Source organism: Ziziphus jujuba, chromosome 3, assembly GCF_031755915.1.
Source record: "Ziziphus jujuba cultivar Dongzao chromosome 3, ASM3175591v1".
In the NCBI taxonomy this organism is placed as follows: Eukaryota; Viridiplantae; Streptophyta; class Magnoliopsida; order Rosales; family Rhamnaceae; genus Ziziphus; species Ziziphus jujuba.
The window spans coordinates 27903622-27966081 of NC_083381.1; the positions used below are offsets into that span (position 1 = coordinate 27903622).

The following is a 62460-nucleotide window of genomic DNA, read 5'->3' on the forward strand; positions in this document are numbered from 1 at the left end:
TAAGTTATGTCTGTCCGATATAAAATGTCCGATGTATCAGCCTCCACTACTTGGATGCTCAAAACATGTCTTTTATCTTCAGTTATGGACAAGCCCTTTTGAGAATGAATTACTTTCTGATAAAGGCAGCAAGGTTGTCCTTAAACCTCTTAGCTTGAGCCCTAGTGATCGGTCTAGTCTTCATCCGTATCGGATCAGTACCCTAGTGAGTTGTCGGTTGTGCGAGCTTGGGCGGATTCGCATCATTCTCCTCCTCTTGAAAAGGATTTGCCCTCAAATCAAAATCATCACCTGCAGCAAAAGGAGACAAATCAGCAACATTGAATGTAGCACTAACATTATACTCACCTGGTAAATCAAGTTTGTAAGCATTGTCATTTATCAGCTCCAAAACTTGAAAAGGTCCATCGCCTCTCGGCATCAATTTTGATTTCCGCTGTTCGGGAAACCTCTCCTTCCTCAAGTGTAACCAAACCCAATCCCCAAGTTCAAAAACAACCTATTTTCGGCCTTGGTTAGCATTCCTTGCATATTGCTCGGTCCTCGTCTCAATATTAGCCTTAGTCTTTTCATGAATCTGCTTAACAAAATCAGCTTTTTGTTTCCCATCTAGATTAGCACAGTCACTTTAATGTAAAGGTGTTAGATCTAATGGAGTCAAAGGATTAAAACCATAAAAAATTTCAAAAGGAGTAAATTTAGTGGCTAAATGCAAAGACCTATTATAAGCAAATTCAACATGTGGCAAACAATCCTCCCAAGTTCTCAAATTTCGACTAATTAATGCTCTCGACAATGCAGACAAAGTTCTATTCACTACTTTGGTTTGTCCATCAGTTTGTGGATGACAAGTAGTTGAAAATAAAATCTTAGTACCTAGCTTAGCCCACAAAGTTTTCCAAAAATAACTTAAAAATTTAGCATCCCTATTCGAAACAATAGTTCTTGGCATTCCATGCAATCTCACAATTTTCTTGAAAAATAAATTAGCAACATTGGATGCATCATCAGTTTTATTACATGCAATAAAATGTGCCATCTTAGAAAACCTATCTACTACAACAAATATTGAATCCTTACATGTCCTTGACCTAGGCAAACCAAGAATAAAATCCATAGACAAATCTACCCAAGGATAGGTAGGAATCGGCAAAGGCTTGTACAATCCATACAGCTTCAATGTTGATTTTATTTTTCAGCACTTCAAACATCTTTCACAAATTCTCTCAACATCTCTCCTCATGTCAGGCAAATAAAAATGTTCTTGCAGCAAGGATAAAGTTTTAAAAACACCAAAATGACCCATTAAACCACCTCATGTCCTTCCCGAACCAATAATTCCCTAATGCTACAATTAAGCACACAAAGTTTGTTTTCCTAAAACAATACCCCTCAAATATGTAAAATTTATTAAATCTATGTTCCAAACAGGTTCTAAAAATTTCTCCAAAGTCACTATCATGCTCATAAAGTTCGTTCAATTGTTCAAATCCAAGTAATCTAGCATCTAAGGTAGAAAAGAGTATATACCTTCGTGATATTGCATCGGCAACCACATTTTCCTTACCTTTTCTGTAGCGGATCACATATGGAAAGTTTTCAATAAATTCAATCCACTTGGCATGCCTTCGATTGAGCTTTCCTTGACCCTTAATATGCTTCAAAGACTCATGATCCGTATGAATCACAAACTCCTTCGGCATGAGATAATGCTGCCACGTCTCCAAAGCCCTTACCAAAGCATACATCTCCTTGTCACATGTTGGGTAGTTTAGTGCAGCTCCATTTAAATTTTCACTAAAGTAGGCTATGGGTTTTCTTTCTTGCATTAAGACAGCTCCAATACCTACACCCGAAGTATCTCACTCAATTTCAAAAGTCTTAGAAAAATTTGGCAAAACTAATAAAGGTGCATTATACAATTTTTCTTTCAATAAATTAAAAGATTTTTCTTGTACTCCCCCCCAACCCCCAAATTTAAAACCAACATTCTTCTTGACAACTTCATTCAAAGGTACGGCTATGGTGCTAAAATCCTTGAAAAAACTTCTATAAAAACTTGCCAAGCCATGGAAACTCCTCACTTGGGTGATTGTTGTAAGAACCAGCCACTCTTTGATTGCTTGCACTTTAGCTTGATCCACTTTGATTCCTGCAACACTTACTACAAATCCTAGAAAAACAAGCTCATCTTTGCAAAAATCACACTTTTTCATGTTAGCAAATAATCTTTCCTTTTTAAGAACTTGCAAAACTTGCCTAAGTTGATCCACATGCTCATCCAAGTTTCGGCTATACACCAAAATATCATCAAAATAAACAACCAAAAATTTACCAATAAATGGACGCATTACATGATTCATAAGCCTTATAAAAGTACTAGGTGCATTAGATAATCCAAAAGATATAACTAACCATTCATACAGCCCATATTTAGTTTTAAATGCGATTTTCCATTCATCACCTTCTTTCATTCTAATTTGATGATAACCACTCCTAAGATCAATTTTAGTAAACATGCAAGCACCATGCAACTCATCAAGCATGTCATCTAATCTAGGAATGGGATGTCTATATTTAATGGTGATGTTATTTATAGCCCTACAATCAACACACATTCTCCAAGAACCATCCTTTTTAGGTACCAACAAAACAGGAACAGCACATGGACTTAAACTCTCACGATGTATCCTTTATCAAGCAAATCACTTACCTGTTTTTGCAGCTCCTTTGTTTCTTCGGGATTGCCGCTATATGCTGGTCTATTTGGTATGGCAGCCCCTGGGACAAAGTCAATTTGATGTTCTATCCCTCAAATAGGTGGTTGTCCACTTGGAATCTCATTCGAGAAAACATCTCCAAATTCCTTCAAAAGAGAAATCATTGAACTTGGCAATTCAAGTTCTTCAAAGTTAGTTTGATCATTAAAATAATTTTCTTTATATATCATGACCAGCAAGGGTTTCGTACATTCAACAGCCTTATTAATATCCCCAAAACACAAATAAAAATTCTGGTTTTTCCTCTCTTTTCTTTCTTTTCTTTTTTTTTTCCCTCGGTTTGGCTCTCATTGGCGGAAGTTTCTAGATTTTTGGTGCTCTCGGGGTTTTCTCTCTTTTCTCACCCTTCTCTCGGCTTTCTCTTGGTTTTTCCACTTGATTTGGGTTTTAGAAATCTTACGTTGATCAGCAACCTCAATCTCACCTTCTTGAAAGGATGGTGAAGCCGTTGGTGCCATACATGTTTTATCCTTCAGTTTTTCAGCCTCCCTCCTTTGTTGCATTTGTAGTTGATCTTTGTAGACCTCCTTGGTAGTCAATGGCTCCAGCTTGATTTTCTTCCCTTTAAACCTGAAAACAACACTATTTTCTCAACCAAAATGAGTAGCATCTTTGTCAAATTGCCATGGTCTACCTAGTAAAATATGTCCGGCATGCATTGGTACAATGTCACACAAGACAACATCCTCATACCTACCTATATTAAATTTAAGTTTGGCTTGCTTATTTACCCTCATCTCACCACTATCATTTAACCATTGTAACCTATAGGGTTCTGGATGTTTAATTGTTTTCAAGCCTAATTTATCAACTACAAGATTACTTACCACGTTGGTACAACTCCCACTATCTATAATCATGCTACAAATCTTATCTTGTATTTCACAGTGAGTGTGGAAGATGTTTTCTCTTTGTATCTGCTCTTCATCTTTGTAGACAGCAAGTACTCTCCTTGAAACCAAGCTTAACTTGGCATTAGATGTGTCTACTGGTTCAGCTTCATCATCATTGCAGTCCTCCTCTTGCTCGGTTTCAGCTTCACTTTCTTCGCTTGCAGATTCCAGCTCACCATCACCCTTTAATACCATGATTCTTCTATTGGGCATTGGCTGGCTATGTGTCCTCTTCCTTACCACTTAAAAAAAATTATTTCTCCTGATTTTTGAGGTTTAGGATCAGATTTTATCTCACCTCTACATACTTGGACAGATTCAGTCTTGGCCTCCCTTTTTGACCGGTTGGTACTTTCTTCTCTTACTTTCGGTTTTGGTTTGATTTCATTAGCTGAATTGTTTCTCCAGCCACTCGAATTGAATCTCCCACTACTGGAAACACCTCCAAGCCATGATCCTACTCCCCTCCTCTTGAATTGGTGCTCAAGCTTAATGGCAACATGCAACATCTCCTCCAACTCCAAGTATTGTTGCAATTCAAGCTGGTTGGCAATGTCACGGTTCAAACCACCAAGAAATCTTGCCATGGTCGCTTCTCTATCCTCATTCATGTTTAACCTCATCATAAGTATCTCCATCTCATTGTAATAATCCTCCACGGACATACTTCCTTGAGATAAGGATTGAAGCCTTTGATGCAACAACCTATGATAATGTGATGGTACGAACCACTTCCTCATGGCTCCTTTCATTTGTCGCCATGTTGTGATCAAGTCATCACCAACTCTCCTCCGGGTGCCTTGCTCATTTGTCCACCATTGGAGTGCATAATGGCCAAACTCCATTTCTGCCAACTTCACCTTCTTACCCTCCGAATAATTATGGCAGTCGAATATCATCTCCATCTTTTCTTCCCACTCCAAATATGCCTCGGGATCACTTTTTCCCATGAATGGTGGGATGTTGATCTTGATATTGCTAAGGTTGTCATCTATTTCTTCCCTCCTATACCTTCCTTGGCCACCTCTCTCTTGGACAGCAAAGGTTTCATCCATGCCTTCCTCAAAGTCTCCACCGAAATTCTCCTCCTCAATTTCCTCTCTTGGTCTCTCGTGACCTCCTCGTCCTCAGCCTTGTCCTCCATGGAATTCTTGCCTATTTCTTGTGTTCGGCATTCCTTGTGAGGCTTTTAGCCTTCCCATCCTTTGATTCATGTGCTCAACTTGAGCACTCACCCGCTGTAATTGTTCCAAAACAACTTTCAATTCCGTTTGCTCACCATTCCCGGTAGCTCGTGGATCACCATGAAATCCTACGGACTTTTCTTCATTAATTCTTAGTGGTGTGTCTCCTCTTCTTATTCTTCCCAGTAAACAAACTCCTAACAAAGAACCTAGCCGGAAAGGCCTTTTTTTTTTTAGCTCGCTCTGGCGGATGTTCCCGCTGATCTGCCATGTTAGTAAAATACTGCAAAAATAAAATAAATCCTCACAATATTCACTCCCTCACGTGTTTCACTCAAACAAGGTCTCGGCACTCGTGTTTGCACACTACTTTTGGCTTTTACCCTTTTTTAAACTCACATTCTCTTGCCTTTTTCCACTCAAAGAATTATCTCAAATTTATAATTAAAACACTCTCAACACAGCAATTATATCACAAGTATGTTTTAATTAAACTTATCAACAAAACAGTAAGCAAAAATAAACAAATACCAAGCGGAATGAAAATACCTATTTTTGGTTTTTCTAGACAAAAAAAAAAAAAAAAGCAAATTAATGAGATAACTTTGGAATTTTGAAGAACTAGACCAGATGGTAATAGATTATCAGTTCAAGAATAAAATTCTAGAAAAAGAAAGTCAAATACGAACAAGAATCAAATTGAACAAAAATATAGAATAGTGTTGGTTGGTGTTCTTGTAATTCAAGTTTTGTATCAACTCCTTTATCTAATTTTAATCCAAATAATTTAAGCACCCAAAATTCCAAATATCTAGCAGCAAAAATAGTTCTCCAGAAACTCAAATATTGAATAAATAATCACAAACCAGCAGTCCAACAAATTTCCAGCAAATAAATCAAACTCCAACAAACCGAAATTTTTTATTTTTTTTTATTTGGCTTGTTCTTCTTTTTCTTTTTTTTTTTTTCACTCACAGAACATAAAACAACTGCAGTAGCAAAGATCAACACTAAAAATTGCAATTCCACACCAAAAAATCCACCAAACCCGTGGTCTCCAACAAAAACAAAAGTGCAGTTTTTTTTTTATATATGTTACCGCAAACCCTTCTCTCTCTCTCTCTCTTTTTTTTTTTTTGAATATATGAATGAAAATATTTAAGAGTAAAACAGAAAAGAAAAAATCAAAAAAAACCAAAATTAACAAGAACAATGATGAAAAATAACCAACAAATTAGGAAACAAAGATACGATAAAACTGGGAAATCCTAATTCAATTAGGAATGAATTTTTTTTTTTTTTTTAAGATGCAGAACTTGTATGGGATGGATGCAACCTTAACCTAATGTAAAATTGCAGAATAAAACAAAAACAAATAAAGCAAATAAAGATAGATCAAAGTTTAACAAAATTTAGCTCTAATACCAAATGATACGAACCTAGGACGATCTGCTCCTAAACCCGTATTATATTAATCCGGATCTTAATTAAGTTCAAGTTATAATGGAATTAACCTCAACCCCTAACCAACCTGTGGTTAGAAACCTTGGTATAATGTAGACGTCACAATAGGGGATAGAAAACCTATTGATAAGTCAAGCTAAAACAACCAATTCTCCAATGGTGTTTTAGGTGTTCTCAAAGAACAAAGAGATAATTAATCTCACAAGTATTTTCTCAATCAATTCAAAGTTGTATTCTTATTGAAAAAAAAGCCTTTAAATAGGCTTTGAAAGAAACAAAATAAACCTTAAAAACTCTAGGAAAAACCAGCCACACAATGAAGAGTTCTAGCTTGACCGAATCTTTCCTTTTCCTAATCTAATTAATTAATTCCCTTCTTTTCAATTAGGAATTAATTAATTTACAAACAAAATAATAAAATAAAAACTTTCCTAAACTTATTTGTCCAGCAAATAAATAAAAACCCAAAAAGAAAAGTCAAACGCAAATCAGAAAACAAGTTGACTGGTTTGACAACTAAGCTGACTTATGTTTGATGTCCGAGCTAACTTATGTCTGCCTGATGTCCGAGCTAACTTCTGTCTTTCTAAGCTAACTTATGTCTATCCGAGCTAACTGATGTCTGTCCGAGCTAACTCATGTCTGTCCAAGCTAACTAATGTCTGTCCGAGCTAAGTTATGTCCGATGTACGAAGTCCGAGGTCAGATGTCCAAGGCATGGGTGTCCGATATAAATGTCCGATGTATGGGCGTCCGATGTATCAGCCTCCACCACTAGGATACTTAAAATAGGTCTTTTATCTTCAGGTATGGACAAGCCCTTTTGAGAATGAATTACATTCTGGATAAAGGCAGCAAGGTTGTCCTTAAACCTCTTAGCTTGAGCCCTAATGATCGGTCCAGTCTTCATCCGTATCGGATCAGTACCCTAGTGAGTTGTCAGTTGTGCGAGCTCGGACGGATTCGCATCAAGTAGCATCTTTGTCAAATTGCCATGGTCTACCTAGTAAAATATGTCCAGCATGCATTGGTACAATGTCACACAAGACAACATCCTCATACCTACCTATATTAAATTTAACTTTGGCTTGCTTATTTACCCTCATCTCATCACTATCATTTAACCATTGTAACCTATAGGGTTCTGGATGTTTAATTGTTTTCAAGCCTAATTTATCAACTACAAGATTACTTATCACGTTGGTACAACTTTCACTATCTATAATCATACTACAAATTTTACCTTGTATTTCACAGCGAGTGTGGAAGGTATTTTTTCTTTGTATCTGCTCTTCATCTTTGTAGACAGCAAGTACTCTTCTTGAAACCAAGCTCAACTCGGCATTAGATGTGTCTACTGGTTTGGCTTCATCATCATTGCAATCCTCCTCTTGCTCGATTTCAGCTTCACTTCCTTCATTTGCAGATTCCAGCTGACCATCACCCTTTAATACCATGATTCTTCTATTTGGGCATTGGCTGGCTATGTGTCCTCTTCCTTGGCACTTAAAACAAATTATTTCTTCGGATTTTTGAGGTTTAGGATCAGATTTTATCGCACCTCTAGGTGCTTGGAAAGATTCAGTCTTGGCCTCCCTTTTTGACTGGTTGGTACTTTCTTCTCCAACTTTCGGTTTTGGTTTGTTTCATTAGTTGAATTGTTTCTCCAGCCACTTGAATTGAATCTCCCACTACTGGAAGCACCTCTAAGCCGTGATCCTACACCCCTCCTCTTGAATTGGTGTTCAAGCTTAATGGCTACATGTAACATCTCCTCCAACTCTAAGTATTGTTGCAATTCAAGCTGGTTGGCAATGTCACTTTTCAAACCACCAAGAAATCTCACCATTGTTGCCTCCCTATCCTTATTCATATTCAGCCTCATCATGAGCATCTCCATCTCTTTGTAATAATCCTCCACGGACCTAATTCCTTGAGACAAAGATTGAAGCCTTTGATGCAGCAAGCTATGGTAATGTGGTGGCACAAACCGGTTTCTCATGGCTCCTTTCATTTGTCACCATGTTGTGATCAAGTCATCACCAACTCTCCTTCGAGTGCCTTACTCATTTGTCCACCATTGGAGTGTATAATGGCCAAACTCCATTGCTGCCAACTTCACCTTCTTACCCTCCGAATAATTATGGCAGTCGAATATCATCTCCATCTTTTCTTCCCACTCCAAATATGCCTCGGGATCACTTTTTCCCATGAATGGTGGGATGTTGATCTTGATATTGCTAAGATTGTCATATGTTTCTTCCCTCCTATACCTTCCATGACCAGCTCTCTCTTGGACAGCAAAGGTTTCGTCCATGCCTTCCTCAAAGTCTCCACCGAAATTCTCCTCCTCAAATTCCTCTTTTGGTCTCGCACAGCCTCCTCGTCCTCGACCTCGACCTTTATGGAATTCTTGCCTATTTTTTATGTTCAGCATTCCTTAGGAAACTTCAAGCCTTCCTATCCTTTGATTCATGTGCTCAACTTGAGCACTCACCCGCTGAAATTGTTCCAAAACAGCTTTCAATTCCGTTTGCTCACCACTCCCGGTAGCTCGTGGATCACCATGAAATCCTACGGACTCTTCTTCATTAATTGTCAGTGGTGTGTCTCCTCTTCTTATTCTAGAATCTGCCATGCTAGTAAAATACTGCAAAAATAAAATAAATCCTCACAATATTCACTCCCTCATGTGTTTCACTCAAACAAGGTCTCGACACTCATGTTTGCACACTAGTTTTGGCTTTTGCCCTCTTTTAAGCTCACACTCTCTTGCCTTTTCCTGCTCAACGAATTATCTCAAAGTTCTAATTAAAACACTCTCAACATAGCAATTAGATCACAAGTATGTTTTAATTAAACTTATCAACAAAACAGTAAGTAAAAATAAACAAATACCGAACGGAATGAGAATACCTACTTTCGGTTTTTCTAGGTAAAATAAAGCAAATTAATGAGAAAACTTTCAAATTTTTGAACAACTGGACCAGATAGTAATAGATTATGAGTTCAAGAATAAAATTCTAGGAAAAAAAAATTCAAATACGAACAAGAATCAAAGAGAACAAAAATATAGAAAAGTTGTTGGTTGTTGTTCTTTGTAATTCAAGTTTTTGTATCAAATCCTTTAACTAATTTTAATCCAAATAATTTAGCACTCAAACTCAATTATCCAGCAGCAAAAATAACTCTCCAGAAACTCCAAATATGGAATAAATAATCAACAAAGCAGCAGTTACAAGAAATTTCCAGCAACAAACTTCAACACCAATTTTCAACAAACCGATATTTATATATATATATATATATATATTTTATATTCGGTTTTCCGTTTTTTTTTTTTTCACTCACTGAATATCAAACACAACTGCAGTAGCAAGAATAAAAAACAAATTTGCAATTCCAACTCCAAAAATTCACCAAACCCGTGACCTCCAAATAAACACCAATGTGCAGTTTTTTTTTTTCAATAGATTAATGCAAATATTTAAGACTAAAACAGCAAAGAAAAATCAACAATAACACAATTAAACGAACAAAGATGAAAGACAATGATACAAACCTAGGACGACCTGCTCCTAAACCCGTATTATATTAACCCATATCTAATTATGTTCAAGTTCTAATGGTCACCTCAACCCCTAACCAACCTGTGATTAGAAACCTTGGTATATGATGAAGATGCCACAATAGGTGATGTAAGGCCTATTGCTAAGTCAAACTAAAACACTCATTCACTAATGGTGTTTTAGGTGTCCTAAAGAACAAAGAGAATTCAATCTCACAAATAATTTTGTGTATAAAATTCAAGCTTCATTCTTATTGAAAAATAAGCCTTTAAATAGGCTACAAAGCCATGAAATAAAACCCTAAAAACAAAGGGAAAACCGGCTATACAAAGTAATTTCCTATGGTGGCCGAAATTCTCACTCCTTTCCTAATCTAATTTGGATTAATTAATTCCTTTATTTTGAATGAGGAATTAATTAATTTACAATGAAAATAATAAAGTAATAACTTTCCTAAACTTATTTTTCCAGAAAATAAATAAATAAAAACTAAAAAGTAATGGTAATTTCCTAAAACAAAAAGTAGAATCAAATTAGGAAACTAAAATACTAGCTTTTTGACTAAGTTGACTTTGACTAATCTTTGACCAATTTGAACTCCAAATCAGCTTCAATATGCTTTGTAAGATGCCAAATAAGCTGAATATGAAGTCCCACACGTTTGGCATGCTTTGAAGAGGAAGAAAAAGCCAACTCAGCAAAATATAGTAAAGCCAGCACAAAATACAGTAAAAAAAAGGCCAAATTTGAAGCTGTCCGTACAATCCCTTTTTGAATGCCTTTGAATCTGCCTTGACTTTATTCCATATCCTCTTAGACATATGTATTGAATCCATAAAGAGTTGGAACCATTTCATGCCGCCCGTTGTCCATATTCGCCCGTATCGGCTTCCACCACTTGTATGGTTAGGATAGGTCTTGGCTCTTCGGATATGGAAAAGCCCTTTTGAGTATGAATTATTCCCTGGATAAAAGCAAAAATTTTGTCCTTAAACTTCTTAACTTGAGCCCTAGTGATTGGCCTTGTCTTCATCTGTATCGGGTCGGCACTCTAGCGGGTTTTCGGTTGAGCAGGTTCGGGTGGAATCACATCAGACAACCAACAAACTATGAAACAAAAAATACAGTAAAACTAGGACTGAATTTTTATTTTTTTATAAGATGCTGGACGTGTATGGGATGGATGCAACCTTAACCTAATGCTAAAATTGCAGAATAACACAAAAACAAATAAAGCAAATAAAGATATATCAAACCTGAACAAAATTTGGCTCTGATACCAAACCCGTATTATATTAGCCTGGATTTTAATTAAGTTCAAGTTCTAATGGAATTGACCTCAACCCCTAACCAACCTATGGTTAGAAACCTTGGTATAATGTAGACGCCACAATAGGGGATGGAAAACCTATTGATAAGTCAAGCTAAAACAACCAATTCTCTAATGGTGTTTTAGGTGTTCTCAAAGAACAAAGAGATAATTAATCTCATAGGTATTTTCTCAATCAAATCAAAGTTGTATTCTTATTGAAAAATAAGCCTTTAAATATGCTTTGAAAGAAATAAAATAAACCCTAAAAACCCTAAGAAAAACCAGCCACACAATGGAGAATTCTAGCTTGACCGAATCTTTCCTTTTCCTAATCTAATTAATTAATTCCCTTATTTTCAATTAGAAATTAATTAATTTACAATAAAAATAATAAAATAATAACTTTCCTAAACTTATTTGTCCAGCAAATAAATAAATAAAAACCCAAAAAAAAATCAAACGCAAACTAGAAAACGAGTTGACTAGTTTGACAACTAAGCTGAATTATGTCTAATGTTCGAGCTAACTTATGTCTGCCTGATGTCCGAACTAAGTTATGTCTGTCCGATATAAAATGTTCGATGTATTAGCCTTCACCACTTGGATGCTCAAAACAGGTTTTTTATCTTCAGTTATGGACAAGCTCTTTTGAGAATGAATTACTTTCTTGATAAAGGCAGCAAGGTTGTCCTTAAACCTCTTAGCTTGAGCCCTAGTTATCGGTCCAATCTTCATCCGTATCGGATCAGTACCCTAGTGAGTTGTCGGTTATGCGAGCTCGGGCGAATTCGCATCAGGACCTGAATTGAATCATGACTATATAAGCTATTCTGGTATTAAGATTCGATATAGATGGAATCGTGGAAGCGGACCTTTGATTTCCTTGGACTAAGTAAGAATTCATTGTCCGATTGAATCTTCTTGTTCCTACATGCTCCATAGAAACCCATCGCTATTCCTTTCCTCCACTGAGAAAGGTTCATTCTAAATCACAACTCTTGTCATTTGTTATGGTAATGCAATACAAGTGATTTGATCATCATTATGTGGTGAGAAACCACGCCTTTTGATGAAAGGGGGGCATTACACCCGATCAAGACAAAAAAAAAAAGTACAATAGTTCCATTTTCCTTCTTGTTCAGAAATCAAAAATCAAGACAAACCGGGCATTACGGTAAAGGAAAAAAACTCCTAAAGGAGCAATACCAAACTTCTTGCTAGAACAAGAAAGTCTTATCTATTTGTAGATGGAACATTGACTGCAGCTAGATCTAGGGAAAAGTTATGTGCGTTATGTTCATGCATAACTTCCATACCCAAGTTAGCACGGTTGATAATATCAGCCCAGATATTAATTACATGACCTTGACTATCAACTACAAATTGGTTGAAATTGACACCATTTAAGTTAAAAGCCATAGTACTAATACCTAAAGCAGTGAACCAAATAGGTACTACAGGCCTAGTAGCTAGTAAGAAGTGTAAAGAGCGAGAGTTGTTGAAACTAGCATATTGGAAGATCAATCATCTGAAATAACCATGAGCAGCTACAATATTGTAGGTTTCTTCCTCTTGACCGAATCTGTAACCTTCATTAGCAGATTCATTTTCTGTGGTTTCCCTGATCAAACTAGAAGTTACCAAGGAACCATGCACAGCACTAAATAGGGAGCCGCCGAATACACTAGCTACGCTTAACATGTGAAATGGGTGCATAAGGATGTTGTGCTCAGCTTGGAATACAATTATGAAGTTGAAAGTACCAGAGATTCCTAGAGGCATACCATTAGAAAAGCTTCTTTGAGCAATTGGATAGATCAAGAAAACAGCAGTAGCAGCTGCAACAGGAGCCGAATATGCAACAATAATCCAAGGGCACATACCCAGACAGTAACCAAGTTCCCACTCATGACCCATATAACAAGCTACACCAAGTAAAAAGTGTAGAACAATTAGCTCATAAGGACCACCATTGTATAACCATTCATCAATGGAAGCAGCTTCCTATATCGAGTAAAAATGCAAACCTATCACTGCAGAAGTAGGAATAATGGCACCAGAAATAATATTGTTTCCATAAAGTAGAGATCCAAAAACAGGTTCACGAATACCATCAATATCTACCAGAGGGGCAGCAATGAAAGCGATAATAAACACAGAAGTTATGGTCAATAAGGTAGGGATCATCAAAACACCAAACCATCCAATGTAAAGACGATTTTCAGTGCTGGTTATCCAGTTACAGAAGTGACCCCATAAGCTTTGGCTTTCACATCTCTCTAAAATTGCAATCAAGGTAAAATCTTGGTTTATTAAATTATTAATCATCATGGACTCCCAAGCACATGAATTTTCTATAATTAGATAATCGAGGGCTTGTTATTCAACAGTATAACATGACTTATATGCCCATGTCAACCAATATTCAACATCCATAGATATATCAAGATTTTTATCTATCTAGATTCATCCTTTTTTTTTTTTTTGGGACTAAACTGAATAAATAAATTGAATAAAAATAAAATAAAAATAAATAAGTTACAAAATTTGGATTAAAATTCTGATTTAATTTAAATAAATATGATTTCGATAGAATAATTAAAATGGGTTACCTAGGACTCAAACCCAGAACTAGTCGAATGGAGTAGATAATTTACTTCGTAGAATTAGAAAATAAAAAAATAGGTAAAAATCTCTCCCCAAACCGTGCTTGCATTTTTCATTACACACATCTTTCCCTATGTATATATTTAAAATCCAGCTCCTTCCCTAGGCAAGCCTCTAAGAAAGTTGAATATTCAGTTGATCAACCCTTACTCTTACTGCATGAACATTTCATAATAGATGACTAAATAAATTTTTTGTTATCTCTTCAGTGTTTAAGGATAATTTCCATTTCCATGGTCGAACAGCCAATCATTCATGATTGACCAGATCATTGATGCAAACAATATCCAAATACGAAATTCGCCCTCTATATAACCTTCGAAAAGTTGAACAAGTTCTTGGAAAAATCAAAGAAAGAAGCCCTTCTTCTTGCATAAAGAACTCTTCCAATAATTCCAAACCTAATCTTTTCAAAAAAAACCCGTACAGTACTTTTGTGTTTACGAGCCCAAGTTTTAAGACAAGAAAGTCGAAGTATATATTTTATTCAATACAAACTCTTTTTTTTTTTTTTGAAGGATTCGCTGAAATAATGAGAAAGATATCTGCATATATGGGCAAATCGGTCGATAATCTCAAAATCTGACGAATTGGCCTAAGTCGACTTGCTAACAGGATGTCCTAATGCATTACAAAATTTCATTTTAGCAAATGATCCAATCATTGGGCTAATTGGAACTAATATATCAAGCTTCTTTATAGCATTATCCATTATAAATGAATTTTTTAGCATTTGAAGTGTCTTTAGCATCAAAGTCCTTTCAAAGAATAATAAACATGCTGAAAATGTTGATGAGTTAAAAGTAAACTCAGACAACTACCATCACAGACTACGTTGCTTGATCCAAATTATACATCAGGTTATTCGAAAACGTTTCTTTGTTAAAAACATAATTTACTAATAACCTCACATCCCTTAAAAAAAAAAAATCCTAAACTAACATAATTTCTTAAGAAACGCATATGATGACAAACAAACAAGTACTAAAATAGTTTTTTTTTTTTTTTTAAGAAAACAAAAAAAGGAGAAAGAAAGAAAGAAAATTCTAATAGAACCTCAAATACAAATATCCAATATAACTTGGCCGAGCTCAACCATATGGAAGGCCAACACATATACACAAACAATCTCTCCAGTAGGAACCGAACGTTTAAATTAATAGTTCAACAGCTTTTCCTTTTATTTTTGGAAATTTTAGAACAGCATATTAATAGTTGCTCCACTTCCACTTCTGATCCAAAAGCAATAAAACTACAAGAGATAAGCATCAGAACAATATTGATTGGCATCAGCGTGCCTACCTTTTCAGTTAAGTCAAATGCACCAATTATAATTGTTGTCTCATCATGTGTAAGTTCACTTCCCTTGCCAGCCAACCTATATACAAGAACAAAAAGATGTTATAATAAGTACTAACCAACATAGATTATGGTTATACTTCAACTTATAGATGCAGTCGGATGGTTTTATCAAATATGCAAATAAATTCTGAAGAGCTTCACTTTACCTCCTGGCTATGGATGGAGACAAGGGCTTTCAACTGAGCTCTCCTAAATAATGCTTCATTATGTCCCAGTACCCAGTCCAATATCTGGAATGCATATTTTCAATGTTAAGAAGTATATACAAGTTAATGCAATCTAAAAAAAACTTATTGTTTAAGCATACAGGTTCAAATTTACTGTATATACAAGTCAATACACTAAAAAAATTTAAATAAATAAAATCAATAAGAATATGGAGAGGCATAAGCTTTAAGTTCAAGCTTTGTTGCCTTTTGTCTTTTGTTAAACAAATCATCCAGCACCTTTTCCTAACCCCATTCTTTTTCTACATAAGAATTTCAACCACACCAGCTCAGGGACTCACAAAAATTGTAACATACAAATTTTAACTATTTGAGTTGTTACTTTATCAATTGAAATGCCCTAACTGGACAGGGAGTTAATAATTAAATTTTTCTCATTTTCACAACCAATAAAATTATCAAATATTGAAGGATAGAATCCAACCACCACCCTCAATTCAAGGAAGCAATATGACAGACTAAAAGCACACTTTGAATCAATATCACAATTTACAATGACAATTTCAAAGAAAAACAATTACACACCCCAGTAGAATGCAACAAGCAACAAAAGAAAATTGTAACCTGCTATAATCTAGTTTTGCTAATTGCAATCAAAATTTCCCAACATTGTTCTTGTTCTTCTCACTTGAATGAAAAAACATATATTATACCATTTCTTATGATTTACTATACTGCAGAACAATAGTCCTTAGGCCAAACCCATTATCGTTGGCAAGTCCATCATCAGTTCTAAATATGTCGTACCTCACTAACCCTTCCACTGTCAAAATTGTCAAAATTTATGTGTCTGTTCTTCGCAAATAAGCAATTAAATGCAAACCAACCAAGTCAATATAAGAATAAAGCGTTACATTTATATCAATATGATGCTTTCTCATTACTCAAAAATACATAGGAAGTTATATGTACTATTGTAGCTATCTAAAAGAAGCTTTCTTTGCTTTTTATTTATATGAGGGGAAAAAAACAACAGAGCATTAATTAACCATTTTGTTCTTCGAAAGCAAAAGAATTTAGTTTATTTTTTTTTCATCTTGAAATGTAAATAACAATTTCTAGTGAAGCACTTCCAAATTAATATAACATAAGAAAAAAAGTCCCTTCGATCGAAATCTTAAAAAAAAATAGAATTGAGAAATTACCAAAAGAGATAGAAAAGGGAATGGAAGACAAAGAGATTGATAATTGAATGATTTAGGATGCTTCGCGGGGGCTACTTTATGACGACGGACGATCGCCCGTAGGGGGTTCACTGTACAAGGCCCCTGTAGAGGAAAAACTTATCCCAGCGAATAGAAGATGCTCAACTCCGCACATTCATGTTTTCATAATGAAGCCATCGAAGGCTTTCCACAAATTTAGATTTGGCCATATAAGGATTGAATTGTATCCAGGGAACAGGGGGCTACAAAATTGGTGGCTGGCGTGGATGCGACCTGCGGTTGCGGCGATGACTACAGAGGTCGAAGTATAGCGATCAACGATGATGATGGTGTATCTCTCCTCTGCCTCTAGGTGGCACCAGCGATCAAGCTTTTCGAAAGGGAGAGTGAAAGTAGAGAAAAAAAACCTAGAGAAAAAGGGAAAAACCAAGCTTTTCGAAAGGGAAAGTGAAAGTAGAGAAAAAAAAAAACCCTAGAGAAAAAGGGAAAAACCAAGCTTTTCGAAAGGGAGAGTGAAAGTAGAGAAAAAAACCCTAGAGAAAAAGGGAAAGAGAAAAAAAAATCCTAGAGAAAAAGGGAAAAACCAAGCTTTTCAAAAGGGAGAGTGAAAGTAGAGAAAAAAAAAAATCCTAGAGAAAAAGGGAAAAACCAAGATTTTCGAAAAGGAGAGTGAAAGCAAAAGTGAAGACAAAAAACTAAAAACAACAAAAGAGAAAAACATGCATTTTGATAGAGAAAAAAACAAAAAAATAAAAGAAAAGGAAAAAAAAAACTTAATAAAGGGTATTTTGGTCAAGATGAGACAAAAGTGGGCTAATTTTTTTTTAAAAAAAAATTTTGCTATTTATCAAGAATCGATTTGTACAGTGGCTATTTTTCGAAAAAAACCCTTTAAGCAATATTATTATTATTATTATTTTGATAGTAAATAGTATTATTATTATTATCACATTTTTTTTTTTGAAAAAGGATTTTAAGAATTATTTTTATTTTTTTTAAGCCATTAGATTTTAAAAAGTCCATACAAATTTAATAATATTCAATTTAAATTTTATTAGATTTTATAAAAGTCCATTAAAATCCAATTATATTTGATTAGAATTTTATAAATTTTTTTTAAAATCTAAAAGTATTTAAAAAATTATTGATTTCAAAAGGTTTTAAAAAATGATGAATTTTAATGTATTTGAAAGGATTTTAAAAGTAAATTTTTGAAAAAAATTATTAATATAAAATACAACTTTAACCTTAAAGATTTTATTGGATTTTGATAAATTTTTTATAAAATTTACGAAATTATACAACAATTTATCAAATTCTTTAAAATCTATAATTTATTTTAAATCCATTAAAATATAAATTGAATACACTACCTTTAGTTTTCTCTTCTAAATCAAAGATTATTTCCAACGAGGGTACTACCTCGACTTTTTTTTTTCCCAAAAAAATATATATATATTTATCCAAAACACTAATACTTTATCAAAAGTCTTTCAACTTGTCTTTGTCAAAACCTTGGATAATTTTATCATATTTATCATTTCATATTTAACTCTATTAAATGGCAGTATACGTGGAATGCACGTGGGCCAAGCCTGGTCATTTTACAAACCGGAAGTTCAAGAATAATAATAATAATAATAATAAAATACATATTATTTGTTCAAAAAATGAAAAAGACGAAAAAACACACACGTGCACACACACATAATATGTGTACAATATATTATATATGTGTGTTTGTGATTTTTCTAATATGTGTGTGTATATATATATATATATAATCAAGATTTATATTAATGTGTTTAATTATAACGAATTATTTCCAGCGAAAAAATTATAACGAATTAGGATTTAACACCAAAGGAATACATTCATAATATAAAACAAGTAATTAACCATATATCAACATGAATTAAAAGTTATAGCCAAAATTTTCTTTTAAGCTAAAATGTAGAATTTTTTTAAAAAAATATATATAGTTTATTAATGGGTAACGGCTTGACCCTGATAATATTTAATACAATATTTACTGATGGATTGATATGTTATCAACTCGATCCATTACACACCAATCTAAACCCTTAAAAAAATCTAAAAATTTGTATTATGTTAACAAGTTATGATGTGATTACGCCCGAGCCCGCTCAACCGATAACCCGTTGGGGTGCTGACCCGACACGGATGAAGATTAGGCCAATCACAAGAGCTCAAATTAATAGATTTAAGGACAACCCGAGAGCATTTATACAGGGGGTAGTTAATCTCAACAGAGCTTGTCCATACTTGAAGATACAAAGCCTATTCTAAGCATCCAAGTGGTGGAAGCCGATACGGACCCGGGTAGCAGTTTTGGTGCAAATATGGACAACGGGCAGCATGAAATGGTTCCAACTCTTTATGGATTCAATACATATGTCTAAGAGGATATGGAATCAAGTCAATGCAGCTTCAAAGGCATTCAAAAAGGGGTTGTACGGACAGCTTCAAATTTGGCCTATTTTTTACTGTATTTTGTGCTGGCTTTACTGTATTTTGTTAAGTTGGCTTTTTCTTCCTCTTTCAAGCATGGCAACGTGTGGGACTTTATATTCAGATTATTTTGCATCCTACAAAGCATATTGAATCTGATTTGGAGCTCAATTTGGTCAAAGATTGGTCAAAGTCAACTTAGTCAAAAAGCTAATATTATAGTTTCTTAATTTGATTCTACTTTTTGTTTTAGGAAATTACCGTTACTTTTTAGTTTTTATTTATTTACTTTTCTGGAACAATAAGTTTAGGAAAGTTATTATTTTATTATTTTCATTGTAAATTAATTAATTTCTAATTCAAAATAAAGGAATTAATTAATCCAAATTAGATTAGGAAAGGAGTGAGAATTTCAGCCACCATAGGAAACTACTTTGTATGGCCAGTTTTCCCTTTGTTTTTAGGGTTTTATTTCATGGCTTTTAGCCTATTTAAAGGCTTATTTTTCAATAAGAAGGAAGCCTGAATTATATACAGAAATTATTTGTGAGATTGAACCTCTCTTTATTCTTTTGAACACCTAAAACACCATTAGTGAATGAGTGTTTTAGTTTTGACTTATCAATAGGACATCCATCACCTATTGTGGCGTCTTCATTATATACCAAGATTTCTAATCACAGGTTGGTTAGGGGTTCAGGTGACCATTAGAACTTGAACATAATTAGATCCGGGCTAATATAATACGGGTTTAGGAGCAGGTCGTCCTCAATTCGTATCAAGTTATATATTGGAAATTGCCCGGTCTACATCAATCCACATGTGCCAACCTAAGCACTTGGTCATTATTTTATTTAGCATTAGAGACAACAACCCAAATCTAGCACTATGCATTTTCTATATTACCAGTTAATGGTAAAACATATTTCTGCCACTCAATTTCATATTTAATAGCAATTATATGCAGTGATTTTTATTTTATCATTATTTTTATTTTAAAAAAATTATGGCAATTAAAAATATTGCCTCATAAACCTATATATAAACAATAACATTGGTGTGAAAAATTGTCACTAATGAACCATTTTTCTTCTAGTGGGAGAATTTCTCCCAATTTGTGGGTATCTTGTGCTCAAAATTTTAATTTTGGGGAGTGTTGAGCTTTTACTTAGCAGTGGGCATTTATCCAAAATATTAGATTAAAAAAAAAAACCTAAATATTACTAAGATATTTTTAAATATAAGAAATATTTCATTTATATTTTCTGAAGTTTTATATATTTCTCATATTTCTAATAATATCGTTTATATTTTTGGAAGAATATAAATTATTTTTATATCCTTATTGAAGTTAAATTACTTTCAAAATTATTTTTTTTGTAGTAATTAATTTGAAGACTTCAAAGTTTTTTTTATATTTTAATTAATTTGTTTTTACAATATCTTTTCCTTTTTTTAAATAAAAAATGATAATTTTTATTATATAAATTTTGTATGTAAGTTATATATTTAATAAATATATTTGAAAAATTACAAAATATTTGATAAATTATAATACATACTTTTAATAAAATATATTTGACAAATTATCACTTGGTTAAAAAAAATTATTTGATCAAAATCATCATAAATAAAATTAATTAAAATATAGATCAACAAAACTTTAAAGTCTTAAAATTTTGTAAAAATAAAAAAAAATTATGAAAATAATTTAATAACGGTACAAGAGTAATTTATTATATTCCTCTAGATATGGATGATATTATTAAAAATTAGAAAAATATTTTTATATTTATCATAAATCTCTTAAAGTATAAATGAAATATTTCTCAAAAAAAGGCCAAAAAATTTGAAGTATAGAAATCAAAAAATTGGCCACAAATGATGTGACGCTGAAATTAGAATATCGAATTGAATAATAATAATAATAATAATAATAATAATAATAATAATAAAGATAATAAGATTTGTTATTCATATGAATAAATTATTGTCTCATGAACTGAATATGTGGCCTTTAAATTTACCATAAAAAAAATAAAAGAAGAAGAATGTCTAGAAAATAAATAATAAGTCTAATAAGGGAAAAAAAAAATATATATATAGTATTTAGACCCTATTTTAAAAATAGAAAAAACATGTATCACACATGTAAAATTCGATAAAATACCACATAAATATTCTACCATAGTGGATAGCCGAGGATCTGTGCATAAAATTTTGTTAAATTTGAAAGAAATTGTTCTGATAAGTAGTATTTATGAAACTAGTGATGCGTTTATTTGTATCAAAAGTTTCTATATGTAACTTCTCAAGGCACGGTTTGTTTGGCAAGTATTGAAATTTCAAAAAAAATTAATTTTTGAGAATTAATTTGTCAAAAATTAATTTTTTGGGATTTAATTCTCTTGTGAGTTATTTTTCAAAGTCTTTGGTTTATACAAGAATATTTAGGATTTATAAGTAACTAATTAATTTATATTTTAAAATTTAAAGACAAAAATATTTTTTAATAAAATACATAGAAAATTTAAAATGATGCTTTTTTATAATATTCATTTTGCACTATATTTTTCAACCTTGTAAGATTAGTTTCGTTTTTGAGTTCAAAATTTCATCTTTTTGAAAGCCATTCAAGCACAGAAAAATTTCATCTTCTAATAAATTTCAAATTTCTACTAATTTTAACAATTCCTAAACGGATCTAGAAATTTCAAATTTCCTTTAATTTGATACTTTCCACATGGAAATTATTAATAATTATTGTTCAGATATTTAACAAATAAAAAAAAAGAAAATAAAGGAAACAAAAAATAAATTGTTTACAAAATTATCCTCAGTACACATTTATATCATACCAATTATTAAAGTTTTCTTCTTCTTTTTTCCTTCTTTTCGTCTCAATTTTGAACCAAAAAAAACAAAAAAAATTGTCAAAATAAAAATACCAATTCTCTTATTTTCCTTTCTATTTTTTTCTCTTTCTACTTGATTTTATCTATCTCGATAAATAATTTAAATATTATCCTTTTATTCCCTTATATATTTTTTTAATCTGAACAATAATGATAAGCTACAAAATTGAATTCTTTGACAAGTATAGAATGGGATAAAACATTATATTAAAACCATCCCAAACCTTAACTCATTTTTTTAAATAAATAATCTTAATCCGTTTATGAATATAATAAGATAGAGTTTGAGTTTGGTTAGGCAATTGCCAAGCTTAGTCACTCTTTAGATATTGGATTTCATTGGGAAGATTTGTCTATGGATTTTGTTCTTGGTTTACCTAGGTTTAGGACAGGTAAGGATTCAATTTTTTGTTGTTGTGAATAGATTTTCTAATATGACACATTTTATTGCATGTAATAAAATTGATGATGCATCTAATGTTGCTAATTTATTCCTTAAAGAAATTGTGAGGTTGCATGGAATGCCTAGAACTATTGTTTCGGATAAAAATGCTAAGTTCTTAAGTTATTTTCGGAAAACTTTATGGGCTAAGTTAGGAACTAAACTTTTATTTTCAACTACTTATCATCCACAAATTGATGGACAAACTGAAGTAATAAATAGGACTTTGTCTGCATTGTCAAAGGCTTTAATTAGTAGAAATTTAAGAACATGGGAGGAATGTTTGTCACATTTTGAATTTGCTTATAACAGATCTTTGCATTTAGCTACTAAATATACACCCTTTGAGATTGTTTATGGTTTTAATCATTTGACTCCATTAGATTTAATACTTTTACCTTTAAGTGAACGTGCTAATCTAGATGGAAAGCAAGAAGCTGATTTTGTGAAGCAGATTCATGAAAGGACAAAGGTAAATATTGAGAGGAGGACCAAGCAATATGCAAGGAATGCTAACCAAGGCCGGATTAGAGTTTTCTTTGAACTTAGAGATTGGGTTTGATTGCATTTAAGAAAGGAGAGGTTTTCCAAATAAATAAAGTTCAAGTTTATGCCGCATGGGGATGAACCTGTTTAAGTTTTGGAACGGATTAATGAAAATGCATACAAGCTTGACTTATCGGGTGAGTATGATGTTAGTGTTACATTCAATGTTGCTGATTTATCTCCTTTTTCTGCAGGTGATGATTTTGATTTGAGGGAAAATCTTTTTTAAGATGAGGGGAAAGATGAGAACCCGCCTATACCCGTACAACCGACAACCTGCTGGGGTGCTGATCTGATACGGTTGAAGACCGGTCCAATCACTAAGGCACAAGCCAAGAGATTTAAGGACAATGTGGCTGGTTTCATACAAGGAGTTATCAATTCTCAAAAGGGCTTGACAATACCCAAAGATTCAAAGCCTATTTTAAGCATCCAAATAGTGGAGGCCGATATGAACCCAGGTAGCTGTTTTACTGTATTTATGGACTTCGGGTAGCAAGGAATGGGTTCAACACTTCTTGAACTCAATTGATATCACTAAGGGGTCATGGAATCAAATCAAGGCAGAAGTAAAAGCAACCAAGGAGGTCATTTGCACATGGAACAGATTCTTGGCCGAATTTGTTGTATTTGCCACTGGCTTTGCTGTATTTTATTGATTTTGCATTTTCTCTTTGTTCCAATTAAGGGCAATGTATGGGAATCATAATTAATCCTATTTGGTATCCTACATGGCGTATGGGAGCTGATTTGGAGCCTTTACAAGCTGAAAATTTGTCAAAGATAACTTAGTTGCCAAACTAGTCAACTACCTTCCTAATTTGAATTTGACTTTTTTGTTTTAGGAAACTATCTTTTATTTTGGTTTTTATTTGTTTATTTTCTAGAAAAATTAACTTATAAAAGTTATTATTTTATTATTTCAATTTCAAATTAATTAATTCCTAATTCAAAAGAAGGGAATTAATTAATCCAAATAGGTTTAGGAAAGTATGTGAAATTCGGCAAACATTTGTTTCCTAATCTCAATGGCCGAATTTTACCTAGTTAATAAGAGTTTTATTTCTTTGTGAATTTAGCCTATTTAAGGGCTTATTTTCAATGAGAAATCAGCTTACATATTATTCAAAAAATTATTTGTGTGAAAATAATTCTCTTTATTCTCTTTGAACACCTAAAACACTTAATAAAAATCTAGTGTTTTAGTTTGACTTATTAATAGGACATCCATTACCTATTGTGGCGTCTTCAATATACCAAGATTTCTAGTCACAAGTTGATTAGGGGTTGAGATGACCATAAGAACTTGAACTTAATCTTTCTATTCCGAGCTAATATAATACGGGTTTAGGCGCGACTCGACCTAGATTCGTATCATGTACCCACCTCACGACCTTTAATGTACGAAAGGTATCATGGCAATAATAAACCATCAGGATGAATCCAACTTCACGACCCATGGCAATAATAAACTCTCGGGATGAACCTAATCTCACGGTCCATATCAATAATAAACCGTCAGGATGAACCCAATCTCACGGCCCGTGGCAATAAATAACCGTCAAGATGAACCCAATCTCATGGAATCACGGCAAACTTGCGCACTATAATATAATATGAATCAGAAACACCAATACTATATGGTACATCAATTAAAAATAACCAATACAATATCCATATAACAATCTTTTGAGATCATACTTTTTCAAACAATAATGTATCATAAATCATATTTAAATATTCAAACTCATCCGCTTATTTAAATATTTCAAAAAAAATTTCAAATCATCATTTTATGCTAAAACCAGAAATACCACAGTGAAATATATATCACCATAAACCAATTTTAAGCACATAAAATTATAAAATACTTGACCATGCTTAAAATTATAAAATTTTAATTTGTTTTCTTAAATCAATCATTTTCCAAAATGATTTAAAACCTCAATCCAAATACCGGTATATATAAATAACATGATCCAGAAGTTCATTATGAACTCATCAGAGTTAAAAACCATTTAAAATCTTATTAAAATTCGCATAAAATAATAACACATATATGTAAATGCTGATATTCATATATGCATAAAGTAATCGTTTAAATCAAATGATATATATGTAAAATAACCAAACCACATATATTATACTACATGCCCAAAAAAAAAAAATTTTTTTTAAATATAACCACTCACTGTACTGTAGGTGCTCACTCCTACTATCCTGCAAGATCGCCTCCAAGCTCAACACAAGTGCCTGTAATATAATAAAAATATTTCTCAAGCTCCAACAACTAAACCAAAGACATTCGTGTGCACCAAATGTTTTAAATAATTTGAATAGCTATAAAATTACATAAATTGAACACCGACCGATTCAATTATATTGTGTACCCTTAGAGCCCAATACCCAAAATTGGGGCTTTTCACCCAAAGATAATCTTTTGAAATTGAACCTTCTAATGGGTCCTAATAATATATAATTTTACTAATCCAACTTCAATTTTGTCAAAATTGATAAATTTCATCTAAACATAGTCCCAATTTATCTGGTATTTAACTAATTGACCAAAAAATAAAAAATTTATCAAACAACGTTCAAAATTCATAAATTTCATATCAACGGAAAGCCCAAGAGATAAGAAACACAATAGTGTGCTCACCTCAATCCAAAAGTGTCTCCGGTGGCCCAAAAACTTGATGGAAATCTCAACCAAACTCCCTGTTGACATATCTCTCAAACAGTGAGGAATCTGGGCAAATCGAGCATGGAAATGAGTTCAAAGGGTCTAAAAATTGGGGAATGGGTTGTCCTAAAATAGTTGAAAAACATAAAAATCCGGCGATCCACCTCGCCAGCCAGATCTGGGCACGTCAGCCCACCATTCATCATGAAATTTCATGGCCGAGCTCACCGTCATAGGGCTTCCCTCTGATGTGGTGCGTGTAAGACGTTGATGGCTAGAATGGACAAAAGTAGAGATGACCCGTTTGGACGTAAACGAATTCAAAACGACCCAGTTCGGACCCAATGGTCTGGAGAGAAATTTCTCGGGTTTAGGGGATAAAACGGGTATTTCAATACTTTTCTCCTATTTAACATGCTTCCCAAGGTTTATATAGAGCCTTGGACCACTAACAGATAAAAACTTGGGATTGGTTTTGACACTGATATTTAAAACTTCTTACAACCATAATTTTTTATCCGTAATTCAAAATTTGGCGTGCCACCAATCTATGAACTAGTATCGATGAGCTCTACAACATGGTACCTCAGTCACACTAAAAATTTTAACCATAGAAAAGGTCAACCTATGACCCACATATAGTCTACTTGGTCAAACCTGGTCAACCTTGTGCAACGGGGTATTTTGGTACGGGTCTTTACATAAAATATAAAAACCCTTCATAAATTATATAAAATTTGATGATGATATGTATAAGTTGACAATATAGTAGTAAAACTGTATATATATATACACCTCTTTTTAAATTCAAATTATTGTTAATTAAGTTATAATAATAATAATAATAATATTATTATTATTATTATATTATAATGATTTAATATAGAAAAATTAATTATTTGCAAAAAATCAAATAATACATTTGAATTTTATAGATAAAAAATATTATATAAACACAATTTGAATTTGAATTAAATTTATAAATACATTTAAATTTAAGTTTGAATTCCATAAATAAATTACTTTATAAGGTAAAATTGTGTTTATAGAATAAATAATAATAATAATAATAATAATAATAAAATTATATTATAATGATTTAATAAAAGGAAATTAATCATCTGCAAAGAATTAAATAATACATTTGAATTTGAATTCCATCGATGAAAAATCAAACAAATGAGTTAATATTACTTTTTGGAGGAAGAATCAAACAAAGGAAAGGATGGAATCGGCAATGGGAGATACAAATCATGCAGTTTCAACCTAGACTCAAATTTTCGGCATTTTAAGCATCTTTCACAAATTTTTTCCATATCTCTCTTCATGTAAGGCCAATAAAAGTGTTCTTACAGTAAGGATAAAGTTTTTTAAGATATCAAAATGAGCCATTAAACTACCACCATGACCTTCCTTCACTAACAATCCCCTAATGCTACAATTAGGCACACAAAGTTGATTTTTTCTAAACAAATATCCCTCAAATATGTAAAACTTATTAAAACCATGTTTAATACAGTTTCTAAACATTTCTCCAAAGTCACTATCATGCTCGTAAAGTTCTTTCAATTGTTCAAATCCAAGCAATCTAGTATCTAAGGTAGAAAACAATATATACTTTCGGGATAATGCATCGACAACCACATCTCCTTACCTTTCTTGTAGTGGATGACATAAGGAAAAGTCTCAATGAACTCAATCCACTTAGCATGCCATTGATTAAGCTTCCATTAGCCTTTGATGTGCCTTAATGATTAATGATTCATATGAATCATAAACTCCTTCGGCATTAAGTAATGCTACCAAGTTTCCAAAGCTCTCACCAATGCATACATCCCTTTGTCATATGTCGGCTATTTCAATGCCGCTCCATTTAGCTTCTCTCTAAAGTATGCTATGGGTCTTCCTTCTTGCATTAAAACAGCTCCAACACCTACACCAGAAGCATCACATTCAATTTCAAAAGTTTTAGAAAAATTAGGCAAAATTAGTAAAGGAGCATTAGTTAATTTTTCTTTTAACAAATTAAAAGATTTTTCTTATGCTTCCCTCCATTTGAATCCAACATTCTTCTTTATAACTTTGGTCAAAAGTGCTGCGATGGTGCTAAATCCTTGACAAATCTTTAGTAGAAACTAGCCAATCCATGAAAGCTTCTCATTTGGGTAATAGATGTAGGTTTTGGGCCACTCTTGTATAGCTTTCACCTTGGATTGATCAACTTTAATTCCTACAACACTTACAACAAATCCTAGAAAAACCAATTCATCTTTACAAAAATCATACATTTTAAGGTTAGCAAATAATCTTTCCTTTCTAAGTACTCCTAAAACTAAGTTAAGATGCTCTACATGCTCATCTAAATGCCTACTATATACAAGAATATCATCAAAATAAACAACCATAAATTTTCCAATGAATGGGCACATAACATGATTCATTAATCTCATGAAATTGCTACGTGCATTAGTTAAACCAACAGGCATTACTAACCACTCATACAATCCATACTTAGTTTTAAATGTGATTTTCCATTCATCTCCCTCATTCATCCTAATTTGATGATATCTACTCCTAAGATCAATTTTAGTAAATATGCATGCATGCACCATGAAAGTCATCTAACATATTATCTAACCTAGAAATTGGATGTCTATATTTAATGGTTATGTTATTTATGGCTTTACAATCTACACACATGTGCCATGATCCATCTTTCTTAGTTACTAACAAAACAGGAACATCACATGGACTCATGCTCTCACGAATATAACATTTGTCAAGCAACTCACTTACCTGCCTTTGTAACTCCTTTGTCTCCACGGGATTACTCCTATATGCAGGCCTATTAGGAGTTGCAGCTCCTGGCACAAAATCAATTTGATGTTCAATCCCTCGAATAAGTGGTAAACCAGTAGGAATTTTCTCCAGAAAGATATCTTCAAAATCCTATAAAAGAGAAGACATAGAACTTGGCAATTCAAGTTCTTCAGGGTTAGCTTGATCATTAAGTATACATTTTTATAAATCATGAGCAACAAGGGTTTATCACTCAAAAATGCCTTTTTAATTTCCCCAAAACTAAAATAAAAATTCTTGTTTTTCTTTCTCACTCATGGATTCACCTTTTCTCTCACCACTCCCGGTTTTTACTTGTTTTCTTTTACTCTGGAGTTTGTCTTACTCTTTCCATTCAATTTGAGTTTTAGAATACTTATTTTGGATAGCAAGCTCGGACCTACCCTCTTGGATGAATGGAGAAACCATGGGTTCCATGCTTGCTTTCTCCTTGAGCTGTTCGGCCTCCCTCCTTTGTTGCATTTGAAGTTGGTTTCTAAATACCTCATTTGGAGTTAATGGCTCCAGCTTAACCTTTTTACCATTAAATTTAAAAACAATGGAATTCTCTCTTCTATAGTATTTGGCATCCTTATCAAATTGCCATGGCCTCCACAATAAAATATGACCAACATGCATGGGAACAACATCACACAATACAACATCCACATATTTATCAATGCTGAATTTTAATTTGGCTTGTTTGTTTACATTCATCTCACCACTATCATTAAGCCATTGTAATCTATATGGTTCTGGATGTTTAATGGTTGCTAATCCTAATTTATCAACTACCAAATTACTAATTACATTAGCACAACTTTCACTATCAACTATCATACTACATATATGACCTTGAATTTCACATCGGGTGTGGAAGATGTTCTCTCTTTGAATTTGATTCTCATCTTTGTACCCCTTTTTGCCACCAACCTCAATTCAGCCCTTGAAGCCTTGAGTGTTTCGGATTCCCCATGTTCCTCACTCCAATTTCTTTTTCTTCAAGTTTGTTTCAGGCCTCACTTTCTTCACTTTCATATTCCGAATCTCCATTAGCTTTCAGCACCATGATCCTCCTAATCAGGCATTAACTAGCAATGTGTCCTTCTCCCTGGGACTTAAAACATAAAATTTCATGAGTTCTACAAGGTTTAGGATCAGTTTTACCTTCAATCTTAAGTGCTTGGATAGATTCGGTTTTGGCGTCTTTCTTTGGCTGATTGGAACTTTCTTCTCCAAGTTTCAGTTTTGGCTTTGTATCATCTATGAGATTGCTTCTCCAAACACTTGGATTTGTCCTCCTGCCACTTGAAACATCTCTAAACAGTGAGCTTCCCCTCCTATTGAGTTGATTTTCAATTTTGATAGCCACATGAAACATCTCCTCCAATTTTGCATATTGTTGAAGCTCCACTTGTTTGGCTATCTCATGATTTAAACCATCCAAAAACCTTAGCAAGGTTACATCATGATCCTCATTCATACTCAACCTCATCATGAGCATCTCCATCTCTTTATAGTAATCCTTCATGGTCCTACTTCCTTGTGTCAATGATTGAAACTTTTATGTAGCAACCTATGGTAGTGATTTGGTACAAACCTCTTTCTCATGGCTTTTTTCATTTGTTGCCAAGTAGTAATAGGTTCATCTCCAACTCTTCTTCAAGTACTTTGCTCATTTGTCCACCATTGGAGTGCATAATATTCATACTCCAAAGCTGTCAATTTAACTTTCTTAGCCTCTGAATAGTTATGACAATAAAAAATAATCTTTATTCGCTCCTCCCACTCTAGGCAAGCTTCCGGATCACTCTTTCCCATAAATGGCGGAATGTTGACCTTAATGTTTCCAAGATCATCATCTTCTTCTCTTCCATGACTCCCACAGGTTGGCCTTCCTTGGTAAGCCAAAATATCATCGACCCCCTCTTCGAAATCATCTCCAAAATTTCCATTCCTGAATTCTTCTCTAGGTCGTCCACGGCCTCCTCGATCTCGACCTTGGCCTCCATGTGCATCTATCCTTGTATTCGGCCCACCTTAAGAATTTTCCACTCTGTCCAATCTTTGATATAAATGATCGAAACGAGCATTTATTCTTTGAAGTTGTTCCAAGACTGCCATCATGTCGATATGTTCACCTTCACTTCTTGTTGTTCGAGAGTCACCTTTGAACCCTACGGATTCCTCTTCATTGATTCTAAATGAGTCATCTCCTCTTCTCATCCTTGAATCTGCCATATTAGTATAAATAACACAAAAATTCTCACAAAAACCACTTCCTCATGTGTTTCACTCAAATAAGGTCTCAACACTCGTGTAATGCTTGCTGTGGTGAAAACTTTACAGTTATACCATTCAATTTTTCGGTGAATCATTGATCCATTAGTTACAAATTATCCAAAATAAAGGAAAAACTGCATTTATTTCATAACTCTGCCAGAGGAATTGTACAGAAAATATGTTATCTCATTAGCTTATAATATATTTCTTATTTCAGCAGTAAAGGAAGTTTAGTCTTTTACTTTGCTTGTTAGCCTATACAAGAAATCTCTTCTCTCTCTTGGTATTATTGAAAATTAGTAATTGTGATTTAAAAAAAAAAAAAAAAAAAACATACATTTTTTTTTTCTCGTTTTCCCCAAGTGTTTTTGTGTACAATAACTTAACGTCATATGTGCACATGCAAGGATCATTAGGAACCAGCTTATATTTAAGGAGTGTTGATTGTTAGCTTGATATACGTAGTTATTCTAAGCTTTTGAGATGGATGATTAAATAATTTTTTTTTTCTTTTTTCCTTGAAATCCTCTCTTTTTTCTTATTGTTATTTTTTTTTAATTTATTTATACTAAAAACTTTATTGAGGTTTTCTTTGGCTGTACGTTACACTCACCTAGTACAATTTGTCTCAAGCCCACTGCATTTAGTTTGTCTTACATTAAAGCAAAGTACATGAAAATTAAAGCAATTAAACTCAGATCTCCATCATCAAGTTCATTCAATGCTCCTAGAAAAATGGGAAGATAAGAAGAAACAAAAATAGATGTCAACTCATGTACTGAGATCCCATTTTCTGAAGCAATTTGAACAGGCCACAATGGCCATTGCCTTCTCAATATGCTTTATATTTGGTATTTCCAAAAAATAAAATAATAAATAATAAAAATATTCAAAGAAAATGAAATCTTTGAAAATGTTTTTTTTTTTTTTTTTTTTCAAATAATAAACATAACCTGAAAACAATGCCCAAAAACACAGCAATTTCTTGAAGTCCAAAACGGCATAAAAGGATAATTATATAACAAAACCTCACCGAACATAAGTTCAGCAATGCCAGAAATAAAGTTGGCAATTCTAATTGGCAATGTACAATTTTGGGATCCAATAAGACTTGGATCTTATATTTTACATTTGAAGTCCCATAGATTTAATTTCGTGTATATCGTTACAACTTCAAAGAATTATTTTTCCCCTGAAAACTCCAACAATACCTTATAATGTTCAGTCTATTCTGTGCTCTATATTTCTCCAAAATTGCTAGAAGTGCTTCCCTAACCTGCAAACATATTTCACCAAACACTTTCCAGAACTGTGTCTCTCGCTGGAGGAGACTAGAAATGTAATAAAAACAATAACCAGGATTTGAATTGAGTGACATACCTAGGCCCAATGGTTGACTTCCATGTCCTTAGCCATTTTGTGATTTTTTGTGCAGCAGGTTCAACAATTCCTCCTTCCAATATCTTTTCAATTGAAGGTCCCTTTTCATGGACCAACTTGACAGATTCTGAGAGTCGGTTAAGCAGATTTAGTAAAGCTATTACTTCATTTCGTTGCAGCTGCACCTGCAAAACCCAGAAAAATGTATATGTAATTGAGAGCCTGAGAAAGAGACACATTCAATCCCTAACGGCATCAACTACCAAAGTTAAACGTGCATTGAACAAAAATATAGGAATATGGAGACAGCATAAATGATGATTGTCATCTTGTTACAACATCTTGGCTTCAATTCGCCAAGAAAATGTGCCTTCAAAAGACCACTTAACGAGCAAGAAAAAGAAATAACGAAAGGGAAAAGGCAAGTGGGAGTTTAGTTGAAAAGCTCTCAGAAAAATTTTAAGAAAGCTGCAAGAACACTCACAGGTTGATCTGGATGATTATGACCATCAACAGAAAAGAGGATCTTCAATGCAGTACCAAGACCAAGAACTTGAAGCTTTCCCCAGAGACGACATTTCTCACACCCTACACAGTCCATCAATGCACTGCAATATGTGGATGCAATAAATGGTTCCATCACCAATATGAATTTATGATTCTATCAGATTATAACTGTAAATGATTACTGGACTTAAAACCATTCATTGATTTGTGTATTCTCTACATAAAGGAGGTCTTACTTATCCAAAAATAAGGTAGTGATTTGTGAAATTTCCTGAGACAAAGCCAATATTTCTGAACCGTTTTTGAATCTGACTTAAAAACATTCATGGATTTGCGTTTTCTCTACATAAAGCAGGTCCCACTTATCCAAAGATAAGGTAGTAATTTGTGAAATTTCCTGAGACAAACCTAATATTTCTGAATTGTTTTTGAGTCTGCTGCTTCAATTGAGGCCCACTTTGACCTTGCCACAACTTTGCTTCATCAAATGGAAGAGGACATGCAGCTTGCAATTTTGGATTAGAAAGCAGCTGCTTCATTAAAAATTGTGTTTTTGAGTCTTCTACCTTGTTACCAGTGTCATACTCAGCCTGCTCCAAGTAATCTGTTGCCTGGAGAGAAGTTTAGGAAAACTATCAACAACAAAATCAATAAGTTTTATATTTGGCTTCTCCAAACAAATGCACACTCATACTCACTTTTGTTACTGCACGGAGAACAAAGAGGAACGTGAAGTACAAGTTTTGAACACGGTCTGGATATTTTAGCACACGATTGTACAGTAGCTCCAGATTTTGACCCCACTGAGATTGTATCAAGAAAATGTCAAATACTGCTCAATTCTACTGTTTACATAATAGACAGACAACGAGTGAAAAACTGCATGCAAACTAACTATACTTCTGACATAATTATACATGTAAACCATAGCTGGATAATCTCATAAAAGAATTACAACTGTTTGATCCTATACTCAAAATGCCGGTTCACATCATAAAATATGTTTAGGCTTCACAGGCAGAAAAAAATTAATTGTTTCATTCATAGGCACAATGCATGGAAAAAGAGGCTTTAATGCCAAGTATTCTCCAGTGTGCAGTAAATTTCAGTCCTAAAACTCTAAAATTAGATAATAGTCCACAAGATTTTGGTCATCAGCTCTAAAATAACTGGAAGGATTAAATTTGATAAAGGTTCTTGTGATGGTTCAAGGAAAGTATACAACAGATGATGTGGCAATAGATTAAACTCAAGTTAGAGTAAACTGTGACTATTATTTCTTGGCAAAAAAATAAAAAAGGCAGTTAAAAATATCCTACTTGAACGCTACAACACCGAGTTACATAAATCCAGTATCTATCAACATATATCAAGCAAAATAGTTATAAGATATGAGGCAGAAGGACAACCAGATTATTAGCTTCATCAAGAAGATAATCAGCAGCTATGTGGACGGAAATTGAGGAATGAAGACCAGATATTAGTTTGTATAACACTTTCTTTTCCTGGCATATCTCTCCGGATGAATCTGTCAAATTAGAAAGATCAAATTCCAAATTGATATGAACAAATAAAGATAACAACAATATTTAAGACACCAAAAAGGAAAAATTTTGTCCATGCAAGAGGAGCTGTTGCATTAAAATTTCATAATTATTATTATTTGAATTGTTTAATTGTTAACCAGTCATAGTTTTTACAGGAAACTACAATATAATAAAATAAAAATTACATAAAAATAAGAGGAATCTACGGATACAAAAAAAAAAAAAAAAAAAAAAAAAAAAAAAAAAAAAAACACTAAATATTGTTGACATTGTTTTCACGCATAATATAAATTAAATATGTTTATTATTTTTCTTTTTCACTTCACAAGTAATTGAAAACATGTGCCCAATTAAGATTATATTATTACTTTTATTATTTTACAATGACAAGTTAATTGGGTTCAATATTTCACATCCTGTTATAATTATAAGGGCTATTTTGTTTTTTGCACATTTTGGTTCAAGGGAATCCAATGTATTTTGCATTAAATATTATAAAAACAAAGACTTTATTCATCTTAAATTCAGCATGACTTTGGCTTCATAATTTAGCTAGAACCCTATTTTTCTAATACTTTGGCTTGGATAAAAATGTATAAGGGGCTTAGTAATGCTACAGATCCTCTGCCTCCCCCCAACACCTCACCCCCACAGTCCCATCCTATCAAAATCATCACACAGTTATGGATCATAAGATGGTTAATTACAGACACAAAGGTGCACAACCTAGCCTCAATAAGGTTTCTTATCACCCTTATATGAACTGCTTAATTTCAATTTACATAAATGTTGCACTGGCTATTCAATCAGGTTTAGTATTACATTTTCAAAAGAAGTGACTGACATTTTCAAAAGAAACTACTTCAAATATCATTGCAGGTGTATAACATACAAAATCTTGCAAAGATATACATAATCAACTCACATTTTGGGCAGTTCTCAGAATAAACAGCATCCCATATCCTTCTTGCTGAAGGACCAGAATAACCAGTATAACGTTCAGGATTTAATTGAAGGTTTACATATGTCATCTCTCCTGTAGATAAAAAAAAAAAAAAAATCAATAGTCTATCTATCAATAACTTTTGATGTAGAAACCTGCTATTCTGTGGAAACAGAACGTATATATAATTTTTAACAAAAATTGTAACAAATATGATCCAGCATTCACATTCAAGATTCAATTACCCTTCCAAGAATCACAAACCAAGCATAACAATCAGCTTATTTTCTTATGAACTACCAATGGAAAAATTTATTTCAATTTGTAGTATTTCAATCAAATATAAATTACTCTTTTCAGTTAAAACACCTATATCTTTTAGGAATTTTATCCTCTTGAATATTTGTGTAATTACATCTGTTTTATTAAAACCTAATGTTTCTGATCCAAAATGAAATGAGACATGTATTTGCCCTCCATCTTTTAACACAAAAGATATTCTAGACTGGATTACAGCGAAGACCATGCATCAGATGCGCAAAGTTAGTGGATTTTACCATTATCAGTTTCATCATCATTTGTCCACGGATTATCTGTTTCTATCCAACCTCTAAATGCTCTACTGTCTAGCGTGCGGTCAACAGTTGATTGTGGCTTTCCCTCTTGACACACCGGATTATCAGATTTAAGGCCTCGGTGCAAGGGTTTTCTAAATGGCTCTGGAAATTCATTTTCTGGGCATTCACAGACACTGCAGTCACGCAAACGGCACATTCCATCATCAGGCCAAAACGGGCAGTCACACCACAGCTTGACCTATAGTGCAAGAGGTTACAGGGTTAGTATTATAAGATGTCATCATACACTAAATTGAAAGAGAATTAGGTTTTAAATTGAAGTGTCTTGGCATCAATGGTATGAGAATATACTATCATAACAGGGTTGGCCCACAACTTGCATGTAATATTAAATGACAAAATAAAAACTATTCAAGTGCTTATCTCTTATTGCTATTGTCTAATAACACAAAACCAGGTATCGAGGTTCTTTTATATTTCTTTATACGATATGCAAACCTTACACTCTATTACTCAAATCACAACTTCATGACCCAAATGGCTTATAGTATAACTTAACTGAAATTTTTCCTTGCACCGGACAGAAAAGGGATTGACGCCATTGCAATGGACAAGGTAGCTGATCAAGACTTCTTTTTATTAGACTACATCTACATGTATGAACTATGCACCCTCTTTCCTCTTTTTCTTCCTAGATGAATCATAACACCTCAAGATGCGGTCCTATTGATTGACCGTTGCCAGCATGCGTACTTCATTTTTTAAATATATTTGTCCTACTATTTGTTTTGTCTCTTAGGGTATCACTGCACTTCTATTTCAATAATTACTAACCTTTAACATGAATCAATAAATAGTTACCAGCCTCCACCAGCGATAGGGTGACATATCTTGTAAAGTCTAAGCAATATCACATGTAACAGAATACATTCAACAAAGTTTTCCAATATGTTAAATGTTTTTTGACAAACACAAATTCTTAGCACATTAAACGTGGGCACGTCAGACCTTAAAGTACCGGAAAAAGGGAGTGGTCACTAGCTTTTGAAGCAAAGGATACAACACTTCCTCATTAATACTCTCTACCGTTTCATAATCACAACAGCAATCCTCAACAATGCCAGTGTACTTTTGCTGATCCTGCACCAACCAAAAACCAACATTTCTTTTAGGGAGCCCCAAAAAAAAAAAAAAATCCTCTTGAAAATTACATTCAATTTCATTTGCAAAACTAGTTCTCTACAGTATAATTAAACCCAGAATAGACTAATTCTTCTTCCATGTTATTATCAGTTAAAAAAAGAAAATGCCAGTACCAGACCCAAATCAACTCATTTTCCAACATAATTTCATTCTTCCAGAAAATACCCAACCGGCAAAATTTCACACCCCAACCCCACCCCAAAAAAAAAAAAAAAAAAAAAAAAAAAAAAAAAAAATCCTCGGCACTCAATCTAAAATTCCCCAAGATCAAAATCAAAACCACAGACACCACATGCAAAGAAAGCCACTTCCTCCACCAAAACAAAAAGACAGAATCAGAGAGAGAGAGAAAGAGAGAGAGAGAGTACCTGAGAACAGCGACAAGACTTTGAATCGTTGAAAAAGACATTGAAAACGAAGACAAACCCAATTGCAAGCAAAGCAACCACGACTGCCCCTACTACTCTCCCCCATCCCTTCTTCTTCCATTTCCTATTTTCCTTCACCTTCACATCCTCTTCCTTCTTCTTCTTCTTCTGAAACCCATTTTCCATTTCCCAAAAAAGTCCCTACCTTTTTTCTCTTTTTGTACTTTATCACCCAAACCCACCTCCTTAAATCTCGCATCAAAAACATTTATACATTTTCCGCAGTGTTTTCGTGGACTTTCATTGCCTGGACGTGGGTGGTGGTGTGTGGGGGTTCGAAAATTCAATTCAGTTTGGTAGGGGTGGGAGAGTTTTAAATGTAAATGGACACGCGGTTCTTAACGGTCAAGGAGGACCAGCGACCAGACACCTTCACGCGGCGGCTGACGGCGGTCGTTGATGTTTACGCGCCGAGCCATTTGAGAGACAGGGCACGTGGTCTCGCTGGCTTGGCGCGTGTTTTGGTCTCGCGTTTTGCGCGATTGATATGTGGTGTTTGGCTTTCTGCTTTGTTTTTGTGACAGTTGGGTTTTATCTTGTGGCTTTGTGATGTGTTCTGGCCAATAGGAGCTCAGGATTGTCCTATGAAATCATCACACCCATTTATTTTATTTTATTTTATATATAATTTTTTTAATATGGAAAATTATTTATAGTTTTTGGGCAAATATCAACAGAAAAATTAAGGGATAATTAATTAATTAATTAATTTTCTAATAGTTTTGGGGCAATACCAAAAGAAAAATTAAGGGATAATTAATTTACAATTAGCAAATGAACTGATAATGTCTTTTTGAAAATAACAAAAATAAAAGTGATAAAGACATTGTTGCTTGAATTAGGGAACAATAAAAAAATTAAAAAAAAATAAAAAGAGTCACCTTTTTTTATATCATTTAGATATACCCAATCTTTTTGTTGTTTTTGGATGGAACTTTAGCTATATCCAATTTGTTAACGAAAGGAAAAGAATAAATAGTTATACAAAACTTCATTTATATTTTAGTTCTTTATAGATTTATCATTGTGTTTTCTATTTTCTTCTAATTAAGAATGGAATTGTTAATTTTATTAGTTGGAACTTTTTTTCATATTTGTGCTATTAAATTTTGACTCGATTTACATATTTTATGATAAAAGAGGAAAATTATGCAAAGAAAATGAATTAAATAGAAAGTATTTATGTAAAAGATTAAAATATAATAAAAATTTAACTATAGATAGAATGCAATTCTCCTTAAAACAGTGCAAAATGCCTATTTTGGGACCAATATTTGATATGAATTTTAATTTGCTCTCAATTTCAGCAGCCCTTTTGGATTATGTTAAGAAATAGGGATAATTTCACAAACTTTTCTTGAAATTTTAGGCTTTTGCACATTTACACTTTTATTTTTATTTTTGGGTGAAATTTCTTTTGTAGTTGGCATGCCCCTCATACTAAATTTTTAACTTATTTTTCATTTTCAGTTTTAGCATATAAACCTCTCTTTAAATTTTACATTTGCACTTTCTTCCCTTTTTAGTATAAAGTATAAAACTGGGTAGAAAAAAAGTTTTAGTTGAAAAGCATAATAAATCGAAGTAATGAAATTCGGCATATCATTTTTTTTAACGATGAATTCAGCATCACATTGATGGACTAAAATTAAAGAATTACATTTTACAATGATAATATTTGAATTACAACGTGCTTAACATTTAAACTTTTGCACCTATAAATATCATTTTTTTATTATATTGAAAATATATTATATTACTTTAGTTTTTTTCTCATTTCATGTAACATCCGATCCGAGAAAACGCTCGAAATTTGAAATTTTAATCAAGTTTGATCAAAGTCAATTGGGCTAAACCAAGTGGATCCTACGACTGACTTTTTACTGAGAGGAATTTTGTGTTGATCAAGATATCATATCAAAGTACTGGTCGATACAAATTCATAGATTAATAGAACGCCAAAATCAGAGCTAAAAATAAAAATTTATGGTCAAAATAAAATGTGATCTGCACTGATCGGTGAGTTCGGAGTTGAATTTTTATATATGTAGATTTTGATATTAACTCATATAATATGTGGTAGTGCTCGTTGATATGAATTTGTAGACTGACGGGGCACTTAATTTAGATCTCCAGTTGAAAAGCCACGGGTCTGTAATGCGGATGTGCCACGTGTCACATTTAGAAAGATGCCACATGTTATGATGAGAAAGTACCATGTGTCCTTAATAAAATATTATATTATTATTTTTCTTTTTTCTTTTTCTTTCTCTTTTCTTCTCTCCTCCCCTTCTCCAGGGAAGGAGAGACAACCCCCTCTCTCTCTCCCTCCCCGATGCCTAGTTGGATTTGGGCATTCCACACAGACAAACGAGGATGAAGGTAGTGAGGAGTCCAATCGACAGCCGAAAAATCACTGTCAATCATTGCCGAACTCACCAAGATCGGATGTCCATTAATGGTGATGCCGAAGCTGGTTTTTTGATGATCTAGCCACCTTCTGATCGGATTAATCCTCCTTTCCACCATTTTTGAATTTCTTGAGCTTGACTTTGAGATACATTCAGCTCAATTTCCTACCGTTTAAGAGATATGATGAGTTGAATCTTGGCCAATATTTCCGATCATTTTCTGATCACCACTAGTCAAGTTGAACACAATAGAGATTAGTAACGTGTTCCTCGTCTCCTTAGCTTTCTATTGATATATTTTTTGTGAATTATGGATATGTATTTGGAAACTTGCTATTTTTAAGTATATGTTGTATTCAATGTGGTATTTGTATTAAATTGTATATGTATGTACATAATTATGTATAAAGATGTGCATGTAAATTTAAAATGCATATTTTTCTAGATATATATATATATATATATATATATGCAATTTTTGTGGATATATATATGCGTAAATATCTGTAGGTACACCTTTGATATACATGTAGATGCTTATATTTATATATCCTTACTCTATATTATAAAGGAGAAATGATACGGTGTTTTGGTCATTTTTACTGTTTAAAATGGTCAAAAATGGTTGGCTCCTTTGCGTTTTGGCTTTGGTTTTGAGTGTTTTATTTATTTGTTTTTTTAAACACTTCCCACATCTTCATCTAAATTGTGTCTTTCAACTTTTCCAAAAGCAGGATACAATTTACATAAAAGGTTACATATTAATTAATAGTTTATTACCATTTTATATTGGATCAATTTCAGTAAAAAGCTTTTTTCACTTTTTTTTTTCACATGTATTTTTAAGTGTTATATAATATATCCAATTTAATTATATATTCATATATCTTTAACTAAAACAAAATAAATGTTTTAATACAATGAAAAATTTATATCAGATTTTTCTTCAACTGAGTCATTTTTGTTTATTTAATTAACTAAAACCATAATGAATATATATAATATAATTACAAAATTAATACTATTCAAAAACTAAAATAATCAATAAAATTTATTAAATTATTAAATTTGTGTCATTAATTAATTAAATATCCCAATTATGTATTTTATTCCCTTTTAAGTGAGAATATTTTAATTTTTTTATTAATATATATATATATATTTTTTTATTCCTACAATACTTTTTTTTTTATGTTTTGTTATCAAGTCATATTACTTTGGTTAATCTAGTAACAATTTATATATTTTATTTTAATTAGAAATAAATGAATAATTATAAAATATTATTAGTTTTTTTATTTTAAATATAAAACAAATTAGCATAGCTTTGTTACAAAATTTTAGAACTGGGCTTGCATTTTTTAAAAGAAATGAATGGCAGTTTCGTAATATATACTAAATTCCATAGCTTTTGTTTTAATTAAAATATGCTTTGGTGTTGTCAAAAGTAAAAGACACGTGTTAAATTTAGTAAATGGCTAGTGAATGAGCGGGCGTCCGAGTGTGATTAACACTTTTTCTTTCTTTTTTTTTATTTTTTTTATATTTTTTATAATAATTTTCCAATTGCATAGCATATCCAGTGTAAAATAGAAATTTTACATTTTATCATACATTAATCTAATTCAAAATTTTCAGATCCCATAGGATGACTTCTCTCTCTGTACTATTATTTGACTTGTGTTAAATTTTAATGATGAAAAATTTATTGAGGTTCAATTTATAATAGTTATTTATTATCTGTATTTCTTTGAAACTCATTTAATACTATTGTAATATATCTATATATAATTATATATATTTGATGAATATATTTAATATCTGTTTAATAAACCGTTTTAGAATTAAAATTTTATATTGTTATTCTTGTTATATTTTTAGATTAAATATAAATTAAAAAGTATATAGAACATTAATAAATCTGATGCACATGAAAAAACACATGGCCAAATCTAATATACATATATATATATATATATATATATATGTTAAAAGAATTGTTATATACATGAGTACCTATGTATGTATGTGAACATATATGATTCTGTATAAGTATATTTAAGTGTATATGAATATACATTGTATATATACATATATTTCTATAAACATGTATATGAGCATGTATATATTTGTCGGAAGAATTTTGTTCTGTATATAGACGAATTTATATATAAATATTTGTGTAAATAAAGATGAGTATACACATATATTTTGTGTTCTATAGAATTTCAAATATATATATATATATATATATATTATATGACCTAAAATTTAGAGAATTGTTGTTGATCTTACTATGCTATTTTATGTGATTTAAATATATTTATTATATAAAATTTATTTTATGGTTTTGAAAAAATTATTTATGCGATTATTTACTTTTGAAATTATTGTTAGATTTTACTGTTATAATTATTTTGCATAATAAAATATATTGTGTAAAATTAAGTAGTATGTAAATTTTATATGATTTAGTATAATTTTTGCATAAATAAGTTTTAAGGACTTAAGGAAAATAATCGTATTAAATTATTGTGTATTTAAATATTTATAAATTTGGTTTATTGTGGTAAAAATTAAATTATTGAAATTATTGGATTTACTTTGATGGTTTAAAAAAAGTATGGAATTTAATGGATTTAGTAAATATATATATAAATCCGATTGTATTTTATTAAGTTTTGGTATTTAAAATATTGTAAAATTTTATAGTTTTTAACTGCACCATATAATATTGGTGTTCTGTATTGTATTGTTGATTAACGTATAAATATTTATGGTTATCATGTGAGTGTCATGGACTTGAGGATTAGCAAGTATATTCGCATAGTGAGTATCACTTGTCCCTTTCCTCAATCGTAGGATGATTGTTTATTATGGTCATGGATCATCGCATAAGTTATATTCATGGTCATCCTTTTGAGCTGTATTGAGAGAGAGTAGGCAGGTATAATGCAGAGTGAACACCAACCGTCTCCCCCCTTGATCACATGATGATTGTCATTACGGAGTAACGTGCATATATGTATGGCCATTCTGTGGGAGTTATGGGGGCAAGGTATGACAAATATAGTACGCAATGAGCATCAGCCACCCTCTCGGTTGAAAGACGATTGTTTTAGCCATGGCAAGCTATTAGCAATCGGCACCACATGTAATCAATTGCAGGTTTCTTTCTGTAACCTTCCCGTCAGGTATTGCTCGGGATACCGCATACTATTTGGTACCACTGGTATATCATAGGTGCGTTAAGTATCTTTTTCACATATATATATATATATATATATAGAAATTCTACGGTGTAGACGGTCAGCATGCAAACCGCACCCAAAGTCGATACTGTTTGAATGAAAACGTCGGCTTTGATGTGTACAGTATACAGCATAACTGACGTTTTCATCCAAAATGAATCGGCTTTAAGTGTGTCTGCATGCGGACCATCCATATTGTAGAAGCCCTATATATATATATATATATATATATATATATTATGTTATATTTGTATGTACCACACCGTACAGAGGTAACAATTCGATTTGGCCCATGAATGGCTTAACTTTATAACTCTGCTACCTACGAGTCCAGAAGGTCGGACGACCATTATAAGCAACTATCCTGGATCGTATTGATTGCAGTGTACCTGCGGATATCATGAAATCACGTATTTGCATATCATATGGTATTGTATACACCTCTTTTACGAGTGTGCGTATTTTTTAGTATATTTATAAATTTTAAAATTTTATTTTACTTTTCTTTAGTTTATCTTATCTATTCATAATTATGATTTTTTATTCTTACTTTTATTTGTTATAATTATTATTAAAATTATTAATTGTTTGGGATTATTATTATTTGTCTTTAATAACTTATTATTATTATTGTTATTATTTATTATTATTATTATGACTATTCATCATTATTATTGCTAATAATATCGTTATTACTATTGTTATTGTTATTATTATTTTTATTATTATTAGTATTGTCACTGCTTTTATTATTACTATTATTTATCATTGATATTATCGTCAATTATTGTCATAGTTTTTATTAATTATTGTGATTATTATTGTTGTTATTATTATTATTGTTGTTGTTGTTATTATTTTTATAATTATTATTATTTATTTTTGGTATTGTTGTTAATTATTATCGTAATTGTCGTTGTTGTTATTATTATTATTTTTGTTATTTTTATTTGTCATTATTAATTGTCATTACTTTTCTTATAATTATTATTATCACCATTGCTAATTATTATTGTATTTATTATTATTTATTATGATTATTTTATTGTTATTGTTATTAACATTTATTATTATTATTATTATTATTATTATTACTACTATTATATGATAGCCCTCAGATAAATATGATAGCATTCGGACAAGTGTGATAGCCTTCGAGTAAGTTATACTATTATTGTTATTCATATTACTATTATTATTATTGTTATTATTTTATCACCCTCCTATCTACATTATGCATTTGATGTGTTCTTAAGAAGTATAGAAATATAAAATGGTACTAAGTAGGTTGTATGGGTGGATGTAAATATTTAAAGATATTATTTGTTTATTAAATTATTTTTAGTATATATATTTTTATACTTTGTTATTTAAGTTTTATTTATTGTGGAAAATTTTGTATTAAGATGGAAGAAATAAGTTAGTATGATATAGAAATGTGTTTTTGTGTAGGTCATTTTTGGAAAATATTCAACCCTTAAAGGGAGATGTTGTTGAATTTCTCATAAGACGATCTGATATCATTTCTTTTGGGATGAGGACTTATCTAGAATTCCTATAAAAGATATTGAATGGGTCTTGATATTTCCATCCATCAATTTTAGTCCAATTTTATATTTCATTGAAAAAGAGGAGAAATTGCAAGTATGTAAAATTCAAAGGGAAATGTATGCTAAAAAAGAAAATGAAGGGCAAAAAGTTTCAAACCATAATGGATATTATAAAAAGGTAAGTTTCCAGAAGTTTCAAACGAAAAGGGAAATTTGTAAAATTATCCCTAAAACAACAACAATTTCTATTTTTTTTCTTTCGTAATAAAAAAACTATAACTATTTCTATTGGACGTTTCTTGTGCCAATTAAATCAAAAGTAAAAATTATTATTACTCCATTTAAGATTTAAAAATTCAATATTGATAAAACATCGAAGGTTTAAAATATAAAAATATAAAAAATTATTGAATATTGATAAAAATTTAAAAAAAAATTATATAAATTGATGGAAATTTATTTTAAAAAAGGAATTTTTTTATTAAAATTTTATGATTAACTTATATAATTAATTAATTATCCAACTGACTATAACATTTGCAAAAATATGATTATTATATTTCTCTTTATCAATTAATTTATAGTAAATGTTAATAGTTATAAATATATTATTATTAATAAAAAAATGCAAAAAATTATATATTTAATAAAATTATGTATTAATTGAAGTATATATAACAATTATTATAAATACTAAATGTTATTTCAATACTATAAAGAACTTCTAGTGGTTGAAAATTCTTTGTATCTTCCTCATTATTATTTTAATATATGAAATACAAAAAGTAATTATTAAAAAATATATCTATTTGATAATTTTGCATGTAATTATTAATATGTTATCGATATAATTATTTAATAGTTAAGTTTGCATAGAATATATTTCCTACATATCTTTCAACTTTTTGTATATATTCTGATTTTTATTTACTTTATAATATTTATACAAATATTAAATTTATTACAGTAAAAAAATAATAATGCATAAGTAAACTTATAATTTGTGATATTAATTTTCTTTAATAATATAATAGATAGACTTGTTTAGTATAATTTTAGATATTATTTGTTAAATATGAATTTTTATTTTTAGTTTCTTAATTGTTGGAAGGAAATTAAAAGGTAAAAAAACTATCAATAATATTAATTTGGTAAAAAATCTTAATAAGTATCAATAATTTTTTTATAAAATTTTTGATAAAAAAATATTAAAAAAATCATTAATATTTACAAAATTTTTATGGAAATTTCATAGAAATTTTGGAAATTTTCATGAAAAGTAAGGAAATTTCAAAAAAAATTTCTGGAATATGATTAGAACCTAGGTTCCATTTCAACTAATAAAATTTCCGTAAAAAATCATAAAAGACTTGTCTTATAATAAAATTAATAACATATTTACATATAATATATATATATATATATACATATTCTTACTCCAACCACATTAACATTAAAAAATTTATTTGATTGATTTTACAAATTTCTATAAACTTATTCCATCAAATTAAATATATAGTCTTTACAATACATATGAATAAACTCATAATATTCAAAAGAAATTGACCATTGTAGGAAGGTAATACCGAAGTTACATATGGATAAAAAAGAATTTAGTTGTTGGTTGTAGGCTATAGTAGTAATTCTAATAATAAAATTCAGATTATGCTAAAAAGAGAAAATGAAAATTCATCTATGACTACTTCCCAGGGTGATTATTGGAAAATCAAAATTTGTACGTTCACCTACCACTTCAATTTATGGAAAATTTCTTCTGTAATCCAACATAGGAAAAGCAAATTTTACACCAAGACAGTGACTAGCATTTAGTACACTTCTTTAACCAATAGGCAAGTAAATTATGAGATGTTTTGAGAATTGAGAAAACCAAAAAACATTTTTGGATAAATTCCAATTTCTAGTAAATTTTTTAGAATGTTAGAGCATAATTACAACACGGTATATAAACTGTTGGACCTTTAGAATGAGATGTTACATTTGTTTCAACTTGCCCAATTTTATGCAACTGTTCCTTTAGATTATCAATATATATATATATATATTTTTTTTTTTTTGGTAATGAGTATTTCTTCAGATATAACTTTAGAGAAATTCAATGAATGATTTTCATCTTTACAAAGAAGCTAAAATTACAAGATAAACAATTATGTACACTGCAATAACATACAACATAAATAATTCCGTGCCAAAATAGATCCTCTAAGCACCCCGCACTTGAAATAAATTACGCGTGGGTGGGAGCTTTCTGATGCATGCCTGCTGAAGGCTAGTGATACAACTGTCGAGGTTAAATCAAAATTTGATATTTTTGTCCCAGAAAAGCACTGGCAAATCTGTAACTCCATGCAGCTTTCTACAATTCCATGCCTACTCCTTCCAATGCAGCTGCCATTGAAGCCGATGCCTCTTCAAGGGTCCGCCGCTTTTGAACCATTTCAAAGGCCTCAATCATATCTCCTTCCTCCCAATCATTGTAATCCTCAGACCCAATTCCACACTCAAGTCCAGTGTTTACCTGTACAAAATAACAACAATTGCATTGTAAGATAGGACTTCAAGAAGATGGGAAACACAAAAACTTCATGCAAATGGTTAAGAAAAAAGGCTGTATTATGTTAGACACCTCACTATCCTACTTGGAAAAGCTTCTGGTGAATGAACACACAAGTACAGATGGAACAAAAGGACATTATATTTTGAGAGATACTTAACAAGTAATGCAGATTAAATGTAGAGGTGGCATGTCCTTTTTGTGAATTATTTTTAACTCCAAATTCATGGGAGAAAGCAAAAAAGAAAATTCTCTGCAGAAGGAAAGAACATGCTGACAATCCCATACAACCTCATATCACCCTGCTGCTCCTCTATCTACCCTAAACCTAACTACTTGAAATAAATTAACCAAAATAAATAAATAAATAAAACAAATAAACAAATAAATGAAATTAAATGGTGGCTTTGAAAACATGCCTCTTTCACAATCTCCTTCACCCGTCTCAAAGAATCAATAGTGCCAGTATGAATTACTTTGCCCTTACGAATGACCCGAAAGCCACAGCCTTTAACAACTTTTCCCTCAGTTACCATACATCCAGCAACACGGCCACTGCCACTGCTGAATACGGCCCGAACTTCAGCTGACCCAATTGTTTCTTGTTCCTAACAAAAGATAAGCAGTAATTCTTAACTGTATATCTTTATAATAGAAATTTCAGAAAGGATAAAGCATAAACAGTAAAAGCCTTGAGCATTTAATGCCTCAAACCCAGGAGTTCCAGTAATTAAATCCATACAGACAACTGGAACAATCAAATAAAATGCAAACATGGAAAGAAGTCAAGAAAATAGCAAATAAAAAATTTAGACATCGACCACAATGCCAATCACTCCCTAACTCTGAGGAAACAGTATATGAATAATATACAGCCACACGGTAACTCCAATAAAATTTATGCCACTATAAGAAGAATTATTCTGTATAGGCATGTTGTATAACAGATATCGGTCAAGCTATACGACATAGTTTAAATATGAATACAACATAAATGAGTATTACCTGTCACAAAAAAATAAGCATGTTAATTGAGAGAAAATCATAATTTTAGTTGCATGGAAGGTCTACAAAGCAGTAATCACATTTTCCTATGCTGGGAAAATACAAATGTCAAACCTCGAAAACCAATGGTTGCACCAAGATGAAGATTCTTAACAAACAATATGATGGTTAGAAAGACTGAAGTATAGGTGTTAAATTACCATTGATCCCAAAAGCTTAAGATGATGAATTATTATGTACATCAAGCTTATGTCTAACATTCCCCCTCACTTGTGGCCATTTTGGTCCTTACAAATGTCAGTTCTTTAAATGGGCGGTAATATGATGGTAGTGAGATTAGAACCTAGGGTCCTAGGATTTTGAAAATACCATGATAAATTACCATTGATCCTAAGCTTAAGCTATTAGAGGATATGGATTTATCATGTATATCAGGCTTGTGTCTAACAATAGGTAGTAAAAATTAGGTTAACAGAAAGGAACATTCCATTACTAGGTCCTAGACGAAGCTAAATGTAGAAGAAAGGATGTCCACAGCTGAGCCCATGTATGTAAGATCAATACATTAAAATAAGGGTAAGTTCAATAGAGCAGAACCAAATTACACAGCAAAATCAAACATGATATTTTTAAGTTACATAGATTATTCATACACCTTTAACGAATAGTAGAAGACAGGAAAACAAAAGGTATCTATATTTTAACATTGGAAGGTCAAAAGGATTGGAAGCCTACACAAAAGTTAGCACTAGACATTTGACAATCTATGTACAATGGGAGGACATACAAACATACAAACTGCCCGCCTACATCTTATCTGCAAGCTGAATATAACATAAAAGGAAAGAAAATTTTATAATTCACTAACCTCAACAGGCTCTAGAAGTCCTTCCATTGCATTTCGCACATCATCAATAAGTTCATATATTACTCTATATAGTCGAATCTCAATGCCTTTTTTATCTGCATAGCTTTTCACAGAACCTGGTGCCTTGACATTAAAGCCCAGGATAATGGCCTTGCTAGCAGCTGCAAGATCAACATCGCTGGTACTTACATCACCTGTTGCTTCCAATAGAAACTTCAAAGTGACATTATCCTGTGGGAGCTCCTGTAGGGCTTGTCTTACAGCCTCAATAGATCCCTAGTTAAGAGCACAAGAATCAAATAAAATTACAGCTTAAGATAAAATGAAATTTGATAATAAATGAAATATAAAAATCAAATTTGATAATAAATGGAATATATTGTAATCCTATCTCATGAGAACAATTAATTCCAGCAAGTATTTTCATACATCATTGATTCCATGAAAACAAAATTAAATGCTTCTGCAATGAAATTTCATTTTTCTGTCACAAGTACAGATTGAATAATTTAGACAAAATTTATTCAACTTAATTCACTGAAAGCAATGACTTTGAAAGGATTTTTCCTCCAAATGACATATTCTAGAATGACCAAGAAAGCTTTCTTCCTTCTCTGATCTCTTTTTAAATTCTAATCAGGACCTTAAACAAATCTTGAACCTTTATTTTAAGACAACATAGAAACCATCCTACAATTTTTTACAGCTGTTTTAAAGATCTTGAAGCTGTTTGACTAGAAGCCTGCCCTATCCACATGCTAGTTGGTGTATAAGTCACTCCTACAACTCCAAACTTATTAAACATAACTAAATCCTCAAGCCCACTGGCCAAAGTGGTTGTATGTTGGAATCTGAATCTTTCCAATGTCATGTGCACTATCAGCAGTGTCAGTATCATGATACTTTAATCTGACAAAGAATTCTGATTAAAGATGGAAAATACGCATTGATATTCTCTGCTTTATAGACGGAGGCATCTGACTAGCATTTATGAATCTAGTACAAAAAATAACAAAACTTTTCTGGAATATTAAGAAATGTTCTTCCAACACTATAAGTTTAAGTTCTATCACCAATCAAATCACTTTAAAACCTTAATAAATTGTCATATACAAATCAAATTTTCAACATGATGAACCAAATAAAATTAGAAGATTCTATAGATAAAAAGATACTTACCTGAAGATCAACCTTCATAATTATATTTAGCTGGTGCAAGTCTAATCCAGACAGCTTTCCTGCCGAAACAGCAGAAGCTAAGGAAGAAAGAGTAACTTTCCCATCCCCAGCTTTAGCTGATATACGTGCATTCCGCAATGACTGAGCACAGGACTCTGCCTTTTCACGTGCAACATCAAGGGAGTCAACAACCTCAAATTCATCACCAGCAATTGGAACATTATTTAATCCAATGACCTGCAGACATGAAGAAACGATTTTAAAGGGGTAATATATGGAACCAAGGGTGATTAAACAATCTTTAGAAGGATCTAGAACTCTTCTATCATACTTTTTGAACTAATAATCACCCCTTCAAGTAGACTTAAAAATGAGCACAAATAAAAAAAAAAAGCTTCTCTATTAAGCAAGTTATGGCAGAAATTGAAGTTCCAAGAAATAGAAGAATTTGGTTCAAGCAAGAAAGCATAGTATACTTAAAAATACACAGCTTGATTTGATAGGCAACTCGCCTTAGGCATGTATAAAATAGATATTGCTTATTAATGGAAATGGTAAATCAAAATGTAAAATAATAACTTAACAAGCTATAATATATCTTTAAAAAAAGAAAAAAGGTCAACATTTAGCTGATGTCAAAAGTGCTGAAATTCAATGCATATAAGTATCTCAATGGTGTCTATATGCTGGTTTGCAACATGTCCAAAGTCACTGCTTCCAGAGCCTTACCACAAAAAAAAAAAAAAAAAAAAAAAAAGGAAAAAAAAAAGGATTTTCCAAAGTCACTGCTTAAAAAAAAATCAGAGATACCATAATACAAGAAGAAATTATGAATTACAAACCTGAACAGGTATAGATGGTCCAGCTTCATCAACACGATTTCCCCCATCATCAAATAAAGCTCGCACCTGACATGCATACATATAAAGTCCTTCAATTTTGAAGCATCTGAAATTTACTCGGGTACACAGCCGAGCATATACATGAGTATATAGGCCAGTATAAACATTGCTCATTTGCACCAAAATAAGTACTCAATTCTTGTTTAGAGTAATATTGAGCATTTGAGATTTATGATATACCAACCTTGCCAAAGGCTTCTCCACAAACTACTATGTCCCCCCTTTTGAGGGTGCCATTTTGCACAATAAATGTAGCTAATGGTCCCTTAGATTTATGGAGACCAGCCTCAATGACTGTGCCCTTTGCAGTTCTATCAGGGTTAGCCTTCAATTCTTGCAACTAAAACAATTATAAAATATTATTAGAATACATGGAATGGAAGGCAGATAACAATTAGGAAAAAGAAAGGATGTTCACTTTTTTAAAAAGAGAAAACATGGCTTACTCCTGTAAATATTACAACAAGGTAAGTATCTTTAAGATATTCAAATTAGTGGTACTCAAGCTATTTCCAAATATACCCAAAATAGTGAGAGGACTGAGAATGCATGTATAAGGGCCATCATATAAATTTCAACCTACTAATCATGTTTAGAACATGCTCATTTAAACGGATACTAACTTAATAAAAAATAATAATAATAATAATATTAATACACACACATATATATATATATATATAAAGAAAAAATTCTCCCTCTCCAAAATCCAGCCACTAAAACACAGTACATAAACTATCTTATAAGCAGTAAAAATATTTACTCACTTCTGCAACAAGCATAATGGTTTCCAGAAGATCATTGATATTTTGCCCTTTAAGAGCACTAATCTGTTACAATACAACAAAGAATATAAGCAATCAGAACAATTAAATTAAAAATTTTAATAAAAGAAAGCAATAAAAAAATACAGGGCAAGAAATAACAACCTGGACCATTGGGGTGTTGCCACCCCAATCCTCTGGCATCAGACCAATGGAAGAAAGCTCTTGCATGACTCGTTCCGGATTAGCTCCATCTCTATCTATCTGATGAAATATAAAATTATAGAGTTATGTTTAAAATACAAAGAAAAAAATGAGTCCTGATGTAAAAATTTGGAGTCCCTCTTTATGTATTTCTAACTGAATTTGAGGTAAAACACTTCCATCATAGTTGACACAGGTCATGTACCTTGTTTATAGCTATCACTATCGGTACTCCAGCTGCTTTGGCATGAGCTATAGCCTCATTAGTTTGAGGACGGATTCCATCATCTGCAGCCACTACAATGATAGCAATGTCTGTCACCCTTGCTCCACGAGCTCTCATAGCTCCAAAAGCCTACAGGAGCGTATATTATAGATATCGTCTAAAGAAAAGAAACGTGCAAAAGAAAAGTTACAGTTCATGACTACTTAAGCACGCCATTTAACAAAATGAAATTGAGTACTTAAAAAGGGATTATAAGCCCCAAAGATACACAGGAGAAAGAAGGTAACAACATTGTGCTAATTTAAAGACAGGATTTGGGGGTTTTTAAGTGGCTGTTGGCAAGTGTACCTGATGACCAGGAGTATCAAGGAACACACATGGTCGCAGCTTGCCATCAATAGGTACTAACACTTTATATGCCCCAATCCCTTGTGTAATTCCACCTGCTTCTGATGCAGCAACCTGTAAATGTCTATAATCAGCCTTCATTTCAATCAGGAGTGACCATGCTTGCACAACTCAAACAAAGCTCCAAATTGATTAATCCAATACCATAGACATGACAGATAGTATCTATTACATACAAAGTGATTCTATTTTGTAACAAAAACATGAGAAGTATCCCACAATATAAAAATTAAAAGTGCCAAAATTAGCAAGAATAGCAATGCAAACATCCTCAAGTTGCTAGAGTCATTGCAAATCAAACTGAAAGTAGAATCAATATGATTAAGCTTCCAGATGTACCTTGGTCTTCCGGATATAATCCAAGAGGGTTGTCTGCCAAAACGTAACAACACATATTAGATATACTTAGCTTCATTGAAGTTAAGAAATATAATTATTCAAAAGGAAAAACAAAAAGTTTGACCGAAGAAAAGGGGAAGCCCAAAAATTGACGAAAAAGAGCATGACAAAATTCATCTTACCTTGCCATGATCCACATGACCCATTATGGTTATAACAGGAGGCCTGTCTTCTAACTTGTCCAGGTCATCTTCATCGAGAATTTCCTTCTTTCTTGCCATTTCTTCCACTTTCACAGAATCAGCATCTAAGACTTCCACATCATATTCTTTACAAACCATCTTAACAATATCTCTGTCCAGAGTTTGAACCCCATCAGGCTTAATTCCCTTTGAGTACAAAAGCCCAAGAATTTCACCTTCGCTGATGGTCAGATTGTAGGCTAACTCCTCAATCAACATACCTGTTTCACCAACCTCTAAGATTTCTACTTTGACAGGAGCGGCCTCTTTAGCAGCCTGAAGCCTAGCTGCCTTCCTGCTTGCTTTACTCCACTTCCTCCCTTTCCTGGCAGTGGCCGCTCCACGAATGGAGACATTGAGTTCTGATGTCTCCTCATCATGAATCTCTACATCATCATCATCAACCAACCGCCTCCGGGATCCAGCTGGAACATTTTTCTTCCTGTACTCATCTTTGAATTTTCCGTGTGGAGGACCCTTTGCAGGCTTTGTAGGAGCTAAAACTGCTTGAGCAATCAGAGGATCAACCACTGGTTTCTTGGGAGCAAATTTATCAATCAAAATTGGCTTTCGTTCTTGAGTTTTCGAAGATGAATCGGTTTTACGAACCACTGCTGACCTTGGAGATGCCCCCACATCTTTCAAGATAACAGGTTTCTTTATTACTGGAGGTGGAGCAATAGAAGGCTTTCCTTGTAGCTTTGGTTGGGGTCTCAAAGGTTGCTGAGGAGGCTTTAAAGGACCAACTGCTTGAGATTCTACCTTCAATTTTTCCCCAGAATTAGGTTCTTCTTTGTCAATCTTACCAATAGGCTTTGACGATTCCCTCACAACCTTTTGCACATTTGCAACGGTATCTCCTTTGCGCCACACACTCTTCAATGTTTTGGATTTTCGATTTCTCGCCGAGTTGACAGGTTCCAGATTTCTTGAGTTAGTACTACTATTATTAGATGGTGAATGTTTGTTTTCAGATACACTATCTTTTTTACTACCCACTTGACTGGGTTTTGAAGTTTCTAGCTTTTCAGCCTTTTCCAAAACCTCTCCAAGTGTTTCAATCACCTTACTCCTCTCTTCTTCAGTACCCAACTCCTCATCATCAGAATCCCCACTAATTCTTGATGGATCCCAAGCCATTGGATTCATATCCAAAAGGGGTTCAGCATTGGACCCTGCGGACTTCAATAGTGGCTTTGGGGCAGGCTTAAGTACAAAATCAGCTCCGCCATTGGTATCTTTACCTCCACTATAAGTGTTAGAATCAAGTGACACCGCATTGCCATGTTCGGCAACAAAATCAGTTGTGGTGACTGAATATTTACAGACGGAAAATGACACATAATGCCATCTCCTCTTACCCCTAAAACTTCTCTTAGACAAAGAGACACTCCTAACAAGTGAACGGGACCTTTCAGATGAACCCACAACCATAACACTTCCCAAACTGACCAGGGAAGTTAGAGAGGTCATTGTTCCTTGCATGCTTCCAGCTACCACTAGCATGGAGCCCACAAAAACAAGCCAGGCCCACAACACACCACCATATAAACTCTAAACTACAATCATATCCTCTCCACACACAATTCCCACAAAAAATTCTCAACTATAAGCACAATCCCCACAACCAGAAGCAAAATTCAACAATACCCAATAATGGAAATAATTCAAACAAATACAGCAATATCGTATACCCACCAAATAAAAAACAAAAATAAAAAAAGAAACTGGATGCGAGAAGACTGAAACTCCAAATTTCAAACACTTAAAAAGTCTTCGACAAGAAAAGGAATTACCTCTCCTCAAGAAACTGTTAGTTAGGAACTCAAAACACTTCAATGGGTGCAGTGGCTGAGGGACAAATAGACAGTGAGAGAGTGAGAGGGATAGAGAAATAAGAAAATAGTTCTGTGGTTGTGAAGGTGGGGATAATATATAGGCTATAAACTTGTTTGGCCAATTGGGGCATGTGTGGCTATTTCTGTGCCTGACAAAGTTATACTGGCGATAAGGCTTTGATGGATTTTCGATTTTCCTTCATCCTCTAAAATTTTCTTTCATTTTCTACTCCTCTTTTTTTTTTTTTTTTTAAATTAAATTTTCATGGTAACCATAAATTCGCATAAATATTGGATTGGATTGGTATTTTGGCTTTTTTTCTTTTCCACAACGGCCCTTTTTCCGAACTCGGAAACCTTCCCCCCCACGATTGTTAGCGCCTTTTGTACTCATCTTGCCATACTGCCAAAAACATACGGAGACTTCTATGTAAAATTACATCAATATCCCCCTCCGTGTTTTGTTTTTAAAATCACATTAATATCCTTTTAATTTTATGTTTCCAAAACAATTTTATATTTGGCAAAAATATATCTAACTTTGAAAAAAAAAATTTCACTTGTATTTGTGGAATAAACTATATATTAAAAAGAAAATTTTTGTTTTTTTCTTTTTTTCACCTTTATTGATACTTAAGGTTAAATATATTTTACCAAAACAATGAATAAATAAATAAACCCAACGGCATTTTTTTCACAATAAAGTGGTTTTTTTTTTTTTTTTTTCTGTTAGCGGTTGTCACCACTTTTTGTATACTTTAAGAAAATTATTATTTTCTTTTTTTTATATGTAAATTATGTACATAAACTGTCTCCTTGTGAACTGCATACATGATATCGATGATTGTTGCTAACTTTTATACTCTGGATTTATAACCAGAATTGTATAATATGTATATGACAAAATGTAAAATATATAAAAGTTTAGAGAGATAAAATAATATTAGAGTCTATTTATAGTATACTTTGGCGAGATTAACTAGCTAAAATAAAAAGTTAAAAGAGAGATTCTGTGGAGTTTTTTATTTTTTATTTATTTATTTATTTTATTTTATTTTTGCTTCTTTCCTTGGGTATATAAGAATATAGGCATTTAACTTCCCTCTTCTATGAATGTTACATGTTTGCTTATATATATTGATTTTCATGGTAAGTTTGCAACAAGTTTACGAGAATGCAATTATTTTGAAGATAACTCAAAGAAATATGTTAGCAATATAACGTCCAAAGATGCCTTTACTACCATGATTAATAATATATGAAGATATTTGCTTCAGTTTTGGGTACGTGGATTTTCTTTTTGTCACAAGCAAGATGAAAAGGTTGTGGATTGAGTGGCTAAATTAGCAAGAAATAGGATTTTTGTTTTGAGGATGGGATATCATATTACTTTTTGTTCGTTTCTAAACAATGATACAAATGGATGTATTACTTTCTTGTATTCAGTTGATATTCTTGTCTGCGGGGGGGAAAAAAAGATGAATTGAAATATTTTGATTATATTACCATATAAAAGAAATATAAATATATATATATATATATATATAAATATGTGTTAGTTTAATATATGGAAGAATATATATGTAAATATCTATGGATAAAATAAAATTAACGTAAACAAAATTACAAAAAAATAATCAAAATAAATTAAAACCTGTGTATGTTGGAAATTCAATAAAATTTTGATGAAACTATCTGAGGCCTGTGTGGTACTACAATTTCTTTAAAATGGTTTTCATCTACCGATGCAGATGTTTTGTGACGATTGTCTCCCAGAATATAACGGCTACAAAGATTTTAGACACGATACCTCCAAAATCTTTTCTTTCGAAATTTTCACCGTACCTTCAATTTACTACTCACTCTTTAAGTCAATGTATTTCTATATATTTTCATGAAGACACTCACTGATATTTGTCTCACCAATTTCCTATGTCCTCCAAATTCTCAACACTTAAAAGAACATGTGTGCATCCATCTCTTAACACAAACAAACCGTGTTCCCTTAAAACTCTCAAACACACATTTCAATTTTTGATCAAATCCCACAAATTTCTCAAAGCCAAACCGTAGGAAAGATAAAATTAGAAGTCCAAAGCCATTAAGGCCCATTAAGGGAAAATCATTCACATTTAGCCCAATACTACAACAATCTTCCACATGAATGATTTGACTACTAAAAATAAAACATGACTTTGGTGATAAAACTCTACTATTAGAACTTACATAGGATAGGTAGATGTTATCTACTCTTTGACCTTTCCTTTGTGAGACTACGTCTATTTTACTAACTAATGGCAAATGTGATATCTTTGAATCATTTCATAATTTGTGTAAATGTCAACATAGTTCACAAATGATTCCTTCCTGGTACACTTCAATTCTCACTATTATGTTCATTTTAACCTTGAACACCTCTCTGGTTTTGTGAGAGTTTCTAAGGAATTGAGCTTTTAATAATTTTTCTTTGAAGCGGCCACTCTCCTCTCTTACATAGGTGATTCCTATTATCATTGTAATCCGCATGACTACGCATTGATTACCAAACACACACTTATAGGAATCATTAAAAGCATACTTTATGCTTAACCTTCATCTATCACTATTTCGTCATAGGAATGAACAGAGGATTAACCCCAACATTGATCCATACCAACTTTTACAATTGCGTTCTCCCATTAAACCTAAAATTTGGGATCTTCAGTCAAATAGGTTGGGTTTCCATCGTATCGACTTTACTCACAGGCTTTAATCCCATTCTCCTCGATGATTTCTTAACAAAGTCTCTATTTAACCCTTTAGTTAGTGGATCCACAATGTTATCTTTAAACTTTACATAGTCTATTGAGATAACTCCAATTGAGATTAACTGTCTAATTGAATTGTATCTACGACGAATGAGTCTAGACTTTCCATTATATATGATATTTTATGCCCCGCTAATCGCAGATTAACTATCGCAATGTATACTTATTGCTGGTACAAGTTTATGCTACCTTGGAATGTCCTCTAGAAATTGGCGCAGCCATTCTGCCTTTTCACCACATTTATCTAATGCGATAAACTCAAATTCCATCGTGGATCGAGCTATTACAATTTGTTTCGAGAACTTCCATGTCATGCCTGCACTTGCTAATGTGAACACGTAGCCACTAGGACTTTGAATCCTTGATATTTGATATCCAATTTGCATCATTGTATCTTTTTAACACAGCAGGATATCTTGTATAGTGCAGTCCGTATTCACGAGTATATCGTAAGTATCTTAGTACTCTAACGATTCATTTCCAATGATATTTGTTTGGATTACTCGTGTATCTACTCAATCTACTTATTGTGTATGCTAAGTCTGGTTTGGTACAACTCATCAAGTAGATCAGACTTCCAATCACCCTTGCGAATTCGACTTGAGATACACTCTCCCATTTATTTTTAGATAAGTGTAAACTTGTATCAATGGATGTTCTGGCTATACCAGTATCATTACTACTAAACTTAGCTAGTATTTTATCAACATAATGTGTTTGACTAAGAATGATGCCATTCAAAGTCCTCGTGATTTTTATTCCTAAAATCACATTAGCAAGCCCTATATCTTTCATGTCAAATTTAGATTTTAACATGACTTTTATAGTTCGGACCATATTATCATAACTACCTACTATGAGCATGTCATCTACATACAAATAAAGAATGATGTATTCATTCTCTGTATCTTTTACATAGATACATTTGTCACACTTATTTATTTTAAACCCATTACTTAGTATGGTACCATCAAATTTTTAATGTCATTGCTTTGGAGCTTGTTTTAGTTCATACAAGGACTTCATCAATCTATAGACTTTCTTTTATTGTCTTGGTGTAGAAAAACCCCTAGAAAATAAGTATCAAAATAATCAAGGCCTTCTTGTTGCTATATCCCTTAATTACAAGTCTTGCCATATATTTGTCTATTATTTCATATGCTTTCATCTTCTTTTTAAAAATTCATTTGTAACCCAAAGGTTTACAACCTGGAGGAAGATTTACAAACTCTCAAGTGTGATTCTGCAAGATGGAATCAATCTAACTTTCTATGGCTTCTTTCTGTAAATTCCCTTAAATAGAATTTATAGCTTTTTAGAAGCTTTGAGGTTCACTTTCTAGCATATAAGTATGAAAATCTAGACTGTAGGATTTTTCCATTCTTACTCTCTTGCTTCGTCTAAATTAAACCTCAGTCTCAACTTCAGTCTCCTGAGATCACTATCATGGCTATCTTCAGTGATAGCATTTTAAGTTCGTTTAGTGAACTCGATCCTTCTTCACACTTATACGGAAAAATATGTTTAAAAATGATGCATTTCTCGATTCTATTATCGTATTCTTATGTATATCAGGAATTTCTCACCTATACATGGGAAACCGATATGCACTACTATTTGTGCGTATCCTTTAAAGATGCAATCTATTGTTTTGGAACCTATCTTCACTTTTTTTAGAGTAGATACCACTACTTTGGCTAGAACCCCCACACTCGTAAGTATTTATAGAAAAGTTATCTTCCTTTCCATAGCTCATAGGATGTCTTCACTTGATCCTTTCGAGATACCTTATTTAAAAGGTCGTTTGTTAATAAAATGACTTTCCCCCACAAGTTCTGAGGTAATCCATAACTTATCAACATTATATTCATCATTTCTTTTAAAATTCTATTTTTCTGTTTAGCCACACCATTAGATTGTAGCGAATATGGTGGAGTAACTTAATGTATAATGCCATATTGAGCACAATACTCTCCAAATGGAGTTACATAGGAGTAACTTATTGTATAATGCCATATTAAGCACAATACTCTCCAAATGGAGTTACATACTCTCCACTACAATCATTTCTTATCACTTTAACTTTTCTGTTGAATTGATTCTCAACTGCAGTTTTATAGAAAATAAATTTCTCTATTGCCTCATTCTTACTCTTAAGTAAATATACATATTAGTATTTTTTGTTATCATCAATAAAGGTGATAAAATACTTATTATCACCTCTACTCGGTGCGAGTTTCAAATCATATACATTACTATGTATTAAATCCAAAGGTTCATTATTTCTTTCAATTGTTTGATATGATAACCTCATTGATTTTGCCTCTATACAAGTTTTACACTTATGTTTAGAATCAGTTTCAAATGTGGGAATATTATTCAATTAATTAACCTCTGTAGAGAATTAAAATTAACATGTCCTAGTCTAACATGCCACAAAATAGAAGACTCAAGCAAGTAAACAGAAGAAGTACTAGCTTTAGTTTTATCTTTTAGCTTTACAGTCATTATATTGAGTTTAAATAAACCGTTGACTATATAGTTCTTTCCCACAAATATCCCAAACTTGGACAAAATAACCTTATCTGACTCAAAAATTAAGCAAAAATCATGTTTGCTCAGTAGCGATTCAAACACCAGATTCTTACAAATCTCTAGAACATACAGAACATTATTTAGAGTCAGCTCCTTTCCAGAAGTCATCTTCAGGATTACCTTGCCCTCCCCTTAGATTTCTAATGTGGCGGAATTTTTCATGAATTATTTCTCCCCATTTTTACTTGGTTCGAAGGAAGTGAATAAACTCCTATAAGAACATATATGACGGGTCGCACCAGTATCAATTCACCATTCTCTAGGATTTGATCGTACCAAGTTCACTTCAAAGACCACAATACTAAGGTCAATGTCATCAAACTCTCGAGTAATGTGCTCCATCATTTGTTCCTCTTTGTTCCTCTTTCTCTTCGGCAGCCTACGTTCTGTAAATCTATGACCCATTTTGTTACAGTTAAAGTACCTGCCTTGAAACTTGACCTTCTTTGAGATCCCTCCTTTAGGCCCCAACTTGGAATCTTTTCTAGTTTTCTTCTTGTTCTTGGAGCTATGACGACTTTCCACAATATTAGCCTTCATCATAGCCTTCAACGATCTTTTATCAGATCTCCTATTATCGTTTCCTATCCGATGCTTACTAATAAGAGCCTCCATATCCATTTCCTTTCTCTTGTGGTTGAGATAATGGAGGTAGCTTCTCAATCATAGAAGTTAATTGAAAGGCTTCATCAATTGTCATCTCTTCAATAAGAAGTTCTTGTATGAGCACTTGCAACTCATGTATTTGACTCATCAATGGCTTTGAATCCACCATCACATAGTCCAATAATCGGCCTACAACAAACTTCCCGGAACCCACATTTTCAGTTTTGTATTTGTTGTCCAAAGTTTTCCACAACTCATTTGCTGACTTTGTACCACAGTACACTCCATACAATGCATCAGACAGACCATTCAGGATGTAATTCTGGCATAAGTAATTGAAATGCTTCCATGCATCCACAGCCATAAGTGTCTCTTTATCACTCTTTTCATTACTGGGTGGCATGTCTTGAATCAAGAACCTCGCAAGGTTTAGTATAGTCAAGTAGAACAACATCTTCTGTTGCCACCTCTTAAAGTGTGCTCCATTGAACTTATCAGGTCTGTCTGCATGATTTACAGGAGGAGGCATCTAAATCACAGAAGTTGAAGTGGGCATAGTCAAATTGTCTCTACTTGTCATTTTTGTATTAATCACAAAATAAAAATCAGTTAGTTATTGTTTTTTATCTTAACAAACTAATTATAATAAATTTCCAATAGAAAAAAACACAAAAAATGTGATTTTATAAGATTTCTGTATACACCACAAAATTACTATGTACACCTATAAAACTACTGTTTACACCCATAAAATTGCTGTATACACTCACAAAATTATTTTATACACTCATCAGTGCTGACATCATCAATGACACAATGTCAGACATCATCACAGAGGTCATGCTGACATGTCATTATACTAATGTGGCACCTCATCTTGACGTGGCACCACGTGATGACGTATCACAGCCACATGGCATCAAGTGTTGATGTGGCTCTCGGCCACCTAGCACCATGCGCTGATGTGTCATCCACGCTGGCATGGCTTCTTGCGTGGCACATGCCAAAACCCAAAACTAGGAATGTCAACGGGGTGGGGGCGGGATCGATTTTTGAAATCCCGTCCCCGTCCCCATGGGGAATTTTCCATCCCATCCCCACTGTTTTTTATGTTTCTTTAGATGCAGGACAGGGACAGGACGGCGTGGTTTTCCTCGTTTTTTTTTTTTTATAATTGATATAATTTTTTTTTTTGAAAAATCCATATAAAAAAATTTATAAATAAAAAGTAAATAAAGTGAATAAAATATAATAAAATACACTGAGGCAGTGATTAAGGTACATGAAAAAACACACAAAAATGT

General features: G+C 32.4%; 2 protein-coding genes and 1 pseudogene across 2 annotated transcripts; all 3 read right to left on the bottom strand.

Moving 5' to 3' along the window:
* Positions 1 to 12435: 12435 nt before the first annotated feature.
* On the bottom strand, positions 12436 to 13533 carry LOC125423274 (photosystem II protein D1-like; annotated as a pseudogene).
* An 18270-nt stretch (positions 13534 to 31803) lies between these two features.
* Positions 31804 to 37891, bottom strand: LOC107423332 (endoplasmic reticulum oxidoreductin-1). Its single transcript, XM_016032876.4, has 10 exons — positions 37330 to 37891; positions 36767 to 36898; positions 35738 to 35996; positions 35163 to 35273; positions 34100 to 34218; positions 33389 to 33493; positions 33099 to 33301; positions 32668 to 32791; positions 32184 to 32368; positions 31804 to 32079 (listed from the first exon to the last, which is right to left on the bottom strand). Exons 1-10 carry the CDS (start codon positions 37513 to 37515, stop codon positions 32061 to 32063), a joined length of 1443 nt encoding a protein of 480 aa, XP_015888362.3. The 5' UTR covers positions 37516 to 37891; the 3' UTR covers positions 31804 to 32060.
* An 8796-nt stretch (positions 37892 to 46687) lies between these two features.
* LOC107423326 (translation initiation factor IF-2, chloroplastic) lies at positions 46688 to 55380 on the bottom strand. The gene is made up of 12 exons (XM_016032869.4): positions 53251 to 55380; positions 53069 to 53101; positions 52670 to 52783; positions 52301 to 52450; positions 52057 to 52155; positions 51895 to 51957; positions 51312 to 51467; positions 51068 to 51133; positions 50226 to 50462; positions 49047 to 49322; positions 47593 to 47781; positions 46688 to 47137 (listed from the first exon to the last, which is right to left on the bottom strand). Exons 1-12 carry the CDS (start codon positions 54814 to 54816, stop codon positions 46976 to 46978), a joined length of 3111 nt encoding a protein of 1036 aa, XP_015888355.3. The 5' UTR covers positions 54817 to 55380; the 3' UTR covers positions 46688 to 46975.
* Positions 55381 to 62460: the final 7080 nt, after the last annotated feature.

Excerpts from the sequence above, each read along its gene's own strand:
- LOC107423332 (XM_016032876.4), bottom strand. The coding sequence starts at position 37,515 with ATGGAAAATGGGTTTCAGAAGAAGAAGAAGAAGGAAGAGGATGTGAAG. Across the intron at positions 35,997-36,766 it reads CCTTTTTCCGGTACTTTAAG|GTCAAGCTGTGGTGTGACTG; the intron begins GTCTGACGTGCC and ends CTTGCACTATAG. Across the intron at positions 33,302-33,388 it reads TTCTCCGTGCAGTAACAAAA|GCAACAGATTACTTGGAGCA; the intron begins GTGAGTATGAGT and ends ACTTCTCTCCAG.
- LOC107423326 (XM_016032869.4), bottom strand. The coding sequence starts at position 54,816 with ATGCTAGTGGTAGCTGGAAGCATGCAAGGAACAATGACCTCTCTAACT. Across the intron at positions 53,102-53,250 it reads GTCATGTGGATCATGGCAAG|ACAACCCTCTTGGATTATAT; the intron begins GTAAGATGAATT and ends ACGTTTTGGCAG. Across the intron at positions 52,156-52,300 it reads TAGTGATAGCTATAAACAAG|ATAGATAGAGATGGAGCTAA; the intron begins GTACATGACCTG and ends ATATTTCATCAG.